The sequence below is a fragment of the Staurois parvus genome, unplaced genomic scaffold, assembly GCF_062004578.1.
Source record: "Staurois parvus isolate SC_StPar_1 unplaced genomic scaffold, SC_StPar_1.0 ptg003977l, whole genome shotgun sequence".
In the NCBI taxonomy this organism is placed as follows: Eukaryota; Metazoa; Chordata; class Amphibia; order Anura; family Ranidae; genus Staurois; species Staurois parvus.
In genome coordinates, this window is record NW_028321772.1 from 5,728 (window position 1) to 67,504 (window position 61,777).

The following is a 61,777-nucleotide window of genomic DNA, read 5'->3' on the forward strand; positions in this document are numbered from 1 at the left end:
TGGGAGGTATTGACAAGCATATAGAGTAGGAATATTTGTTGAAGAACTACGGTGTGTGGATCTATTCAGAAGCCCCCACTATTTCTTTGTTTATAGCTAAACTACACTCACCGGTCACTTTATTAGATACAAATTGTTGGTGCCAAGAAAATATCCCCCACACCCTTACACCACCAGCCTGAACTGTTGATACAAGGCAGGATGGATCCACCACACCATGACACCACCAGCCTGAACTGTTGATACAAGGCAGGATGGATCCACCACACCATGACACCACCACCACCAGCCTGAACCATGGATACAAGGCAGGATAGATCCACCACACCATGACACCACCACCACCAGCCTGAACCATGGATACAAGGCAGGATGGATCCACCACACCATGACACCACCAGCCTGAACCGTTGATACAAGGCAGGATGGATCCACCAGACCATGACACCACCAGCCTGAACCGTTGATACAAGGCAGGATGGATCCACCACACCATGACACCACCAGCCTGAACCGTTGATACAAGGCAGGATGGATCCACCACACCATGACACCACCAGCCTGAACCATTGATACAAGGCAGGATGGATCCACCACACCATGACACCACCAGCCTGAACCGTTGATACAAGGCAGGATGGATCCACCACACCATGACACCACCACCACCAGCCTGAACTGTTGATACAAGGCAGGATGGATCCACCACACCATGACATCACCAGCCTGAACCGTTGATACAAGGCAGGATGGATCCACCACACCATGACACCACCAGCCTGAACCATTGATACAGGGCAGGATGGATCCACCACACCATGACACCACCAGCATGAACCGTTGAAACAAGGCAGGATGGATCCATGCTTCCATGTTGTTTATGCCAAATTCTGATCCTACCATCTAAATGCCGCAACAACCAGTCTGCCCATTCTCCTTTGACAACTACAAGGCATTTTCGCCTCACACGAACTGCCGCTCACTGGATATTTTCTCTTTTTCGGACCATTCTCTGTAAACCCTAGAGTAGGTTGTGAGTAAAAATCCCAGTAGATCAGCAGTTTTTGAAATACTCTGATCAACCATGCCATGTTCAAAGTCACTTAAATCCCCTTCTGAGGCTCGGTTTGAACTTCAGCAAGTCGTCTTCACCACATCTACATGCCTAAATGCACTGAGGTGGTGCATGTGATTAGCTGATTAGCAATTTGTGTTACCAAGCAATTGAAGAGGTGGACCTAATAAAGTGGCCGGTGTGTGCTTCTTATGTTTTTCGCATGGACTAGGTGGAGGCCTCCTTAAGCAAAAAAAAAAAAATCACAGGTCAAAAAATGTTTTGTCGTTTGGGAATCCTTTGCCCCAACCCTACAAGTTGGTACCCAGTCTAGAATGAAGTGTTTCCAATATATCAAGTGGTATCAAACTAGATTGCTAATTAATGACCCTCCAATTGATCCTGTATCCTCCACTTAATTGGAAATATCCATCAAAACCCTTTTATGTTTATGGTACATCAGGTATGGCAGGGTCGTGTTTTAATTAAGTATTAGGCACAGTCTTCCAGATCATCGAAAGAAGAAAATAGCCCAGAAAATTCTGGACAATATACCCCAGTTAATAGAGCAGTTACTTTTTTTTTTTTTTTTTTTTAGCAAAGACAAATACTAGCACCTGTGTGACTACTACTATACACCACATTTTTTTTTTTTTTTACTCAGGATTTATACATCTTTCCCAATATATCCTGAAAAAAGCCAACAAAGAAATCGTTCTCATTATTCTGGAAACAAAGAATGGAATCAGATCCATGGTTTATTTCCTCTAGTGATGGAAATGATTCAAGCATCAATGGTGACAAAAGACCACATACTGGACGCAGTGTGACCAAAAGTAGATACGAGAAAGGAAATGCCCTTTACTAAAAATCTTCTTTCCTGGTGCCAACATGGCAGCATGGATGTGGTATGTTGCTATGGATTGGCGCCAAGAAAGGAAAATGATGGTATTTGATACAATTTGACACAGTGGCCAAATGGTCAGCACTTCCACCTGGCAGCATTAGGGTCGCTGGTTCCAATCCCAAGCACGACACCACCTACCTGGAGTTTGCAGAGTTCTCCCGATGACCGTGTGGGTTTTCTTTGGGTACTCCAGTTTCCTCCCACACTCAAAAGATATGCTGGTAGGTAATTGGCTCCTGTCTACATTGGCCCTAGTATGTGTATGTATGAATGTGAGTTAGGAACCTTGGATTGTACACCCATGAGTGTTAGGGACTGATGTGAATGTACTATATATATATAAAGTGGCACCACCTGCCTGGAGTTTTCATGTTCTCCTTGTGCTTGCGTGGGTTTCCTCCAGGTACTCCATTTTCCTCCCAAACTCCAAAGACATGCTGGTAGGTAATTGGCTCCTGTCTACATTGTCCCTAGTATGTGTATGTATGAATGTGAGTTAGGGACCTTAGATTGTACGCTCCTTGAGGGTTAGGGACTGATGTGAATGTACAATATATATGTAAAGTGGCACCACCTGCCTGGAGTTTGCATGTTCTCCTTGTGCTTGCGTGGGTTTCTTCCAGGTACTCCGGTTTGCTCCCAAACTCCAAAGACATGCTGGAAGGTTAATTGGCTCCTGTCTACATTGACCCTAGTATGTGTATGTATGAATGTGAGTTAGGGACCTTAGATTGTACGCCCCTTGAGGGTTAGGGACTGATGGGAATGTACAATATATATGTAAAGTGGCACCATCTGCCTGGAGTTTGCATGTTCTCCTTGTGCTTGCGTGGGTTTCCTCCAGGTACTCCGGTTTCCTCCCTCACTCCAAAGACATGCTGGTAGGTGAACTGGCTCCTGTCTAAATTGGCCCTAGTATGTGTATGTATGAATGTGAGTTAGGGACCTTAGATTGTACGCCCCTTGAGGGTTAGGGACCTTAGATTGTACACCCCTTGAGGGTTAGGGACCTTAGATTGTACGCCCCTTGAGGGTTAGGGACCTTAGATTGTATGCCCCTTGAGGGTTAGGGACCTTAGATTGTACGCCCCTTGAGGGTTAGGGACCTTAGATTTTACACCCCTTGAGGGTTAGGGACCTTAGATTGTACACCCCTTGAGGGTGAGGGACCTTAGATTGTACGCCCCTTGAGGGTGAGGGACCTTAGATTGTACGCCCCTTGAGGGTTAGGGACCTTAGATTGTACACCCCTTGAGGGTTAGGGACCTTAGATTGTACACCCCTTGAGGGTTAGGGACCTTAGATTGTACACCCCTTGAGGGTGAGGGACCTTAGATTGTACGCCCCTTGACGGTTAGGGACCTTAGATTGTACGCCCCTTGACGGTTAGGGACTGATGTGAATGTACAATATATATGTAAAGTGCGGCGGAAATTGATGGCGCTATATAAGTACCTGAAATAAATAAATTTGCCAATTTTCCATGATCTTTTCCTTCTCACATGCAGATCAGAAGGCTGTAGGAGTGCAATATATAGCGCCATGCGTTGCTGCTTCTCAGGTAGTAATAAAGACTCTACCTAACTTTGAATTGGGAATCAACCAAGGAACTTATTGTGAAAAATCAAGCAATCAGATCTCTCTGTGTATGGCCAGATTTAAACAACTGCAATAGAAAAAAAAAACATCTGGAACTCACATGAAAGTAGACAAACCAATTTTTTTTTTCACATAAAGCAGGTGCAGGTTGAATGGCAGCCAAGGAATAAACAATTACTTCTAGTGAAGCTGTGCCTCGGGGGTCTCACTTAAACAGTCTCAGACGGGAACGGGATGCTTCCAACATCTACATAACTACACGACTGCTGGCAAGACGCGGCCCCTCTGTGCTTGGCAATTACCTTTTATCAACTTTCCAAAGATTTAAACTGCAAACTCACCAAGCTACCAATCTGGAAAGTGGTCATTCTTCTCTGAGTAGAAGGCTCCTGGTCAGTCACGGCACCGGAGAACTTCCCATGATGCCTTGCTTTTAGTGACTTTAGAGAAGACACGGAGCAATACACACAGCTGATGACCAGTCTGTTCTATAGCTCTGACCACTTGCAGCATATGAGATGAATGTCTGAACATACACGGAGCGGGGGAGGTGCTTAGTCTATTCGGTCTATAATTTTGGTTTTACTCTTGGCGGCACTGCCTGTGCAAAATTTTTCAAGAAAAATACCTAAAGACACAATTCTATTCAACTTTAAAAAAACAGGAGCCTACAACCAGCAACCTATACAATGCAAACCGAAAAAAGTTGTTCCTTGGAGCTATGCGAATACCACCAGAACTACGCATTCACCTGGTATTATGTACGCCCGCCACTGCGCCAATGAGCCTTCAGACACTCAGGACTAAACCAGAAACTCGAATAAACTGCATACACAAAAAAAAAAAAAGCCAGTTGCTTTTCTGATCCTACACACACGTAACAATAAGCCACCCCGGGATCATCATAGAGTCAAAGCCAAGCCGATTGTCCCTCCTACCAACATATTGGCACATATGTCAGCACCTACTCTCCTCAACTGAAGTGCAGCAGACATTGGCCAAATAACCTGCTCAGATGGGCCCTCACACATTCAGCATTGCGCCAACTCAACCCACGCACACAATTATACTACTGGAGCAGCATACATGAACACTGAGCTACTTACTACGACGAACAAAGCACACCCAAAATCAATCAAATTCGTCTTCTAGATGCACACACACTCAGAATTAAGGTAAAAGAGTATCTATAGTACCTACGTCAGACCTGTACAAAGCCTCTTATCCTTCTGGAGCTCCATGCACTTCTTCTATCTCAAGACCAGCCTCCCACTGACGCCAGGACATTTTCTACTCTACTGGCCACAGGCCAGTTCCCCAAAAGTCTGAAGGACAGTCAAGTGGCCCTTTTATTGGCAAGTTTGGAGACCCCTGCTTTAGACCTACAAACACAGAATGACCAGTATACACAAAACTCAACCCACACAGACAATTATACTACTGGAGCAGCATACATGAACACTGAGCTACTTACTACAACGAACAAAGCACACCCAAAATCAATCAAATTCATCTTCTAGATGCACACACACTCAGAATTAAGGTAAAAGTATCTATAGTACCTACGTCAGACCTGTACAAAGCCTCTTATCCTTCTGGAGCTCCATGCACTTCTTCTATCACAAGACCCGCCTCCCACTGACGCCAGGACATTTTCTACTCTACTGGCCACAGGCCAGTTCCCCAAAAGTCTGAAGGACAGTCAAGTGGCCCTTTTATTGGCAAGTTTGGAGACCCCTGCTCTAGACCTACAAACACAGAATGACCAGTATACACAAAACTCAACCCACGCAATTATACTACTGGAGCAGCATACATGAACACTGAGCTACTTACTACAACGAACAAAGCACACCCAAAATCAATCAAATTCGTCTTCTAGATGCACATACACTCAGAATTAAGGTAAAAGAGTATCTATAGTACCTACGTCAGACCTGTACAAAGCCTCTTATCCTTCTGGAGCTCCATGCACTTCTTCTATCTCAAGACCAGCCTCCCGCTGATGCCAGGACATTTTCTACTCTACTGGCCACAGGCCAGTTCCCCAAAAGTCTGAAGGACAGTCAAGTGGCCCTTTTATTGGCAAGTTTGGAGACCCCTGCTCTAGACCTACAAACACAGAATGACCAGTATACACCCCAAAACTCAACCCACGAAGACAATTATACTACTGGAGCAGCATACATGAACACTGAGCTACTTACAACGACGAACAAAGCACACCCAAAATCAATCAAATTCGTCTTCTAGATGTACAGACATTCAGAATTAAGGTAAAAGAGTATCTATAGTACCTACGTCAGACCTGTACAAAGCCTCTTATCCTTCTGGAGCTCCATGCACTTCTTCTATCAAGACCAGCCTTTCTCAACTTTTTTCAATGCAGAGGAACCCTCAAAATAACTTTCCGGTCTCTGGAAACGCCTGCTAATAATTACTATATCTACAACTCATGATACATTGGTGTGATGGTCAGTGGGAAGAATGCTCCTTACACTTGTGGTCATTGGGAAGAATTACCCCCTTACAGATATCTGAAAGGATCAATGGTGTCAGCGGGAACTTATCTGAGAAGCAGAAATTGCTCATTGCTCAAGGAACCGGAGGAACCCTAGTTAAGAAACCCTGGTCTAGACCAGTGGTCTCCAAACTGTGGCTTTTTGCTTGCCTTTATCTGGCCCTTGGCCACCTGGGGCACTGTTCTTTCCACTAACACCTACAATGGAGCACTATTCCTCCCATTCCCACTATTTCTTCCACTGACACCAATAATTAATGACATTAAAATTGGGACATTATTCCTCCCACTGATACCAACAATGTGGCGCTATTCTTCCCAATGATACCAACAATGAGGCATTATTCCTCCCATTTCCACTATTTCTTCCACTGATTACCAATGATGGGGCACTATTCATCCCACTGACACCAACGATGAGGCACTATTCCTCCCACTGACACCAATGATGGGACACTATTCTTCCCACTGATACCAACGATGAGGCACTATTCTTCCCACCACCAATGATAGGATACTATTCCTACTGATGACACCAATGATGGTGCACTATTCCTTCCATTGAAACCAACAAAAGGGGAGCTATTCCTCTCACTGACACCAACAACGGGGCACTATCCCTTCCCCGAATACCAAATATGGGACACTATGCCTCTCACTGACGCTAGGACGTTTTCTACTCTACTGGCCACAGTCCGGCTCCCCAAAAGTCTGAAGGACAGTCAAGTGGCCCTTTGATTGGAAAGTTTGCAGACCCCTGCTCTAGACCTACAAACACAGAATGACCAGTATACACCCCACAACAAGTCGCTTACAGCTCTAGGGAATGAGCAGTACGTACCCCACAAGTCACTTACAACTCTATGGAATGAGCAGTACACAACGCACAAGTCGCTTACGACTCTAGGGAATGAGCAGTATACAACCCACAACAAGTCACTTACAACTCTAGGGAATGAGCAATACACACCCCACAACAAGTCACTTACAACTCTAGGGAATGAGCAGTACACAACACACAACAAGTCGCTTACGACTCTAGGGAATGAGCAGTATACAACACACAACAAGTCGCTTACAACTCTAGGGAATGAGCAGTACACACCCTACAACAAGTCGCTTACGACTCTAGGGAATGAGCAGTATACAACACACAACAAGTCGCTTACGACTCTAGGGAATCAGCAATACACAACCCACAACAAGTCGCTTACGACTCTAGGGAATGAGCAGTATACAACACACAACAAGTCGCTTACAACTCTAGGGAATGAGCAATACACAACCCACAACAAGTCACTTACAACTCTAGGGAATGAGCAGTACATACTCTACAACAAGTTGCTTGCAGCTCTAGGGAATGAGCAGTACACACCCTACAACAAGTCAATTACAACTCTAGGGAATGAGCAGTACACACCCTACAACAAGTCAATTACAACTCTAGGGAATGAGCAGTACACACCCTACAACAAGTTGCTTGCAGCTCTAGGGAATGAGCAGTACATACCCCACAAGTCGCTTACAACTCTAGGGAATGAGCAGTACACACCCTACAACAAGTCGCTTACAACTCTAGGGAATGAGCAGTACACACCCCACAACAAGTCAATTACAACTCTAGGGAATGAGCAGTACACAACACACAACAAGTCGCTTACAACTCTAGGGAATGAGCAGTACATACTCTACAACAAGTCACTTACAGCTCTAGGGAATGAGCAGTACATACCCCACAACAAGTCACTTACAGCTCTAGGGAATGAGCAGTACATACCCCACAAGTCACTTACAACTCCAGGGAATGAGCAGTACATACCCTCAACAAATCGCTTACTACTCTAGCAATTAAATAATTGTAATTCAAACTAGAAGTAAATATACCCAGCACTGAGCTATTTACTGCTCTAAAACTTGCTTGTGTCGTCATCCACCACATCTAACTTTTCTGGACCTACAAAGACCCCAACTTGGTCCGCTTTCTCCCCTGCAGCTACTGCCAAACCACTTAAAGCCAATGCCCCAACAGAACTAAATATACTAAAAACTGGGCCAACTACCATCCCGGACCAGTATATTTCAAACATAAAGCTGCTTACATTCCTTCCCATACAAAGTACACCCTATTGTTGGTTTAGAGATACAAAAGAGCACCAAGTCTAAAAAAGGGGAATCAATATGATACTAATTATTGGCTAACTCAAAGAGACATAACAGTCCTAAAGGTCTTATATCAAAATTTAAGAGCAGGTCAGTCTTTAGGAGGATCCAACAGGATCATTTTTAGAACCAGGATATATGTACTTCTATGGGCAATAAAAAAAGTTTCAGCATTGTAGGCACACCACCTGTAATGTTCTTAGGGACACTGGCTACCTGGCTGTGGAGATTGGTCCACCCTTACCCTTACAAACAGCATCCAAATGGCACAAAAAATGATACAATCATAGAGAACAAAAAAAAATTAAAAAAAAGAAACTCCCATTTGCTTTAACAAACTCGATATATGCAATACATCAGTCACTTCAGACATGGTAAACCAATTTTTTAAAATTTTCAATCAATGGGCTTGAGGTATGAAAACTCGCGCAATTGTCAATGCTAACCAGATCGGTCACTGCAGACACGGTAAACCAATTTTTTAAATTTTCAATCAATGGGATTGAGGTATAAAAACTGGCGCAATTGTCAATGTTAACCAGATCGGTCACTGCAGACACGGTAAACCAATTTTTAAAATTTTCAATCAATGGGATTGACGTATAAAAACTGGCGCAATTGTCAATGCTAACCAGATCGGTCACTGCAGACACGGTAAACCAATTTTTTAAATTTTCAATCAATGGGATTGAGGTATAAAAACTGGCGCAATTGTCAATGTTAACCAGATCGGTCACTGCAGACACGGTAAACCAATTTTTTAATTTTTCAATCAATGGGATTGAGGTATAAAAACTGGCGCAATTGTCAATGTTAACCAGATCGGTCACTGCAGACCCGGTAAACCAATTTTTTAAATTTTCAATCAACGGGATTGAGGTATAAAAACTGGCGCAATTGTCAATGCTAACCAGATCAGTCACTGCAGACTCGGTAAACCAATTTTTTACAATTTTCAATCAATGGGCTTAAGGTATGAAAACTGGCGCAGTTGTCAATGTTAACCAGATTCCTAGTCTCATTTAAAAGATGAAGACTGATTGGTTATTATATGCATCATCTCTGCTCCCCCCCCCCATTTAGAAATCAGCCTCATTGCACTTTTAACGTTTCCAAATACTAGACTAACATGTTCCTATAAAGTTCAATAAAACAGTCGGTTAAAAAAATGAAACCAAGGAGCTCCCACTTACCCCATCCATTGGGTAGCGGTCCAAGAGGATCATTGTCTGGTGCAGCGGCCGGGGACTGCGAACAGAGAGACAGCAAGGCAGAAAGTGAGGAAAGGGAAGCAGGTAACTAGGTAGGTCCCCTCTAGTGACAGGACAGTGCAGGACTGGAGGCTGCCCTGAGCAGGAGATGCCATGTGCTTTGCAGACGTCCCCAGCTGGACTCAGCTCTCACACGTCCGACTTGCTCCCAAACCAGAGGGGAAAATATTGCAGGCCTTTCAAATGAAATCATTCCCACAAGCCACCAGTAAACGCCCAGCTCTTCCCGGCTCTGGGCTCAGATCCTGGCCCCCCTTTCCAACACAGACCCCCTCTCTCACCTCCTCCCCTCCCAAACCCAAAACCCGTCCCTTGGCAGAGCGGTGAGCAAGAGTAGCCCAAACTGAAGGAATATTCAGCAACTTATAGGCACCGCTGCTACCCCCCTTCCCTTGGATCCTGGCTTACAATGCACCTTTCTTCTCCTGCAGTGAGGGGATGCTTAGAGAGAAGAAGGGAGGTGTGTAAGGGGGGTGTGAAATTGCTGGGAGGTGCGGAGGGGGCGTGCGGACTGCTAATGTTTATATAACTCTCCCTCACTTGACCAGCTATGAAGTCCCCGGGGGATACGGGACCAGTCTCCACTGTGGGCAGTTTGTGTCGACCTCCTGAAAGGATCCCCCACAAAATACCAGAAGCAGTTGTGAAAACACATGTAATGGGCATTTGTGCATTCTTATTCTGATGGAACAGAGCTGCGTTGCACCATTCACTCGTTTAAGAAAAGAAATCTTTTATGGGGGAATGTGTGGCATGTATTTCCATGGCCTGCCCAGTCCTCTCATTCATCTGTGTTACTAAAATAAAATGATAGGCACAGCTTGAAAGCGATATTAAGAAAATGGATCATACATACCATGTAGGCAATTCATAAAACTCAGCCATTCCAGAGCACACTATTGCTAACCCTTTATTCCATGCAAAAGTAATACTGCGCTTAACACCTATGTATTATTATTTATTTCAGGTACTTATATAGCGCCGTCAGTTTACGCAGCACTTTACATATATATTGTACATTCACATCAGTCCCCGCCCCTCAAGGGGCGTACAATCTAAGGTCCATAACTCACATTCATACATACACATACTAGGGACAATGTAGACAGGAGCCAATTCACCTACCAGCATGTCTTTGTAGTGTGGGAGGAAACCGGAGTATCCAGAGGAAACCCACACAGTCACAGGGAGATATATATATATATATATATATATCTCCCTGTGACTTAATATATATTCACATCAGTCCCTAACCCAGTCTGAAATACCTAACGCACATTCACACGTACTAGGGCCAATTTATATATACATATACACACATATATACATATACACACACACACACATATATATATATATATATATATATATATATATATATACACATATACACACACACACAGTTGCAAGAAAAAGTATGTGAACCCCTTGGGATTACGTGGAGTTTTGCATGAATTGGGCATAAAATGTGCTCTGAACGTCATCTAAGTCACAACAACAGAAGAACACAGTCTGCTGAACATAATACTACACAAACATTAGATGTTGCCATGGTTTAATTGCACATAACATGTAAACATTCACAGTGCAGGGAGGAAAAAGTATGTGAACCTTTGGACTTAATAACTGGTTGACCCTCCTTTGGCAGCAATAACCTCAACCAAACGTTTCCTGTAGTTGCAGATCAGACCTGCACAACGATCTGGAGTCATTTTGGACCACTCCTCTTCACAAAGCTGTTTCAGTGTAGCAATATTCTTGGGATGTCTGGTGTGAATCGCTCTCTTAAGGTCATGCCTCAGCATTTCAATTGGGTTGAGGTCAGGACTTTGACTGGGCCACTCCAGAAGGCGTATTCTGTGCTGTTGCAGCCATTGTTTTGTTGAATGACTTGTATGCTTTGGGTCATTGTCCTGTTGCATCACCCATCCTCTGCGAAGCTTCAGTTGGCGGACAGATGGTCGTACGTTTTCCTGCAAAATGTCTTGATAAACTCTGGAATTCATTTTCCCATCAATGACAACAATCCCTCCAGGCCCTGAGGCAGCAAAGCAGCCCCAAACCATGATGCTCCCTCCGCCATGTTTCACAGTGGGGATGAGGTTTTGATGTTGGTGTGCTGTGCCTTTTTTTCTCCACACATAGTGTTGTGTGTTCTTCCCAAACAACTCAATCTTGGTTTCATCTGTCCACAGTATATTTTGCCAGTAGTGCTGTGGAACATCCAGGTGCTCTTTTGCAAACTTCAAACGTGCTGCAATATTCTTTTTGGACAGCAATGGCTTCCTCCGTGGTGTCCTCCCATGTACTCCATTCTTGTTTAATGTTTTCCTTATTTTAGATGTGTCAACAAAAATGTTAGCATGTGCCAGAGATTTCTGTAGGTCTTTAGCTGACACTCTGGGATTCTTCTTTACCTCATGCAGCATTCTGCGCTGTGCTCTTGCAGTCATTTTTACAGGACGACCACGCCTAGGGAGAGTAGCAGCAGTGCTAAACTTTCTCCATTTGTAGACAGTCTGTCTTACCGTGGACACATGAACATCAAGGCTTTTGGAGATACTTTTGTAAACCTTTCCAGCTTCATGCAAGTCAACAATTCTTGATGGTAGGTCTTATGAGAGCTCTTTTCTGCGAGGCATGGTTCACATCAGACAGTGCTTCTTGAAACCAGTAAACCCAAAACAGGTGTGTGTTTTTTAAGGGCAGGACAGCTGTCAGCAACACATCCAATATCATCACACCGATTGGAGTCAAGGTTGGCTCACTCCTGGCTCCAATTAGCTCTGGGAGAAGTCATTAAGCTAGGGCCTCACATACTTTTTCCTCCCTGCACTGTGAATGTTTACATGTTATGTGCAATTAAACCATGGCAACACCTAATGTTTGTGTAGTATTATGTTCAGCAGACTGTGTTCTTCTATTGTTGTGACTTAGATGACGTTCAGAGCACATTTTATGCCCAATTCATGCAAAACTCCACGTAATCCCAAGGGGTTCACATACTTTTTCTTGCAACTGTATATATATATATATTGTACATTCACATCGGTCCCTAACCCTCAAGGGGCGTACAATCTAAGGTCCCTAACTCACATTGATACATACACATACTAGGGCCAATTTAGACTGAATCCAATTAACCTACCAGCATGTCTTTGGAGTGTGGGAGAAAACCGGAGTACCCACGCAGTCACAGGGAGAACATGCAAACTCCAGGCAGGTGGTGCCGTGGTTGGGATTCGAACCAGCGACCCTAGTACTGCCAGGTGGAAGTGCTAACCATTTAGCCACTGTGCTGCATTAGCGTGCGTTCATATGTTCTTGAAGTGTGCGGTTTTGTAGTCTTTAGAAACATTCAAGAACATTGATTTTGCATAGTACAGAAAGAGTTAATTTCCCTACGTATTAAAGCGGAGTTCCACCCAAAAGGGGAAGTTCCGCTTTAAAGATTGGTCCCCCCGCTCCCCATTAAGGATTGACACCTTTGGCACCCATTCCACTCCCGCTGCGATCGCCTAGGCGATCGAATGCAGAAGGGAAGTATAACATGTTTATTATTTACAATTACTTTAATAATTCTTTTAGAAAAAAATAACCCAATTTCTTCATCCACACGAAGCGGATGGGGGAAATCACTCCCACCGAGTGATTTCCCCCGCTGTATTCTGACAGCAGGGAGACTTTCCCGCTAGTCAGTGATGCCAGCTATAACCGGTAGCACTGTTCTTTCGAGAAAAACCCAACAGGCTGGTTGTGCAGACCTCGACTGGTAGATCAACTTCTGTACAACCACTGTCCTCATATATATGGATTGAAATTCAGCAAACCCCTACTGGACCGGTCAAATTTCAATCAAGGTATGGCCGCTTTGAGCCACTGCCTGACAAATGGCAGCAGTGCTGTCCCTGCTGAACGGGTGCCTTCAGTTGCCTGTTCAGGTCTATCAGATAAGCAATCCGAAGGCCAGCTGAATGACAGGTAGACATCGCTGCTTCTAATTGCAGCGCTTCAGCATTGTCAGTCTATAACAAGAAGTGCTATTACTGGTCTCCAAGTCCGACATTTTGCAACAGACTCACAAAAAAATAAGTTGCTTTGAAAACTGTACTGTACTGTGCCAAATCGTTGGATCAGGGGCTTGTTCACTCCAGTGGTTGAGTAGAAAAACCATTTAATCAGCCCCCAACCACAACCCTCTTTAGCTGGAAAAGCAGCGGCTGGGGAGTACACTTGCCATGGCAAAAATTATCTCCCCGACAACCGGCTTCTGCCAAATGGGCGTGCTGGAAAACCAGCATTCGATCAGCGCTTGCAGCCAAAGTGTGTCCAGCAGCAATCACCGCAGGTAATCGCTGGTTGTGCAGAGAGCTGCGAATAGTTGCTGCCAACAGTGACCTGTCATGACAGTGAATGGGGCCGCACTTAGCGGCTGACAGCCGCAACAGAAACCAGAAGATTTCTGCCGCTACTCTTCGCACCGGCCCCAGTCGTGGGTGTGAATGACGCCTACGAGCTCATTTTGAGCGTGTGAAGCGTTAGGCTGAGGATTAAGCTGTAGGGTCAAATCAAGGATTACGATGAAGGGTCAAATCAAGGATTACGTTGAAGGGTCAAATCAAGGATTACGTTGAAGGGTCAAATCAAGGATTGCGTTGAAGGGTCAAATCAAGGATTACGTTGAAGGGTCAAATCAAGGATTACGTTGAAGGGTCAAATCAAGGATTACGTTGAGTGGTCAAATCAAGGATTACGATGAAGGGTCAAATCAAGGATTACGTTGAGTGGTCAAATCAAGGATTACGTTGAGTGGTCAAATCAAGGATTACGTTGAAGGGTCAAATCAAGGATTACGATGAAGGGTCAAATCAAGGATTACGATGAAGGGTCAAATCAAGGATTACGTTGAAGGGTCAAATCAAGGATTACGATGAAGGGTCAAAGCAAGGATTACGTTGAGGGGTCAAATCAAGGATTACGTTGAAGGGTCAAATCAAGGATTACGTTGAAGGGTCAAATCAAGGATTACATTGAAGGGTCAAATCAAGGATTACGTTGAAGGGTCAAGGATGAAGGGTAATTATCCTTCTGTGAAGTGAAACAACAAGAAGCGCACCAACCTTGTGCATTACCTCAGTAACCAAAATTTATTTAATGAAGGAATGGTACTCACAAACAGCGGATAAAAACAGGCATGCAAGTCCACCAAGGGACTTCAAACGCAAGAGACCAGTGCGAATCCCATCATGGGTGTAGGTACTCAGTCCAGCTGACGCGTTTCGAAGGTCAAGCCTACACCCATGATGGGATTCGCACTGGTCTCTTGCGTTTGAAGTCCCTTGGTGGACTTACATGCCTGTTTTTATCCGCTGTTTGTGAGTACCATTCCTTCATTAAATAAATTTTGGTTACTGAGGTAATGCACAAGGTTGGTGCGCTTCTTGTTGTTTCACTTCACAGTTTGTTCGGGCTTCCCCAGCCTTGGTTTGGAGCTGCACGACTTTGGATACTCCGGTGGTTGCCTCTCTGGAGTGTTTTCCATCTACTCCCCACCGGCCTGGGTCCCGGAGTGCAGGAGAAATCATTTTTTGGTAATTATCCTTCACCAGTGTCATGCTTTGGCCCCAACAATCAAACTAAACCCTCTAATAAAATCCCTAAACTTGTGCCGGGAGCACCAGTCCTATACTACAAAAGGATATATTCTAAAACTTGTAAAACTGTTGGTCCAAAGTATAGGGAGAATGGAGAGCATGGAAGAGATAGTGGATGAGGAGGGATGGAGGAAAATAGAATGGAGGAGGAAAGGAAGAATAGAGAGAAAAAAAAAAGTAAAGAGACAGAAAGGATGGGGAGAATGTGAAAGGGAATGCTAAGAATTTACAGGTACTTGGGGAAGACTGGCTTTGCAGTCTGTGTGTACTCAGTAAACTGTTAAAGAATGTATTGCACCTTAAATAAAAACAAAGGACACCTTACCATTTTATTTGTATGGCACGTCTTACCTGATACAGGTAGCGCTGACTCAGCTGCTGCATCGCCCCCTGCAACTGGTTCCTCTGGGTCTGCCATTGCTCGTAGTTGCGGACGTACTCCGCCGTAGGTCTCTGCCAAGTGGTGGTGCGGGTGTTGTGGTCAACGTAGTAGTATCGCCCTCGACTGTCCACCCGCTTTTCCCATCTACATAGAGAAAACACAAATGTCTAGTTGCTGCAGGCTTTCTACAGCACCCCCCCCCCACCAACCACCACCCGCATTTCTGAGGGCACATGGCAGTGACATGGAAAGCAGTTAAGCCACAAAGTGTGAGGTCTCACCCAGGTGGCAGAGGTCGTTCCCACGTGGTGGTCTTTGTGTTATGGTCTACGTAATAAACACGTCCATTGCTCAGCATTCTCTGCTCCCACCTAAAACAGAAATGCGGGTTTTACAGAGAAACGATCATTCAAATGCAAACATAATAAAAAGAACCGGACAAACTAAAAGAACATTGGGGAACTGGAGAAAGTACAGAGAAGGGCAACTAAACTGATAAGAGGCATGGAGGAGATCAGCTATGAGGAAAGATTAGAGGAACTGAATTTATTCTCTCTTAAGAAGAGGAGACTAAAGGGGGGGGGGGGATATGATCTCCATGTATAATACATAGGGGGGGATATGATCTCCATGTATAATACATAAGAGGGGATATGATCTCCATGTATAATACATAAGGGGGGGGGATATGATCTCCATGTATAATACATAAGGGGGATATGATCTCCATGTATAATACATAAGGGGGGATATGATCTCCATGTATAATACATAAGGGGGGGGATATGATCTCCATGTATAATACATAAGGGGGGATATGATCTCCATGTATAATACATAAGGGGGGATATGATCTCCATGTATAATACATAAGGGGGGATATGATCTCCATGTATAATACATAAGGGGGATATGATCTCCATGTATAATACATAAGGGGGACATGATCTCCATGTATAATACATAAGGGGGGATATGACCTCCATGTATAATACATAAGGGGGGGGTATGATCTCCATGTATAATACATAAGGGGGGGGATATGATCTCCATGTATAATACATAAGGGGGGGGGATATGATCTCCATGTATAATACATAAGGGGGATATGATCTCCATGTATAATACATAAGGGGGGATATGATCTCCATGTATAATACATAAGGGGGATATGATCTCCATGTATAATACATAAGGGGGGGATATGATCTCCATGTATAATACATAAGGGGGGATATGATCTCCATGTATAATACATAAGGGGGGGATATGATCTCCATGTATAATACATAAGGGGGGGATATGATCTCCATGTATAATACATAAGGGGGGATATGATCTCCATGTATAATACATAAGGGGGGGATATGATCTCCATGTATAATACATAAGGGGGGGGATATGATCTCCATGTATAATACATAAGGGGGGGGATATGACCTCCATGTATAATACATAAGGGGGGGGATATGATCTCCATGTATAATACATAAGGGGGGATATGACCTCCATGTATAATACATAAGGGGATATGACCTCCATGTATAATACATAAGGGGGGAATGCGGGGTCCGTGGAGAGCGGATATAGTGAATTCGGGGTCCGGGGAGAGCGGATATAGTGAATTCGGGGTCCGGGGAGAGCGGATATAGGGAATGCGGCGTTCGGGGAGAGCGGATATTGTGAATGCGGGGTCCAGGGAGAGCAGATATAGTGAATGCGGGGTCCGTGGAAAGCGGATATAGTGAATGCGGGGTCTGGGGAGAGCGGATATAGTGAATGCAGGGTCCGGGGAGAGCCAACCCTTACTGGGGAGCGGAGGACAAAGCCTTAAAGCGAAATTTCCCCTTTTGGGTAAAGCTCCGCTTTAAATACTTAGATTGAAAAAGGCATTCTCCATCTAGTTTAACTAATAGAAATAATAATAAAAAAAAAAAAATAAACACAATAAATAAATAGAAAGCCTCCATATACATAATCCTGTACCCACAGTTGAGAAATGCGTTCACATTGGCCCCTGTACCAACTGATACTTCGCTTCCCTTAGCTCCCCCTGTGCTCTGCTACCCACCGGCGGTGAGATGAAAAATAAAGAAGTTGATCCAATCTACTTTAGATTGTACGCCCCTTGAGGGTTCGGGACCTTAGATTGTACACCCCTTGAGGGTTCGGGACCTTAGATTGTACACCCCTTGAGGGTTCGGGACCTTAGATTGTACACCCTTTGAGGGTCAGGGACTGACGTGAAAGTACAATATATATGTAAAGTGCTTCATAAATTGACGGCGCTATATAAGTACCTGAAATAAAAAATAATAATCTGGAGCTTACACAGGGCTGAAGATCCCATGTAATGATGCTGGTGCCTCAGGGAGCGAATTGCCAAGCACAAGGAGCTTCCAGTGGGAGGAAGAGTGCGGAGTCACATGATACATTATATCCGGAAGTACTACATATTTTATCTTTGCTTGGTGCAGCATAAACATGGGTGGGGGAGTGATGAGAAAAGAGCATTGTACAAGATTCAGGGCATTCCATAAAAGAACCTGTTGTTTTTGTCTTGCAGAGGTAAATCCCAAGTTCATTTTAGACCTTCAAACTCCAAACCACGAGCAGACAGCTTAGAATCGAAGCAACGCAGTGCCTAGCCTGCGACCATGAATGCCGTATAACGAGGTGGATTGTTGTGATGCACGCATGTATATGGTGAAAATAAAACCGGCTTTGCTGCCTTCCTCTCCACCGCATGGAATGTTCTAATAAATTACAAAATTGAATTAATGTACAGAATCTTCTCTCTCGAGCTCAGGGCTGCTGAAAAAATAAAACAACCTTGTGCAAACAAATGCCACGAGAGCTGCCAAGTCGCAGTGTAACCTGGTGAGTGTCTGCCACTGTGGCTTTGACTGGAAATTCCGTCATCCTCATGCCTGTGTCCTGTCCAGCCCCACAGCAAACCTGGCACCGACATGTGAGCCGCGCCATGCCCCTGACCTGCACGCTGCGTGCATTTCGTCTGCCGCGCGACTGCTTCAAAGCCTGACACGGTTTACCTCACATGGTGTACTTGTCTCCTATGGACGCTTGGCTGAGCCCATATTCAATTTACGGTTCTACAAAGAAATAGTGACATTGCTGAACAGTCCTCACTCTTCATAATGGAGACGAATTCATGGAGAGCACTGAATACCGGTTCGGCTGGCAGTTCCCTGAAAAGTGTACAGGTGACGGGTAGAACCTGATGCATATCATAACATAGGACTGCAATGAAGATAGAACCGTGTCTGGGGAGAAATTAGAATTTTTTGGAATCTGCCTTTAATTGTATTAATTGCTATAGAGAAAAGGACCACCAGTGTCCGGTTGTTTACTAGGACCTTTTCACTTCCCTTTCGGACACTGAAGTGACCTTGGCAGGATCTAAAAATTCCTGCTGGCACTTTTCCTGAAAAAGAGGTATCTATACTCATCTTTCCAGAAGCCCATGTCTCCAAGTTGTACTCTGTTCTACTGCTGCAGCATCCAACCTTTGCTCTGATCCAGTGCTGCAGCATCCAACCCTTGTTCTGTTCCAGTGCTGGAGCATAAAACGTATGCTCTTTTCCAGTGCTGCACCATTCAACCTTTGCTCTGTTCCAGTGCTGCAGCCGCCAACCTTTGCCCTGTTCCAGTGCTGCAGCCTCCAACCTTTGCCCTGTTCCAGTGCTGCAGCATCCAACCTTTGCTCTGTTCTGGTGCTGCAGCCTCCAACCTTTGCTGTTCCATTTCTGCAGCATCCAACTTTTACTGTTCCAGTGCCACAGCCTCCAACCTTTGCTCTGTTCCAGTGCTGCAGCCTCCAACCTTTGCTCTGTTCCAGTGCTGCAGCCTCCAACCTTTGCTCTGTTCCAGTGCTGCAGCCTCCAACTTTTACTCTGTTCCAGTGCTGCAGCCTCCAACCCTTGCTCTGTTCCAGTGCTGCAGCCTCCAACCCTTGCTCTGTTCCAATGCTGCAGCCTCCAACCCTTGCTCTGTTCCAATGCTGCAGCCTCCAACCTTTGCTCTGTTCCAGTGCTGCAGCCTCCAACCTTTGCTCTGTTCCATTTCTGCAGCATCCAACTTTTACTGTTCCAGTGCCGCAGCCTTCAACCTTTGCTCTGTTCCAGTGCTGCAGCCTCCAACCTTTGCTCTGTTCCAGTACTGCAGCATCCAACCTTTGCTCTGTTCCAGTGCTGCAGCCTCCAACCTTTGCTCTGTTCCAGTGCTGCAGCCTCCAACCTTTGCCCTGTTCCAGTGCTGCAGCCTCCGACCCTTGTTCTGTTCCAGTGCTGCAGCCTCCAACCTCTGCTCTGTTCCAGTGCTGCAGCCTCCAACCCTTGTTCTGTTCCAGTGCTGCAGCCTCCAACCTCTGCTCTGTTCCAGAAGTGTCAGATGCCTGTATTTCCCACCATACAATGTGTTTCCATCCTCCAGTCCCAACATTACTAATAGACACAGCAATGGTGTAAAAGGAATTTCCCTAATCCATACATTAGTCTTCTGCCAGGCCATGTGATGTTCCTGGGTCCTCTTCTCTCGGTGGTGCTGGGTGGATTTCAATACTGCAGAGAATGGTGCCCACATTAAAACATCAGTGACACTCTCTGCAGCACTGTACTGCAAGCCCAGGCCCACGTGACTACATTTGTGTGCAAACTGCCTGGTAAAGGGATGGAACTGGGGGGTTGCTAGCACCTATGGCTGATGGGAAAGAGGCAGAGGAACTCTGATCTGTGTCAGAGAAATGTGAGGATATGGCAACAGAATGGCACTGCTATCAATTAAAGAATAATTCCAGGCATGTGTATATTATACAGAATTACATTGAAGCGGCTTGGATCGATGTAACTATGCATATACCATGCCTGGTGGCTGATGCCCCTGGAAGCTGGAAATCACCGACGTAGACACCCCTCCAGCTTCAGCGATCTCCACTTACTTCTGGGTCCCGTGCTGAGCGGCTGCTTTCCTGCATTGTGAACACAGGAGGTCAGCTGCTTGGCACAGACACCATTCAGAGAATGCTTTGCATTGTCACCACCCCGCCTCTCCACCCCATCTAATCAAAGAACACTTTGCATTCATTCAAGAAATGCAAAGCATTCTCCTAATTGCACCTGTGCCAGAGCGGCCGACCTCTGTTCAGGAAGCAGCAGCCACTCCATGTAGGGAGCAAGTGGAGATCACTGGAGTAACGGCGTCTACTTCAGTGTTTTCCAGCTTCCAGGGCATTGGCCAAGTAGGGTATATACTATGCAACTACGAATAAAATATCCATTCCCGGAATAGTTCTGTAACCTGGAAGCTGACCAGCACTAGACTTTGGAGTAGAGAGTATGCAGTCTGTTCAGGAAGCAGCAGCCACTCCATGTAGGGAGCAAGTGGAGATCACTGGTGTAACGGGGTCTACTTCAGTGTTTTCCAGCTTCCAGGGGCATTGGCCAAGTAGGGTATATACTATGCAACTATGAATAAAATATCAAATACAGTCTATAGCGCGAGTACAAAAAGATCCCAGATGATCTTCAAAAATCCAATGGCTGGATCCGTGGGTGAGGTGATAGATGTGTAAAGATTGCGCACTCACCAGATACACAATCACAATGCGCATTTAGAGTAGATAACCTCACTACCAAGCAGTGAGGGGTATTTGACCAGATCTGACCAGACCCATATAAGGATCCTTGATGTCCTGAGGTTATCTACTCCAAATGTGCATTGTGATTGCGTATCTGGTGAGTGCGCAATCTTTACACATCTATCACCTCACCCACGGATCCAGCCATTGGATTTTTGAAGATCTGGGATCTGTTTGTACTTGCGCTATAGACTGTATTTGGTTTAGTGCCCAAACACCTACTAGTCACCAATTGGTGACGTTTCTATTTGCACCTTGTTATTGATTTTTCACTTTATTTTATTTTTATTGTATTTTATATGAGGATGTTTGAATACAATATGTTCATACGATTTAACGGATCATTGTAGCGCTGCACCTTGCTTTATTCTGACTATTTTGGAGGTTCATATGGTGCCTTTTTGGTGTTCAGCTGCTGTTTTCTTCCTTTAACTCATTTATAATTTACTCTAGCGCTCACTTATCCTGTGATTTAATGAATAAAATATCCATTCCTGGAATAATTCTGTAACCTGGAAGCTGACCAGCACTAGACTTTGGAGTAGAGAGTCTGCAGTCTGTTCAGTAAGCAGCAGCCACTCCATGTAGGATCTGGGAGCAAGTGGAGATCACTGGAGTAATGGTGTCTACTTCAGTGTTTTCCAGCTTCCAGTGCATTGGCCAAGTAGGGTATATAATATGCAACTATGAATAAGATATCCATTCCCGGAATAATTCTGTAACCTGGAAGTTGACCAGCAGTAGACTTTGGAGTCTGCAACCCCAGAGAGAATGTGGTGATAGCAGAGTATATTTCTTGAATTAAAATATTTTGAGTTTTTATGGATGCTGGGGGGACGGACTGTCGGAACGCAAGACTTCCATAAGCTATTGTGTGGAGCTCTTTGTAGGTTAAGCACTGGTCTTCCAGGAGAGTCTGGATGACCATCCTGCATGGACATGTCTGTAGAGAAGGCAGAAATCTCGATCTTTCCCTCAGAAACCCTACTATGCCCCCCTCCTTATCCCCTCTATTATATATTTTTGTTCCTCCACCCCCCCCCCCCTTTTGTTTTCTTCTTCTAAATCATCTCACTGGGAGATATTAGGACTAGAAAGGAGAGTTGGACGGGTATGACAAGGCTTGAAGAGATACGCTGAGCTATGGCAGGAATAGCTTGGTAGATCTTGATATTCCACCATAGGCTGTCCGTGGTTCCTGGCCCAAGTCTGCCTATGGTTTCTGGTGGGATTGGGGGGAATATTATAACTTTTTAATTTTTTTTTTCTTATGGTTTCCTTCCTTTATGTGTTTCACCCCTCAGGGTAGTTCAAGATGCACTATCCTACCAGGATTCTGGAAACTTGTGCTTGCCCTACCTTGTGTGTCATGAGATATAGCAAACTCAACCATCCATTAATGATTCCCAACTGGAGGCTGGTGCTCAGGCTAAAACCGTCCACTGGCACCAGATATCTACAAAATATTAGCCGGCAACTCGATTGATTCTAAATCCACTTATTTATTGGTTACAAGGTAGAAGTACGGGATCCATAAAATGCTAACGCGTTTCGGCGAGAGCCTTATTCATAGCATAGCTCTGGATTTAGAAGCAAACGAGTTGCCGGCTAATATTTTTGTAGATATCTTGAGTGTCATATGCCGATGTTCTCCCTGGGATGGGGTTACAGATTAGTAATCTCCTTTGTTGTAACTGATATTTTAACTGAAAACTAGAAAAGCTACAATTTCTGGGGAAATTCTGTGAAGTGTTCTTGCCTCCACCAGTAGTCTAAGGCTTGAAAATGAGGGAGTTTAGAAATCATGTCCTGATTTTTCAGCTCACACTCTATCTTTTGTCACTCTGCTGCCTGCTCACACACCTGGGTTCCTATGGCAACTCACTCTACAGCAAGGGCAGAGAAGAGCGCTTAAAAACAAACTGCTCCAACTTGCTCACTTCACTGGCGGTTGCCATCTTCAAACGGTTGTAGTTTAAAAATTATAAATCCTACACCGAAGAGCTTTATATTGTGAGAATCACAAGACCCAGACCTACATTTTGATGCATAGTATGTCTCTGAAATATTAAAAATGAAGGCACAGTCGCAGTTTAGAAATTGCCCTTCAAATTTGAGGTGGCTAGAGTGGAGTTTCAATGAATGTCAATGGGCGGCGTGAGTTGCAAACAAATGGTCATATTGTGAGAACTATCAGGACTATGGCTTAGCCGTGGACATTTTTAGTGGCAGCAGGGATAGCTGAACGTTTTGATATACGATTTGTGTAGGTGGGCTTGAAAATGAGGGAGTGGTGGCAGTTTAGAAATCATGTCCTGATTTTTCAGCTCACACTCTAGCTTTTGTCACTCTGCTGCCTGCTCACACACCTGGGTTCCTATGGCAACTCACTCTACAGCAAGGGCAGAGAAGAGCGCTTAAAAACAAACTGCTCCAACTTGCTCACTTCACTGGCGGTTGCCATCTTCAAACGGTTGTAGTTTAAAAATTATAAATCCTACACCAAAGAGCTTTATATTGTGAGAATCACAAGACCCAGACCTACATTTTGTTGCATTGTATGTCTCTGAAATATTAAAAATGAAGGCACAGTCGCAGTTTAGAAATCGTGTAGGTGGGCTTGAAAATGAGGGAGTGATGGCAGTTTAGAAATCATGTCCTGATTTTTCAGCTCACACTCTAGCTTTTGTCAGCTCCCACTCTAGTTTTGAACATTCCGCCATTCGTTCCTATGGGACCAATTTCACCACAAAAACACCGATATTTCGTGAACCATTCGGCAAAACGTTCCACAGAGTAATAGCACACCAATCGGGAACAATCCGCACGTTTCGGTATATTACTGTCTATGTAGTGTAAAAACTGTGGGAGGAGTTAGGGTGGTAAATTTGGCTATAATAATAAGAATATATATATGTGAGATAACAGGAAGTGGTCGCCATGCAACAACACTTAATGATCAATAATTCTCCTATGGAATACAAAAAAATATTCTGTAACATGGCAGGCTGTTTATTTTTTTTCTTAAATGTCTACTTCTTGTAACAAAAACAACTATTCCACTGCTGTGCGACTGTTTTCTTTTCGTAAAATGACCACTCTGATGGGAAAGTTAGATAAAACACGCTACATATTGAAGTAAACCACGCATCGTGATGAAATTATTTTTTTTAAAAACTTTGTAAATGATTACACCATAGCCAGACAGACAGCATTGCAGAAGTAAAACAAACACGGAGGTCAGCAGGGAGGATGGATCTGAGCTCATAGTCAGAGGCTGCTGGGTATGAGGTGCCCTGTGGGTAGTGTGATCCTGCCCAGTTCTTCTATGCTCAGGGCTCAGGGCTCAAATAGATCTGCCAAGGAGCCTCTCTTAACTGCAGGAGAAAACCGCTGCCCAAGTGCCAGAGTGACGGACACACTGAGTTGCTTTGTGTTTGACAGAATGGCAGCCAACTCAAAAAAAAAAAAACTTTTGCACATCGTACCCACAATCTGCACCTTGCTAACGTCGCGGTGAATGTACAACGGGGGACGTAAACGCGCAACACCCGACTGTAGACACTTTCTAGAGGAGAAGACAGGAGAGGCAATAAAAATGGCTGCTGTGGAGCCAATGTTTGCCTTTCCATTCCACCTCGTCTTTCCGTCTGTGTGTTCCACATTCTCCATCTACCTTCTGCCTGGCTCATCTCACACATCCTTGTCCTTCAGGGTTTTGGCCAAGAACATTTATGTGACTAACACATTATTATTTACCTACTCAGCACTGCTGTCCAGCTCAAATGTAGGGATTAAAGGTGCAGAGGTCTCCAAAACATACCAAAGCTGAACTCCAGGCAAACAGCCAGAGACATAGATAGAACACATGTATAGGAGCTGCCAAAGGATTTGTATTTCTGTCCATCCGGTTCTGCGATTTACACAGTTCCATCACAGCATACAACCTTGTATGTCGGGGCAGAAGACATGATTTTGCTCTACTGCAGTTAGTGACACTTACAGGCAGGGCCGGGACAAGGGGTGGGCAGAAGGAGCGGCTGCCCTGGGCGCAATGGTTTACTGTAGGGATGGGGGAGGGGGCGCAAGGCTGACAGTGGCAGCGATTGAGAAGCGAGTGACTACTGGGCATAGGATTGCTTAACCTCTTCGCACCGGGCCTCCCGGCCCTTTAAGAGTTTCAGAAGCCGAGAGGCGGGCGGGGTTTTAGGGTCATGTGATTCGCCGTCACATGATTGAAAAAGGTCACGATTGCAAGGGGAGATAGGGACCTTTCCGTGAGTCACGGACATATGTGCTGGGAGCACGCAGGGCGTGTGTGAACTGGCCCTTACCCCCTTCCAGTCCGGACACTTTTACCCCCTTCCTGTCCGGACGCTTTCCCCCCCTTCCAGTCCGGACACTTTTACCCCCTTCCTGTCCGGACGCTTTCCCCCCCTTCCAGCTCGGACGCTTTCACCCCCTTCCAGTCCGGACGCTTTCCCCCCCTTCCAGTCCGGACGCTTTCACCCCCTTCCAGTCCGGACGCTTTCCCCCCCTTCCAGTCCGGACGCTTTCCCCCCCTTCCAGTCCGGACGCTTTCCCCCCCTTCCAGCTCGGACGCTTTCACCCCCTTCCTGTCCGGACGCTTTCACCCCCTTCCTGTCCGGACGCTTTCACCCCCTTCCAGTCCGGACGCTTTCCCCCCCTTCCAGTCCGGACGCTTTCACCCCCTTCCTGTCCGGACGCTTTCCACCCCCTTCCAGTCCGGACGCTTTCCACCCCCTTCCAATCCGGACGCTTCCCCCCCCCCTTCCAGTCCGGACGCTTCCCCCCCTCTTCCAGTCCGGACGCTTTCCACCCCCTTCCAGTCCAGACGCTTTTACCCCCTTCCAGTCCGGACGCTTTCCCCCCCCTTCCAGTCCGGACGCTTCCCCCCCCCCTTCCAGTGCGGACGCTTCCCCCCCCTTCCAGTCCGGACGCTTTCCCCCCTCTTCCAGTCCGGACGCTTTCCACCCCCTTCCAGTCCGGACGCTTTCACCCCCTTCCAGTCCGAACGCTTTCACCCCCTTCCAGTCCGGACACTTTCACCCCCCTTCCAGTCCGGACACTTTCCCCCCCTTCCAGTCCAGACACTTTCACCCCCTTCTAGTCCGGACACTTTCCCCCCCCTTCTAGTCCGGACACTTTCCCCCCCTTCTAGTCCGGACACTTTCCCCCCCTTCTAGTCCGGACACTTTCCCCCCCTTCCAGTCCGGACACTTTCCCCCCCTTCCAGTCCGGACACTTTTACCCCCTTCCTGTCCAGGCCAATTTTCAGCTCTATCACATTTTGAATGACAATTGCGCGGTCATGCAACACTGTACCCATATGAATTTTTTAGCATTTTTTTGAGACAGATAAAGCTTTATTTTGGTGGTATTTATTCACGGCTGGGATTTTTATTTTTTTTGCTATGTAAATTAAAATGTCCAAAAATTTTGAAAAAAAGTGTTTTTCTTATAAAATTTTGCGAATAAATAGTATTTCATCATAAATCTTGGCCAAAATTTATTCCGTTATATTTGTAGTAAAAAAAAAAATAACCCAAATTAGTTTATAACCAAAAATTATAATTTTTTAACTTTTTTTTGACATTTTTGTTATATTAATATTTTTTTTTTTTTTACACACCGTCACCCCAGCAGTACAGTGTTACCATGGTGACACTGTACTACTTGTGGGGGGTGATGAAGATTTTTTTTTACACTTTTTTTTAACACGGATTGTTTTTATACCCATAAAGGATGTAAAAGCAATCATTTTCTCCTTGCATTTCTCCTTGAGCGAGCTGTGATTGGTCACAGCTTGTCACATGGTACAAGGCTGTTCTGAATAGCCCTGTACCATGTGACCTCTGTGATCATTCACAGATTTCACACGTAGTAAGCAATGATGTCACAAGTGACATCTTGCTTATTACTCTGCATGTGATCACTGATTGGCTAAACAGTGATCACATGATCGGGACCTCGTACAGAGGTCCCGTCCGATGATCGGTGTTCCACTTTGTTCAGAGGACACAGCGGGCACCGGATCGTGGTGATGCACGCTCCCAGGGAGCATGCACAAGCAGGGGGCGGGAAGGCCGTATATAAACGGCCACCTGCCTCTGCACTGCCACAGTCCGGCCGTTTATATACAACGGCCGGCCGGGAGGTGGTTAAATCCTGCACTTAGAGGGGCTCTTTTCTCTTTCTTGCCTGTGTCCCACATGTAGAGCTTGCTTCTGCTCGTTGGAAGAGCTGCCCTGGTGCCTGACTTTATGTATATTATCATGGATTTCATTAAGGACTCTTTACGATTATCCACACATGAACTATTTATAGTGGGCATAGGGCATTTTAACCTGTGGTGCCTACATTTACTTTTTTATTCAGCTAATAAACCCCCACCACCCACCCCCCTTATACTTACCTGACCCTAATCTTGATCTAGTGCTGTACCCAAGAGCAGAGGCTCTCTTGGCTCCCTCTTCTCACTGGGCATGGAGGCCCAATTCCACAATCCTCACCTAGGCGAGGATGGCAATGTTTGCCCCGCCCTCTCCCGCAGCCTTCGGGAACACGTGACATGTCCAAGGATGCTGCAGGATCATTCTGAAAGCACATGCGCAGTGGTAAGCCAGATGTGGTTCCTTAAGAAGCCACAGCCGGCTCCAGCATCCCACATGGCGGTGCCGGTGACACGCAGCGGTACTTAGGACCGGCTATGGGGAGACAGCACCGGACACCAGGCACTGGTAAGTACCTCATTTGTACTACAGTATTTGTAGCTGCTGACTTCAAAAATATTAAAATGAAGCTGAAGTTCCATTGTAAGCCCGCGATCACCGAGAAGACGCAAAGGGCGATGCTTGTGGTGTTCTGGAAACTACAGTAAGCTGAGCAATGGTTGTGTCACAGTAAATACAATAAATACAAATCTACAAACCAGTAAATTCTCTTTGAGACCCTATTTTTAAATCCATCATCTAAATATGGCATTAAAAGAAAAAAAAAAAAGATAAAAAAAGAAAAATTAAAATAACAGTAAAAAAAGTAAAATAAATGTTTCTTTTTAGCCAGCTTTTACAAAGTGGTTTATTTGCTCACCCTCAGCCTTTGAAACTGAGCATGAACCAAATCTCCTTGCAACATCCCATGTAGGATACACGGGACCCGGAGCTCAGTGCGCTCACATAAAGGGGGTTTTCACAGTTCAGGCAGAAGTTTTCCAGGAGTTCTGAGCAGGAAATGTCCAGCGTAGAGAACAGAGCCCCTCACAGAGCCGTACATAAAGAGGCAGTGAAAGCGCAACCCTAATTACCTGTGACTGACATTGCTCCCAGCCTCTGACCTCACCCGCCAAACAAACAAGCACTCCTGGGCCTCCTGTTAACCCTTCTTTGTACAAAAAGACAACGCGGGGCCGGGGTAACGCCCCCTGCGCACAAACAAACACACAAAAGCGCCACACACCAGGGCAAGGCTCCCGGGGCATCATCATAATGCAACTATTTAGCTGCACAGCACTCCAGATGTTGAAGTTAAAGGATAAAACCAGTGAAAGAGCTGAATGCTCAGATGAAATGATATATATATATATATACATACACACACACACATATTATATATACACACACATATATATGTATATAAGTATTGGGCCTCCTGCCTTTCCACGCACATGACCTTTATTGGCCCCTCAGTCTTAGTCCGTAGGGTTCAATATTGAGTTGGCCCCGCCCTTTCCACACACATGACCTTTAATGGCCCCCCCAGTCTTAGTCCGTAGGGTTCAATATTGAGTTGGCCCCGCCCTTTCTACGCACATGACCTTTAATGGCCCCCCCAGTCTTAGTCCGTAGGGTTCAATATTGAGTTGGCCCCGCCCTTTCCACGCACATGACCTTTAATGGCCCCCCCAGTCTTAGTCCGTAGAGTTCAATATTGAGTTGGCCCCACCCTTTCCACACACATGACCTTTATTGGCCCCCCAGTCTTAGTCCGTAGGGTTCAATATTGAGTTGGCCCCGCCCTTTGCAGCTATAACAGCTTCAACTCTTCTGGGAAGGCCGTCCACAAGGTTTAGGAGGGTGTCTATGGGAAGGTTGGACCATTCTTCCACAAGCACATTTGTCAAGTCAGGCAGTGATGTCGGGGGAGGAGGCCTGGCTCGCAGTCTCCGCTCTAATTCATCCCAAAGGTGTTCTATGGGGTTGAGGTCAGGACTCTGTGCAGGACAGTCAAGTTCCTCCACCCCAAACTGGATCCTCCATGTCTTTATGGACCTTGCTTTGTGCACTGGTGGGCAGTCATGTTGGAACAGGAAGGGGCCATCCCCAAACTCCTCCCACAAAGTTGGGAGCATGAAATTGTCCAAAATGTCGCCTTAAGAGTTCCCTTCACTGGAACTAGGGGGCCAAGCCCAACCCCATAATCCCCCCTCCACCAAACTTTACACTTGGCACAATGCAGTCAGGCAAGTACCGTTCTCCTGGCAACCGCCAAACCCAGACATGTCCATCGGATTGCCAGACAAAGAAGCGTGATTGGTCACTCTAGAGAACACGTCTCCACTGCTCTAGAGTCCAGTGGCGGCATGCTTTACACCACGGCATCCGACGCTTTGCATTACACTTGGTGATGGAAGGCTTGGATGCAGCTGCTCGGCCATGGAAACCCATTCCATGGAGCTCTCTACGCACTGTTGTTGGGCTCATCTGAAGGCCACACCAAGTTTGGAGATCTTTAGCTATTGACTCTGCAGACAGTTGGCGACTTCTGCGCACTGTGCGCTTCAGCATGCGCTGACCCCGCCCTGTCATGTGACGTGGCCTACCACTTGGTGGCTGAGTTGCTGTTGTTCCCAGTTGCTTCCACTTTGTTATAATCCCACTAACAGTTGAGCGTGGAATATTTAGTAGCCAGGAAATGTCACGGATGGACTTATTGCCCAGGTGGCCACCTATCACGGGACCACGCTTGGAGTCACTGAGCTCCTGAGAGCGACCCATTCTTTCACCAATGTTTGTAGAAGCAGTCTGCATGCCTAGGGGCTTGATTGTATACACCTGTGTCCATGGAGGGGATTGTATCCAATGATTTGAAGGGTGGGCCCAATACTTTTGGCAATATAGTGTATATATGTGCAGTATATTTAGAAAAACGTTGTTTAATGGTGTGCCGACTCTTCCATCCACATTTGTTGTACAGCAAAAGAAGGTGGCTACAGTGTTTAAGCCCTGGTCCACACTGATGTGGTGCGGCACATCGCACACCGCATTCCTGTGCAAATCACATGCAATTTCTATGCGGTGCAATTTGAGCCATACATTTTCTATGGCTCAAATCGCACCGCATCCACACAAAAATAGTGCAGGACCCTTCTTTTTGGTCCGCACCAGAATCGTATCGCATGGGTGTTCAGAATGGGGTGCGATTATGATGCAGTGAGGAAATCGCACTGAGACCGCTGTGAATTCCGCACCACATCAGTGTGAACCAGGGCTAAAGCGATATTAAACTATATTTTTTGCCACCACGGAGTTCAGAACCTTTAAAGCGGGGGGGGGGTCTCCAAGCTAACTCCGTAAAGGCCCAGTTTACTGTCCTTCAGACTTTAGGGGGGCCAGGCTGGAAAATGTCCCGGCATCAGTGGGAATAAACAATGCTCCATCTTTGGTGTTAGTGAGAGGAATTGTGTTCCATCAATGGTGTCATTGGGAGAAATTGTGATACATCATTGGTGTCATTGGGCCCCATTCTTGGTATCATTGGGATGAACTGTGCCCTATCGTTGGTTTCATTGGTGGGAATTGTGCCCCCTCGTTGGTTTCATTGGTAGGAATTGTGCCCCCTCGTTGCTTTCATTGGTGGGAATTGGGCCCCATCGTTGGCAACGCTGGAAGGAATTCGTTGGTTTCAACAGATTAAATAGCGCCCAATGGCCAGATAAAAGCAAGCAAAGGGCCGCATCCAGCCCCCGGGCCGCAGTTTGGAGACCACTGCTTTAAAGGAAAGCCAGAGTGGGTGGGAAGGGGTTAATGAGCATCCTGCAAGTCTTACCCTGTTGGCAGGCCCTCTGAAGATGGAGTGGCTTCAGTTGTTCGCAATGAGTCAGCTCCAGAGGACTCCTCATTTGCCGCAGGAGGCAATCCTGACCCTGGAGACGGCGTAGAATTGGTTACACTAGTGGGTAAGGTGCCGCCTGAAGAGATCACATCGATGGTCGCGGGTGTGTGGGAATGATCACCGTTCACTGCAATTATAAAAAATAGACAACAATAAACACAATAAGTCAATTTTTTTGTAAGAAGTAATTCTTGACCTCTGAAGATAATATCTTCACACATCTCTAGAATGTTCTTGGAACAGTTGCTTCAAAAAATAAACTTAAAAGAGGAACAAAGAGCAAAAACACGGCTGAGCTACAAAAAATGTCAAAGAATGAATAATGCCGGCCATAGACGGGTCAAAAATCGGCCGATTTTTCGGCCGAAAGAATAATCGGCCGATTTTCACACCATTAGTGGGTTAATATCGTTGGCCGTTTTTAACGATTTCTCCTCTTTTGGATTATCGGTCATGTTGGAAAATTTGTGAAAACCGTCCAATTTTCCCGGCAATGATGGTCAAATCGTGCGATCGTTTTTACGAAAAGAATATGCGCATGAGCTGAGACCTGGAAGGAAGTTAGAAGCTAGGTAATGGAGGGTTGCTATGAGCCTTTCCTCAGCGCTGATGGATTTGCGCATGCAAGAGTGTCTTCTTGATGTGTGGTCCAACCGTGTTTAGGAGGAGCTCCGACTGTTGTGACATTCTTAACCCCTCACCTACAGGGCACTTCTACTCCCTTCCTGCCTACCGGACACTTCTACCCCCTTCCTGCCCACCGGGCACTTCTACCCCCTTCCTGCCTACAGGGCACTTCTACCCCCTTCCTGCCTACCGGACACTTCTACCCCCTTCCTGCCCACCGGGCACTTCTACCCCCTTCCTGCCTACAGGACACTTCTACCCCCTTCCTGCCTACAGGGCACTTCTACCCCCTTCCTGCCTACAGGACCCTTCTACCCCCTTCCTGCCTACAGGGCACTTATACCCCCTTCCTGCCTACCGGGCACTTCTACCCCCTTCCTGCCTACCGGGCACTTCTACCCCCTTCCTGCCTACCGGGCACTTCTACCCCCTTCCTGCCTACAGGGCACTTCTACCCCCTTCCTGCCTACAGGGCACTTCTACCCCCTTCCTGCCTACAGGGCACTTCTACCCCCTTCCTGCCTACCGGGCACTTCTACCCCCTTCCTGCCTACCGGACACTTCTACCCCCTTCCTGTCTACAGGACACTTCTACCCCCCTCCTGCCTACAGGACACTTCTACCCCCTTCCTGCCTACAGGGCACTTCTACCCCCTTCCTGCCTACCGGGCACTTCTACCCCCTTCCTGCCTACCGGGCACTTCTACCCCCTTCCTGCCTACCGGACACTTCTACCCCCTTCCTGCCTACAGGGCACTTCTACCCCCTTCCTGTCTACAGGACACTTCTACCCCCTTCCTGCCCAGGCCAATTTTCAGCTTTCAGCACTATCACACTTTGAATGACAATTGCGCGGTCATGCAACACTGTACCCATATGACATTTTTATCGTTTTTTTGAGACAGATAGAGCTTTATTTTGGTGGCATTTAATCACCTCGGGGTTTTTTATTTTTTCCTAAACAAACCAAAAACCACTGAAAATTTTGAAAAAAAAACATTTTTTTTTAGTTTTTGTTATACAGTTTTGTAAATAAGTGATTTTTCTCCTTCACTGATGTGCGCTAATGAGGCTGCAGTGATGGGCACGGATAGGCTGCACTGATGGACACTGATAGGTGGCACTGATAGGTTGCTCTGATGGGCATTGACAGGCATCACTGATGGGCACTGAAAGGCAGCACTGATACATGACACTGATAGGCAGCACTGATAGGCAGCACAGAATGGCGCTAATAGGCGGCACTGACTGGCACTGATAGGCGGGCACTGATGCGCACTGATAGGTGGCACTGACTGGCACTGATGGGTGACATTGAAAGGCAGCTCAGATGGGCACTGATATGTGGCATTGATTTGGCACTGATGGGCACTGGCACGTGGCACTGACGAGCACTGACACAAGGCACTGATGGACACTGACAGGTGGCACTTCTGGGGCCACACTGATCATCAGTGCCCTCATGATCAGTGACAGCTTGAGACGAGAGAAATGCAAATAACCGGCATTTCCGTGTTTACATGTGATCAGCTGTGATTGGACACAGCTGATCACGTGACCGAGCCGACATCTTCAGCTCTTTTCGTGATCCGCTGTGTCCGAGGGACACAGCGCACCGGCGATCGCCGCGCTGCGCGCTGAGAATGGAAGGACGTCATATGACGTCCTATCAGAACGAGAGAACCACCTTGCGCCTGTCATTGTACTATATGGCGGGCGGAAGGCGGTTAAATAGTTCTTGTAATCGTCAGGATTGTTTTCTTTTAAATTTAACAGCAGGATTATGTGGGAAAACATGGCGCGTTGAAGCGGCTAGTCTTTGGACCATACTCTGCTCTTCCCTTTTTTTTTTCTTTTTTTGCTCCTCCAGTGCTACCAAGCCAAGCGCCGTTATGGCAATTTTTCTTTTTGAGATGTTGAGATGTTGCCGGGCATTTTCGTACAAGATGTACAGATTTTTCGTGTGCACGAAACGATTGTGATGTTCGTTCCGTCAGGCTCTCTGTAGAGTGGGGGTGGGTCTGAAAGGTCAAAAAATGACATCATTTCCTGTTATGTCATGATTTTTACGACTCGGTCGGCCGATTTTCGTAATCATTGGTGGTTACGTTGGTTTAACGAACGATGTTTCGTTTATCGGACGAAAAAACGTCCGATAAATGCCCCGTCTATGGCCTGCATAATTCAGTTCAGCCAGTCTCGTAGTTCACACAAACCTTTGCCCAACTGCAGGGCTAAACGGGTGACACCTCTATTTCTTCTTTCTGCTTTGCCCTTCTTGTGTCACCCGCCAGGTCTCTAAACAGCGAGCACCACTTGTATAGCTCAATGGTATGTCTAAAGCCATACTAATCCCTGGTTCACATATATGTGGCCGTGCGGGTTGTGTTTTGCGTGGACACGAGAACTCAATCATTTGAATGGACTCTTGTGCCCCGTGACATGCAGGGAAGCAGTCCCTGCACTTCTTCTGAAAATGCAGCCTGCACAGGAACCTCGGTTCCCAGTACGATTGCGTTTCCCAGCGCAGGCTGTGTGCCATTAGAACTAATGACACCCGCCAGCAGGTCCACATTCCTCTGTGCGGATTTTCGTACGGATCTGCAGCTGCACCACCCGCATAGATGTGAACCAAGCCTTAAGGTTCTGTCACGTGTCCCAGAAGACAACTTCTGCTTCCAATCGCAGCGGTCCCCAGCGGAAGTGGAAATTATAATTTTTCTAAATTTTTTTTTACATTGTTATTTTATATTATAATTTATGTTTTTTTTTTACATACTGTCACCCTAGCAGTACACTGTCACCATAGTGACACTGTACTACTTGTGGGGGGTGATGAAGATTTTTTTTTTCTTTTTTTACACTGATTGCTTTTACACCCATAAAGGCTGTAAAAGCAATTATTTCTCCTTCTCTCTGGCTGCATTCTTGCAGCCATTGAGAAATACTGTGTGAGCTGTGATTGGTCACAGCTTGTCACATGGTACAAGGCTGTTGTGAATGGCCCTGTACCATGTGACCTCTGTGATCATTCACAGAATTCACACGTAGTAAGCAATGATGTCAGAAGTGACATCTTGCTTACTACTCATGTGATCACTGATTGGCCAATCAGTGATCACATGATCGGGACCTCACAGAGGTCTCGTACAAGGATCGGTGTTCCCGCTGTGTCCTCCGGTCACAGCGGGCACCGGATCGCAGTGCTGCGTGCTCAAGCAGGGAGTGGGGAGGACATTTATAAACGCCCACCCGCCCCTGCACTGCTCCCGCCCATCCGTTTATATACATGGCCGGACGGGAAGTGGTTAATGTATTTTCTCGGTGTCCCATGATACACAAGTTCAGTAGTTTGTACAGGTACATTGCAAAGTGTGCGGCCCACACTAGTCTGTAGTTTTTACCAACCTCACTTACCCAGTACAGTGATGTCGCTGGAGCCATTCTGGCCTTTGACTGACGAAGAGTTGTTTTCTGCATTTTGAGGATGAGAGTTGCAATCCCTGTGCAGATAAATGTGGAATAAAGTATGAATATTAAAAAGGAAAGACTAAAGTCACCATTGCTAGAATTTCACACATCCAACAACATTTTCTTCAAATACTCAAGGAACACAATATCTCCCTAAATACTTGGCAATGAGGTTTCCCAGATACATGGCTTCTCCATGTTAACGGGAGTTCTAATATCTAAACTTTTTTTTACCTGAAGGCACTCTCTACATTCAGGTAAAAAATGCCCAACTATTTTTTCTAGCAACCCCCCTGCCCCCTCCATAAACATTTACCTGGATCCTGTCCCTGTTCCAGCACTGTTTCGGCACTCATCACTTCCTGGTATCACTCCTGCTGCTGTTAGTCAAACTTTTTTGAGAATGGAGCAGGGGCGTGGCTTACTGGAGCTGTGTCTGTCAATGCATGCACACAGCCCGGCTCGGGAGTGTGGGAGCAGGTACCTATCAAAACTAAGTACCTGCTACCCCCCCCCCCCAAAAAAAAGAAAATGCACAAAAATTAAAGGAGGGGAGGAGGTGGAAAAGCAAAAAACTTCCCCTTTTTTGGGTGATATCCTGCTTTAATGTGATATTAAAGAATACTTTTTTCTTTAAATAAAAGATTAGATTTACTTGCTTCCTGGACAACTCCATATTCAGGGTGTAACATGTTACAATCAGACCACCCACCCCCCATCCCCGCTATGAAGATCTTTTCCCCCTATGCTAGCTGTCAAGTTTTTAAAAACGCGGCCATGCGGGGCTCCGCCCACACGGTCGCGTCACTCATTCACAGTCATCTGCGAATGAGAGACTACAAGTCCCCACAGCCTTAGCAGCTGTCAGCTTGTGGTCCTGAATGAACTACCACAACGCTGTGAAGCGCCATGATAGTGTCAAGGTCCTACCTTTTCCCAGAGGTTATGTTACTCCATGTGCTGGCATCCATCTTGGATTTCTGCTGAGCATGGTGGGAATCTTTTATGCCTTCAGGTCTCTGAGGTCCATCCCCCAGAGGGGTGTGGCTGAGTACATATAAGCCTGTGATCCGCACATGCTCTTTGCACTTGTGTCTTTGTCTTGCTACAGCTCTGTGTATACTCTCGTGACTCTTCTGGTATCTGACTCGGCTTGTGACTAAGACCATTCTCTGTGTTTTCCTTCGATCTGACCTTCCGTTGCTGAACCCGGCCCGTGACCTGTGATTCTCTGTCTACTGTTCTGTATCGTTTTGTCCCGTTGTTGTCGACCCGGCCTGCCTGACTACGCTATTGTCGTTCTTACCAGCTACACGCCATTGGCGGCAGCCATTACCGCAGCCGGGGTGTCTCGGGGGCCGCGACCTGGTTCCTGGCTGCGTCAAGTCCATCCCCACCATCAGGGGCCCTGGTGAAGGGCAGCCTGGGACTTAGACTCCGCGCCCTGAGGGACTTCGATCTGTTGGTGGTGGTTGTCGTCAGCCAGTGCGTTACCCTGCCACTAGGCCTACCTGTCCGTTCCGCAGCCCTGCCCTGACAGATAGTTCATCCATTCTTCCTGTCAGTATATTTACTTGCTCATACATCCCGTACGGACAAGCGGATATAATGACCGATCTGCAGCAGACCTGCATGGCATCAGTGATCTGCTAATCGCTGGTGCAATGCTTTCCAGGCTCCTGCGGACAAAAATAATAAATGCACATTGTTTTACCTGCAAAAAAATGTGCATTTATTTATTTATTTTTCTAAAAAGGTGAATTTATCCTTTAACTGAACACAGAATTTTCAGAGCTCATTCACAGTCACTGTAGCTCCCCACCGTATCTGAATGCAGCTCCCAAGATTTTTACGTTTGGGCACCCACCCCCACCCCCCCAATATACATTAAAAAACAGATAAGCCCTGAACACAAAGGCCAGTGTATCTTCCATAGCGGAATTCTTCCTGAGAATTGAGGTGTGGCGCTTTGTGTGCGCTCAGCATGTGTCCGGGGAGAATTCTGGAAGCGGGGTGAAGGGAACAATGACCCGAGGCACTAGCACCTCGGAGACAGAATTCACCAAGACATTCTACAGAGCGGTGTGAAATGAGAGAAGACAACATGTGAGCTGAGAACGAGGGACACGGCGTGCAGAAAGAAGGAGAGAAACATCTCATATTTAAAGCCTAACTCCACATTTATTGCCCCATAAATGTCTCTTTAACCACTTGCCTTCCGGGCACTTTCACCCCCTTCCTGTCCAGGCCAATTTTAGGCTTTCAGCGCTGTCGCACTTTGAACGACAATTGCACGGTCATGCAACGCTGTACCCAAATGAAATTTTTATCATTTTTTTTTTTTTACAGACAGAGCTTTCTTTTGGTGGTCTTTAATCAGCACTCACTTTTTTGCTAAACAAAAAAAAACTGAAAATGTTGAAAAAAAAAAAAAAAAACCTTTTTCTTTGTTTCTATTATAAAATTTTGCAAATAAGTGATTTTTCTACTTCACTGATGGGCACTGATGAGGCTGCACTGCTGGCCGCTGATGAGGCTGCACTGATGGCCGCTGATGAGGCTGCACTGATGGCCGCTGATGAGGCTGCACTGATGGGTGCTGATGAGGCTGCAAAGATGGGCGCTGATGAGGCTGCAATGATGGGCGCTCATGAGGCTGCACTGATGGGCGCTCATGAGGCTGCACTGATGGCCGCTCATGAGGCTGCACTGATGGCCGCTCATGAGGCTGCACTGATGGGCGCTCATGAGGCTGCACTGATGGGTGCTCATGAGGCTGCACTGATGGGCGCTCATGAGGTTGCACTGATGGGCGCTCATGAGGCTGCGCTGATGAGGCTGCACTGATGGGCGCTGATGAGGCTGCACTGATGGGCGCTGATGAGGCTGCACTGATGGCCGCTGATGAGGCTGCAAAGATGGGCACTGATGAGGCTGCAATGATGGGCGCTGATGAGGCTGCAATGATGGGCGCTCATGAGGCTGCACTGATGGGCGCTCATGAGGATGCACTGATGGGCGCTCATGAGGATGCACTGATGGGCGCTCATGAGGATGCACTGATGGGCGCTCATGAGGATGCACTGATGGGCGCTCATGAGGATGCACTGATGGGCGCTCATGAGGATGCACTGATGGGCGCTCATGAGGATGCACTGATGGGCGCTGATGAGGATGCACTGATGGGCGCTGATGAGGATGCACTGATGGGCGCTGATGAGGCTGCACTGATGGCCACTAATAAGGCTGCACTGATGGCCACTGATGAGGCTCCACTGATGGCCGCTGATGAGGCTGCACTGATGGCCGCTAATAAGGCTGCACTGATGGCCGCTAATAAGGCTGCACTGATGGCCGCTAATAAGGCTGCACTGATGGCCGCTAATAAGGCTGCACTGATGGCCGCTAATAAGGCTGCACTGATGACCACTGATGAGGCTGCACTGATGGCCCCTGATGAGGCTGCACTGATGGCCCCTGATGAGGCTGCACTGATTGCCCCTGATGAGGCTGCACTGATGGCCGCTGATGAGGCTGCACTGATGGCCGCTGATGAGGCTGCACTGATGGCCGCTGATGAGGCTGCACTGATGGCCACTGATGAGGCTGCACTGATGGCCACTGATGAGGCTGCACTGATGGCCGCTGATGAGGCTGCACTGATGGCCGCTGATGAGGCTGCATTGATGAGCACTGATGGCCTCTGTTGAGCTGCACTGATGGGACACTGATTGGCACTGATAAGGCTGTACTGATAATCAGTGCAAATGTACTCTGTCACAGGACAGCCAGTTATCGGCTTTCCTTTCCTCATGCTGTGTCAGCGTTGAGGAAAGGAAACGGCGATAAATGGCATTTGTTTACGCATGATCAGCTGTGATTGGTAAAGAGCCAGGGCTTTGAGCCGGGGCATGACCGCGCAATTGTCATTCAAAGTGTGACAGCGCTGGAAGCTGAAAATTGTCCTGGGCTGGAAGGGGGTGAAAGTGTCCGGACTTGAAATGGTTAAGTTGGGGGGGGGGGGGGGGGACCGAATTATCCACAGATTCGCTCTCGTTTCATATACATGTGTATGAATGCACAGATTTGTATGTGATGCACACGCCTTACATACAGCTATGCGTAAGTCTTGTACCTATAATGAAAGCCGCCTTTATGATTCAGGAGGAGAACACAAGTCCATTGAATGTATACAATGAATTACATGGAACTGAGAATACAAACCTGACTTTGTCTAGAGCGAAGTGACCATTCTCGAATATCATCTCCCCGTCCGATGTTTCTGTATGGAAAGAGCAGACAGTCAGAGAGGTGCGGACACCAGCACAAGCTCTTGTTCTTGAGGAGCCGCACGTGTTGTGTTCTCACCATCCTCAGGCGCTGATCCCGGCTCAGCACAGGCCTGGTCCCGCTCTATGCTCTGCTTTCCTCTGGACTCTGCGCTGCCTCTGTGCTCCGCCTGAATACTCAGCCGCATTGGGGTGTTCTTCACTGCAAAAAACAAGGAAAGCGGCAATGTTCACAAAAACATGCGATACCATCTAACGAATACATTTCGCAAGTAACTGATGGGCGCTCATGAGGCTGCACTGATGGGCGCTGATGAGTTTGCACTGATGGCCGCTAAAAAGGCTGCACTGATGGCCGCTGATGAGTTTGCACTGATGGCCGCTGATGAGGCTGCACTGATGGCCGCTGATGAGGCTGCACTGATGGGCACTGATGAGGCTGCAATGATGGCCGCTGATGAGGCTGCACTGATGGCCGCTGATAAGGCTGCACTGATGGCCGCTAATAAGGCTGCACTGATGGGCACTGATGAGGCTGCACTGATGGCCGCTGATGAGGCTGCACTGATGGCCGCTGATGAGGCTGCACTGATGGCCGCTGATGAGGCTGCACTGATGGCCGCTAAAAAGGCTGCACTGATGGCCGCTGATGAGTTTGCACTGATGGCCGCTGATGAGGCTGCACTGATGGCCGCTGATGAGGCTGCACTGATGGCCGCTGATGAGGCTGCACTGATGGCCGCTGATGAGGCTGCACGTGTCCTGGCCTTCTAAATCTAGTGATCAGCAACACAGGGAGATGGCTGGCTATCCTATGAATGGCGCCGAATAATCAATAATAAATACAATAATAAAAAAGTATAATAAAAAAAATATATATATCGTGAATACCCATAATACGTAGCCTCCCTAGCGGTCTGATGATGTCAGTATTTCTGTGCTCAAAGCGGTACATTATTTTGCTTGGAAATATGTATTTTTTTGTATTGTAGGCCTGTAATTCTTAGGAATAACTCACTGAAATCTGTCCGAACAAGAGTCTAGTAAACATCCCGGGGAGGATAAAATTTGAGACACCAAATCATAAAATTATAATTGAATAAAAAAAAATCATAAAAAAATATAATAAATTTAATTCAATAATATAATCAAACCGAAAACACTGAAATGTGAAATAGAGCGCCAAGTTCGCACATCGCTGAGCTCAGTCGCAGAATCGTTTTCAGTGTCTGATGAGGAATTTCCCCCACCAATCATTATCACTCAATTCTGCAAGTGGTTCTGATTTACTATCGCTGTTCTCTAGCCGGTCTAAAACCGCGTCTGACCTAAAGGGACGCTTTTTGGACGCCATGGACGTTTATCAGATTCCAGGCGGAAAGGGCGGTAAAAATGCAGGCAGGGCGTCGGACAAAGCACTCGGGACACAATGTATGTGAAATGGTTTGATACAGGGGCGGACTGACAACTCTTGGGGCCCCCGGGCAGTAGGGGGATCATGGGGCCCCTCTGTCTTCACTTACACTCAAACCATACCCAAAAAAGCTCATGAAAGGTACCAGGGGCATCTCATGGGGCCCCCTACTGACCCCGGGCCCTCAGGCAATGCCTGAGTGCTCGAATGGTCAGTCCGCCCCTGGGTTTGATACAGGAATGTTATACTATGTGATTTTAAATGAATTTAATGAATGTCACTTTTACAACTTTTAAATTTCCCGCCAGTTCCGCCCCCCGTACATCCCGGCGTCACAGGGGACGGAACCCAGAAGGACATTACAGGGGACACTGCAGGAGGGACATCGCGGGAGTGCAGGACAAGGTAAGTGAAGAAGAGATCCCAGAGCAACGCCGCATGGTAAGCCTGAGTGTAGCTGGGGGGAGTTACCACTTCTGTAACTGAAACTTTACCCCGAGCTACACTCGGGAATACCGCCGGGGGGGTAATAGTGATAACACAAAAACTTATAAATAGTCTGTGATAACTGTAACAAAAAAAAATAAACATTGATGGACAGTCCGTGAAAAAAGTGTAGAAAAGTAATCCAAAGTCCATAAAATGAAATCTTCTATCACCATGTGAAGCAGACTGAAAACAAAGTGCTCCATAGGATTCCCCCACGTGGATGGAAACTCACCACAAATATTTGCCTTCCACTCTCGTGGTTGGCCAACAAGCTTCCTGGGACATATTTCCCATTTAGAGATGGATTATAGATCACTCGAGATAAAGATTCCACTACATCCAAATTGACCATGTAAAACAAACAAAACACGCTCCAATGGGGTAGTATGATCAAACAGATCCTTTAATAAAGTGCTTGGACCTTACGCACAAGAAAAATCAATAAAACAAACCTGAACAATATATCCTTTGAGAGCCTGAAGTGAACATAGACCAGGTGCTCTCACCACCTCCGCTTTGTTGGTAATAGACGCTGTTGCGTCACTTTCGGTCACGATCCACTTCACTTCCTGTCGCTGCACCGTCACGCCCTGACGCGTTTCGTCACTTCTGACTTACTCCTAGGGGTTAATTTTATGGACTTTGGATTACTTCTCTGGAACTCCCTACCCCAATCTATCAGACTATCACCTACTCTACTTACCTTTAGGCGATCATTAAAAACCTATCAGGGAAGCCTATCCCGCCCTCTGCTAATACTGGAATCCTCTACGCTTCCAACCACTCCATCACCCACAGTTTTAACTATTGTATCACTCACCCCTCCCTCCTAGATTGTAAGCTCCCAGGATCAGGGCCCTCCTATCCCTCTTGTATTGAACTGTATTGTTACTGTATTGTCTCCCATTATAATGTAAAGCGCTGAGCAAACCGTTGGTGCCATAAATCCTGTATAATAATAATAATAATACTTTGCTACACTTTGTCATGGACTGTCCATCACTTTTTATTTTTTCTATTGTTTTTTATGACAGTGATCATGCACTATTTATAGGTTTGTGTTATCACTATTATGTTTTATGGGTAGTCACGATATATATTTTTCATTATTATATTTTTTCATTATTGTATTTATTATTGTTTATTCAGCGCCATTTTAAACACTTTACTAATTTGGAATTTTACTTTTACAAAAAAAGTTTTTTTTGGTTTGTATATAGTGGCAGCTCCTTCACATACAAGTTGCATTTGGCGCGATAAAATAGGTGTTGATTACATCAGGGCTTGAAAAAGCCGATCGCCCGCTCGCAAATGCGAGGAGAAATTCTTTAGCGGCGAGCACAGATGAAGGAGCGGCTGCGCTCCAAGCCTCATTGTGAAGTCGAGTTCCGGTTTCCAACTTCCGGTTTCTGGCTTCTTCGGCAACGCTGCTGAGGGGACAGGTGCAGGGGAGGTCCGCTCTCCTCCGCTGAGAGGAGACACCCTCTCCACCGCCGCGGGGGACTCGAGGAGTAAGTACTGTATACAACATATCACATCACTATAATGGAGTACGGGGGGAGATGGGATATACATTACTGTATACAGTTTTATATTTTGGACTCTCTATTCTAAAGAAAAATGTAATTTCATAAGCTTTAAGGGGGTGTGGTTGGGGGTAGGGTGGGGGTGGGGTTGGAGGCGGACCTAGGCAAGGTTGGGTGGGGCAACTGGTGGAGAGTAAGGTTTGTGCCTGGCTAGTAGGTCTAGACTCGAAATTTTAAGCCCTGGATTACATTATCACATTTATTTAACTACCTGCCGACCGCAGATAGCCGAATGACGGCTTCACTGCGGCCGGCCAGTTCTGAGTGGACGTCATATGACGTCCTCCCAGAACGCACTCTCCTGCGCGCCCCAGGGGGCGCGCACCCGGCGATCTCCTACGGACACAGCTGATCACGTGATGTGGTAAAAGGCCAATCACAGCGGCCTTTTACCACTTGATGAGCGGTGTCCAATGACACGCTGATCAGAGGGAAATGCAAGTGCCGGTTCTGGGCTGCACTTTCCTCACGCTGTCAGATCGTGAGGAAAGTACTGCCGAGAACCGGCAGTTGTCAGAGCGGGGATCGGCACTGATCATCAGGGCACTGATGATCAGTGCCCTGATGATCGGTGCCCAGCAGTGCCACCCGCAAGTTCCGCACACCTGTGCCCAGCAGTGCGCCCACTAGCTCCGCCCACCTGTGCCCAGCAGTGCACCCACCTGTGCCCAGCAGTGCACCCACCTGTGCCACTCTGCAGTGTCACACACCTGTGCCCAGAAGTGCCACCTACCTGTGCCCAGCAGTGCCACCCACCTGTGCCCACCAGTGCCACCCACCTGTGCCCACCCACCAGTGCTGCCCACCAGTGCCACCCACCAGTGCAGCCCAGCAGTGCTGCCAGTCAGTGCCACCAGTCAGTGCCCAGGGGTTGTGCCAGTCAGTGCCGCCAGTCAGTGCCCAGCAGTGATGCCAGTCAGTGCCGTCTATCAGTACCCATCATCAGTGTCACCTATCAGTGCCGCCTATCAGTGCTGCATATTAGTGCCGCCTATCCGTGACACCTCATTAGTGCTGTCTATCAGTGCCGCCTATCCGTGCCACCTCATTAGTACTGCCTATCAGTGCCCTTTAGTGCTGCCTATCAGTGCCCATCAGTGCCGCCTATCAGTGCCCATCAGTGCTGCCTCATCAACGCACATCAGTGAAGGAGAAAAAATACCTGTTTGAAAAATTTTATAATAGAAACAAAGAAACTTTTTTTTTTTTTTCAAATTTTTTGCATTTTTTTTTTATAGCGCAAAAAGTAAAGCGCCCAGCGGGGAGTAAATACCACCAAAAGAAAGCTCTATTTGTGAGAAAAAAATTATCAAAATTTCATATGGGTACAATGTTGCATGGCCGCGCAATTGTCAATCAAAATGCGGCAGCGCTGAAAGCTGAAAATTGGCCTGGTAAGGAAGGGGGTATAAGTGCCTGGTAGGCAAGGGGTTAATACATCCTATGAATGGCGTTCAATATAAACTAAAGCAGCAATACCCGTACGGTTGCATTCACCGGTTGTGCAGGCACTCCTCCTGTACCGAAAGTGCTTACTCTGATTTCGCTGCACACTGTGAGCTTCTCGTTAGAAGCTGCAGCAAGTCAGATAGGTGAGCACAGACAAACCACACATGTGAAAGGAATCAGGAACAGCACTGCAGCAAGGAGGAGGAGCAGGCCTATATTTTAGCTCTGAAGAAGGGAGTACGTCTCCCGAAACACGTCAGACTACCTCGTCAAGGGTCTCCCGTCACTTTGGACCGTCACCACTGACTCTTTATCTCTGTTTTAAACCCCTTTGGTTTGTGAGTATGCACTTTTATGCTTTTTAATAAACTTGTGTTTCACCACGGTAATGCACGAAGAGACTGCGCTCTGTTTATGCTTTTCTTCAGCAAGTCAGATACCTAATTTCCTGGCTGGAGGACTTCCAGCAATATAGAACTCCTTCCTCCCCCAGTCGCCGCACTCCAGAGAAACCCGATGATCATAAAGGAAAAAGCAGTCTCCACCTAGTTCCATCAAGTTTATGTCCCCGACGCGTTTCGTCCTGTCCTTGGAGTGAGGCCTGGATGGTGCTAAGCTGAGGCTGCTTTTACCTGTATGACCATCAGGTTTCTCCGGAGTGCAGCGATCGGGACTTCCTTCTGCCAGTATTATTATTATTATACAGGATTTATATTATTATTATTATACAGGATTTATATTATTATTATTATTATACAGGATTTATATTATTATTATACAGGATTTATATTATTATTATTATTATACAGGATTTATATTATTATTATACAGGATTTATATTATTATTATACAGGATTTATATTATTATTATTATTATACAGGATTTATATTATTATTATTATTATTATACAGGATTTATATTATTATTATTATACAGGATTTATATTATTATTATTATTATTATTATACAGGATTTATAATATTATTATTATACAGGATTTATATTATTATTATTATTATTATTATTATTATACAGGATTTATAATATTATTATTATACAGGATTTATATTATTATTATTATTATTATTATACAGGATTTATATTATTATTATTATACAGGATTTATATTATTATTATTATACAGGATTTATATTATTATTATTATACAGGATTTATGGCGCCAACAGTTTGCTCAGCGCTTTACAATATAACGGGAGACAATACAGCAACAATACAGTTCAATACAAGAGGAATAGGAGGGCCCTGATCCTGGGAGCTTACAATCTAGGATATGCAGAGCCGTGACAAGCTCCTTTCCCTGAGCTGGCACACCCACAGTGTTTACCAGGTTTGCTCCTGTTTCTTCTTTATGTAGGCTGCCATTTTGCTGAGGCCCAGAGCCCCTGAGCAGCAGTACATTTTTAGGCTGCCAGCATTTCGGCCTCTAGATTTTCAGCAATGGCAAAATATAGTCATCAATAGAGCATGTGCAAAGCAGGGTGAGACAATGTATTAAACAGTATAGGCATTTATTTTTAATGTCAGGTACTTCTATAGCGCCGTCAATGTACGCCGCGCTTTACATATATATTGTACATTCACATCAGTCCCCGCCCCCGAGGAGCGTACAATCTAAGGTCCCTAACCCACATTCATACATACACATACTAGGGACGATGTAGACAGGAGCCAATTCACCTACCAGCATGTCTTTGGAGTGTGAGAGGAATCCAGAGTACCCGGAGGAAATCCACGCAGGCACAGGGAGAACATGCAAACTCCAGGCAGGTGGTGCCACTTTACATATATATTGTACATTCACATCAGTCCCCGCCCCCGAGGAGCGTACAATCTAAGGTCCCTAACCCACATTCATACATACACATACTAGGACAATTTAGACAGGAGCCAATTCACCTACCAGCATGCCTTTGGAGTGTGAGAGGAAACCAGAGTACCCGGAGGAAACCCACGCAGGCGCAGGGAGAACATGCAAACTCCAGGCAGGTGGTGCCGTGGTTGGGATTCGAACCAACGACCTGAGTACTGCCAGGCGGAAGTGCTAACCATTTAGCCACTGTGCTGCCCCTTCTCCTTTTGGGTGGAGCTCCACTTTAAACCCCCAGAAAATATGTTTACTGAAAGCAGAGGCCCCGTAGAATAAAGTGATAGGTAATCATTTTTATGTCACGGGATATTTGCGCAACTGTTTATTGAACACAAATTTTCAGGAAAAACATGGGAGGAAACTGGAGTACCCGTAGGAAACCCACACAGGCACAGGGAGAACATGCAAACTCCAGGCAGGTGTGGCTGGGATACGAACCAACAACCCTGTTACTGCCAGGCGGAAGTGCTGACCATTTAGCCACCGTGACAGCCATGCCCCTCTGAAAAGCCGCAGAATGAAGCCGCCATCGTTTTTGTGGACATCCTCATGTTTTAAATATTATTACAATATACGCCGCGCTTTACATATATATTGTACATTCACATCAGTCCCTAACCCTCAAGGGGCGTACAATCTAAGGTCCCTAACCCTCAAGGGGCGTACAATCTAAGGTCCCTAACCCTCAAGGGGCGTACAATCTAAGGTCCCTAACCCTCAAGGGGCGTACAATCTAAGGTCCCTAACCCTCAAGGGGCGTACAATCTAAGGTCCCTAACTCACATTCATACATACACATACTAGGGACAATTTAGACAGGATCCAATTAACCTACCAGCATGTCTTTGGAGTGTCGGAGGAAACCGGAGTACCCGGAGGAAACCCACATAGGCACAGGGAGAACATGCAAACTCCAGGCAGGTGGTGCCACTTTACATATATATTGTACATTCACATCAGTCCCCGCCCCCGAGGAGCGTACAATCTAAGCTCCCTAACTCACATTCATACATACACATACTAGGGACAATGTAGACAGGAGCCAATTCACCTACCAGCATGTCTTTGGATTGTGGGAGGAAACTGGAGTACCCGGAGGAAACCCACGCAGGCACAGGGAGAACATGGAAACTTCAGGCAGGTGGTGCCACTTTACATATATATTGTACATTCACATCAGTCCCTAACCCTCAAGGGGCGTACAATCTAAGGTCCCTAACTCACATTCATACATACACACACTAGGGACAATTTAGACAGGAGCCAATTCACCTACCAGCATGTCTTTGGAGTGTCGGAGGAAACCGGAGTACCCGGAGGAAACCCACGCAGGCACAAGGAAAACATGCAAACTCCAGGCAGGTGGTGCCGTGGTTGGGATTCGAACCAACGACCCGAGTACTGCCAGGTGGAAGAGCTAATCACTCAGCCACTGTGCTGCCCCTTCCCCTTTCGGGTGGAGCTCCACTTTAAACCCCCAGAAAATGATATGTTTACTGAAAGCAGAGGCCCCGTAGAATAAAAAGGTGATAGGTAATCATTTTTATGTCACGGGATATTTGCGCAACTGTTTATTGAACACAAATTTTCAGGAAAAATGTGGGAGGAACCATAGGAAACCCACACAGGCACAGGGAGAACATGCAAACTCCAGGCAGGTGTGGCTGGGATACGAACCAACGACCCTGTTACTGCCAGGCAGAAGAGCTGACCATTTAGCCACCGTGACAGCCATGCCCCTCTGAAAAGCCGCCATCAATTTTGTGGACATCCTGGTGTTCTAATGAGCGTGTTGGACGCACGAGGAGCCGGGAGTAGGACGGTTCGCTCGTATGTAGGAAGGTCGGTGCAAGGCGCTATGTTTTCAGATAATGGTGGAGGTGTATAGTGTGCGGATTGTGAGGTTTGATGAGGTGTGTTGCTGTGAATGGTTCTTTCTGCCCCCGCCGTGCAGACACAGGGCTCATTGTGCGCCCCGCGGCTCCCCTCTTCTAATGACACTAATGACTTGGAGGAAGTCAGGCTGCCCAGAGCAGACTCCGCTGCATTTACAAGGTGTATCAAATTGGGGGAATTAGCCCCCTCCTCCTCGCTCAGCTTTACACACACCTCTCTGTTCCTGAAGTTAAATAAACACAGCCTGGAGAGAAGAAGAAGAAGAGGGGGGGGCCGGGGGAGGGGAGGGGGGGGGCGTCCCAAGACACAGAGGGGCATTCTATACCCCCCTCGGCAGCGTACAGCAATGCTCTGTATCCACTACATGGCTGCTGTTTGTGGAGCCTTCGCTGCACCGAGAACCAAAGCCAATTATACTTTTCATTTGGGAGGGGTCGCCCCAAAGCCAATGGGGGGGGGGGGACAAAGCTCCCCTTCACTTAGCCCAGTTTAACCTCTCAGGTCTCTGAAAAACGGGGGGACCTCAGCTTTGGCCCCGAACCAGAGGAGTGGCCGGTCACCCCGTTCACGTGAACTGCTGGTGAAAATGGAAGTGACCGGCGACAATAAAATGTCGCAGGAAAATGCGTCTCAAGGTGCCCAGAGGTGTTCTGGTCTTTTAAAAAAAAGGGTCAAAATCTGACACCGTCCTCCCGGCCCCTCCACCGGGGAAGCTCATAAACCACCTTTATATCCTACAGGATTAAGTGCGCCACCCAAACCGGCAGATGGTAGAACGCAAAAAAAAAATAAAAGGCGCAATCTAAAAATCCTCCGTTCTAGGGAGCCCCGCGGAACTGAAAGCACGCAGACATGCAATACTTCCCGGTTTCCATAAAGGAAGAGCGCAAAGAGCTTTGCTTTCTACATCCTTGTAAACAATCCATCCAAAATAACGACATCAATACCGGCATCTTTATTCATTTCCAAAGTATACAGAAAAAATGGAAAGGTGAACCAACCAGGACTTCTCCAGAGCCTCCCCCATCCTCTGGAACTCTCTACCCCAATCTATCAGACTATCGCCTACTCTGCTCACTTTTAGGCGATCTCTGAAAACCGATCTCTTCAGGGAAGCCTATCCTGCCCTCAGCTGATTCTTCTATTCCTCCTATCAGTCCATTCCCCACAGTTACTACCTTTTGTACCACTAGCCCCTCCCTCTTAGACTGTAAGCTCCCAGGATCAGGGCCCTCCTATCCCTCTTGTATTGAACTGTATTGTTGCTGTATTGTCTCCCGTTATATTGTAAAGCGCTGAGCAAACTGTTGGCGCCATAAATCCTGTATAATAATAATAATAATAATATAAATCCTGTATAATAATAATAATAATAATATAAATCCTGTATAATAATAATAATAATAATATATAAATCCTGTATAATAATAATAATAATATAAATCCTGTATAATAATAATAATAATAATATAAATCCTGTATAATAATAATATAAATCCTGTATAATAATAATAATAATATAAATCCTGTATAATAATACCCAACACCGTATACCCTCCCCCACCAGTCCCCAATGTACTTATCTCCGTGGTTGATGAGCTGTTAATGCCCACACAGCCCGTCCAGCGGTCCGGGGATTTGAAATCCCCTCTCTTCTTCCTCTTTTCTGTGTCACGCTTCTAGGACAGACCAGAGCCGTTCACCGTACAGGCACTGACCAATCAGAATCACTCTGGTCTGTCCCGGAAGCTGCACACTGGCTGAATTGCGCACCTCTCTGTACTGTGCAGAGAAATAGAAAGCAGCAATTCCATGCTGACAGGAGAGAGATGTGTTGTCTACACTCAGATCTCGCCCTCTCAGCTTCGCCACCAATCACTGAGTCCCGTCCAGGCCGGAACCCGGTGACTGACATCCTCAGGAGTCAATAGCAGTGCGGGTAGGGCAAGTCGCGCGCCCCCTACCCAGAAATGCAAAACCACGTATATTTTTGTGATTTTTGCCCAGGGAAGCCGTCATGTAGCAGGACATCTGCAATGGAGCGGTGTGCAGGCGGTTAATATGCCTCGTTTGCTGCCTAGTGGATTGGGGAATTTTGTACCAAATGTGTGCTGGTTTACTACACAGACCTGCTGCTTTCTCTGTACTGTGCAGAGAAATAGAAAGCAGCACATCCATGCTGACAGGAGAGAGATCTGTGTTGTCTACACTCAGATCTCGCCCCCTCAGCCAATCACCGAGTCCCGTCCGAAAATCTCTGGTCGGGACCCGGTGACTGACATCCTCAGGAGTGAATAGCAGTGCGGGTAGGGCGAGACGCACGCCCCCTACCCGGAAATGCAAAACCACGTATATTTATGTCATTTTTGCCCGGGGAAGCCGTCCTGTAGCAGTACATCTGCTATGGGGCGGCGCGCAGGGGGTTAATATGCCTCCTTTGCTGCCTAGTGGGTCGGGGAATTTTGTACCAAGTGTGTTGTCTACACTCAGATCTCGCCCCCTCAGCCAATCACCGAGTCCCTGGTCGGGACCCGGTGACTGATATCCTCAGGAGTGAATAGCAGTGTGGGTAGGTCGAGGCGCATGCGCGCCCCCTACCCGGGAATGCAAAACCACGTATATTTACGTGATTTTTGCCCAAATTTATCCGTCCTGTAGCAGGACATCTGCAATGGGACGGCGTGCAGGCGGTTAATATGCCTCGTTTGCTGCCTAGTGGGTCGGGGAATTTTGTACCAAATGTGTGCTGGTTTACTACGCAGACCTGCTGCTTTCTCTGTACTGTGCAGAGAAATAGAAAGCAGCATTTCCATGCTGACAGGAGAGAGATATGTGTTGTCTACACTCAGATCTCGCCCTCTCAGCTTCGCCACCAATCACCGAGTTCCATCTGAAAATCGCTGGCCGGGACCCGGCGACTGATATCCTCAGGAGCCAATAGCAGTGCGCGTAGGGCAAGTTGCGTGCCCCCTACCCGGAAATGCAAAACCACATATATTTACGTGATTTTTGCCCGGGGAAGCCATCCTGTAGCAGTACATCTGCAATGGGACGGCATGTAGGCGGCTAATATGCCTCGTTTGCTGCCTAGTGGGTCGGGGAATTTTGTACCAAATGTGTGCTGGTTTACTACGCAGACCTGCTGCTTTCTCTGTACTGTGCAGAGAAATAGAAAGCAGCATTTCCATGCTGACAGGAGAGAGATATGTGTTGTCTACACTCAGATCTCGCCCTCTCAGCCAATCACCGAGTCCCATCCGAAAATCTCTGGTCGGGACCCGGTGACTGACATCCTCAGGAGTGAATAGCAGCGTGGGGAGGTCGAGGCGCATGCGCGCCCCCTACCCGGAAATGCGAAACCACGTATATTTACGTGATTTTTGCCCAAATTTAGCCGTCCTGTAGCAGTACATCTGCTATGGGGCGGCATGCAGGCGGTTAATATGCCTCGTTCGCTGCCTAGTGGGTCGGGGAATTTTGCACCAAATACCTGTCTGTTACGCGGGAGGACGCCATTATCACCCCTGCCATGAACACAGCGGCAGCCCAAAAGAATGTAGCGTCCGTCCCTGTACCGGGAATGTTACACGAGCCTGTGAACGCGACGTGTCCCTGAATGACTCACTGCACTAACCTCAGGCTACCTGGAGAGGGCCAAGACAGACCTGTATTGTATCAGCGCGCAGAGAAGAGGCAGCCCCACCATACAATGTGCGGCTTCATAATGAACAAAACGTGCAGTGTGAGCATGAACGCTGCCCATTGATCCCTCTTCAGGTTCCTACGTGTCCACGCATTGCCCCCCGATACGCCTCGGCCCCCTCTACACTTACAGACGTGCTCCTCCAATCCCAGCGCACAATCCTCCCCCCTCCAGACAAGTGGATGTAAGAGCTCTCTATTCTATACATGCGTCTGTGTGATCATTGTGTGCGTTCGAATTAGCAGAGCAAGGCCGCGCGCTTCCAGACTGTGTGGAGTCGCTTCAATTAGGAGTCTGTGAGGAGCGGAAGGATGGTGCAGCGGCCACGTTGTGCGCTTGTGGATGATGATTATCGACAAACGGCTCTTTCATATCCACAACATCCAATTGGACGAGGAAAACCGGAATATTAATATTTATTATTTATTTCAGGTGCTTCTATAGCGCCATCAATCTACGCAGCACTTTACATATATATTGTACATTCACATCAGTCCCCGCCCCCGAGGGGCGTACAATCTAAGGTCCCTAACTCACATTCATACATACACATACTAGGGCCAATGTAGACAGGAGCCAATTCACCTACCAGCATGTCTTTGGAGTGTAGGAGGAAACCAACACAGGCACAGGGAAAACATGTAAACTCCAGGCAGGTGGTGCTTCTATAGCGCCATCAATCTACGCCACGCTTTACATATATATTGTACATTCACATCAGTCCCTAACCCTCAAGGGGCGTACAATCTAAGGTCCCTAACCCTCAAGGGGCGTACAATCTAAGGTCCCTAACCCTCAAGGGGCGTACAATCTAAGGTCCCTAACCCTCAAGGGGCGTACAATCTAAGGTCCCTAACCCTCAAGGGGCGTACAATCTAAGGTCCCTAACCCTCAAGGGGCGTACAATCTAAGGTCCCTAACTCACATTCATACATACACATACTAGGGCCAATGTAGACAGGAGCCAATTCAACTACCAGCATGTCTTTGGAGTGTGGAAGGAAACCGGAGTACCTGGAGGAAACCAACAGAGGCACAGGGAAAACATGTAAACTCTAGGCAGGTGGTGCCACTTTACATATATATTGTACATTCACATCAGTCCCCGCCCCCGAGGGGCGTACAATCTAAGGTCCCTAACTCACATTCATACATAAACATACTAGGGACAATGTAGACAGGAGCCAATTAACCTACCAGCACGTCTTTGGAGCGTAGGAGGAAACCGGAGTACCCGGAGGAAACCAACGCAGGCACAGGGAGAACATGGAAACATCAGGCAGTTGGTGCCACTTTACATATATATTGTACATTCACATCAGTCCCTAACCCTCAAGGGGCGTACAATCTAAGGTCCCTAACTCACATTCATACATATACATACTAGGTTCAAATTAGACAGGATCCAATTATGCTACCAGCAAGTCTTTGGAGTGTGGGAGGAAACCGGATTACCCGGAGGAAACCAACGCAGGCACAGGGAGAACATGCAAACTCCAGGCAGGTGGTGCCGTGGTTGGGATTTGAACCAAGGACCCGAGTACTGCCAGGCAGAAGTGCGAACCACCTAGCCACGGTGCTGCCCACGGAATACGATAGCTGCGCTTAGGAATGTTAAGGGAGACCTCTTCAACTAATAAGCAGAGGTGCCGTTACACTTTAAAATGCATCCGAATATTATATTCAAAAATAAAAGCCTGCGGGAGCGAGGAATAAAATAAAAGAAGGGACAAAAGAAGTAGAAGTACTCTTTAACCCCTTGGCGCCGGCGCCTCCCAGCCCTTTAAGGATTTCAGAAGCCGGGGCGGGGTTTAGGATCAAGTGACCGTCGTGACACGCCGTCACATGATCGGGAAAGATCCTGATTAAAAGAGGAGATCGGGACCTTTCCGTAGGTACCGGACATGTGTGCTGGGAGCGTGCAGGGCGCGCACTCTCAGCATATATGTTCTTTTTTAATAGAACGCAAATGTGCGGCCACTCGGCGTCTAGGCCCAGACCCCGGGAGGCCGCACATTTGCGTTCGGCCGGCGTGAAGAGGTTAATGGTACCCTAGGCAAATACGAGGAATTCACAGGTAGTTTTTGAATTTTCCCCCCAAAGTTCAGCATTAACCAGTTTGGCTCCAGAGCAATTTTTTTAAATTTTTCAGAAACACTTATTATTTATTTCAGGTACTTATATAGCGCCATCAATTTACGCCGCGCTTTACATATATATTGTACATTCACATCAGTCCCTAGCCCTCAAGGGGCGTACAATCTACAATATAGACAGGAGACAATTCACCTACCAGCATGTCTTTGATGTGTGGGAGGAAACCGGAGTACCCGGAGGAAACCCACGCAGGCACAAGGAGAACATGCAAACTCCAGGCAGGTGGTGCCGTGGTTGGGATTCGAACCAACGACCCGAGTACCGCCAGGTGGAAGTGCTAACCATTTAGCCGCTGTGCTGCCCTATATATTATTGGATGCTTTATAGCAAAAATGTTTTGTTTTTTGTTTTATTTATGGTCTTTTTTTGTTTATATCACCAAGAGGCGATCAAATACCACCAAAAGAAAGCTCTACTTGTGTGCAAAAAAATTATATAAATTTAATTTGCGTACAGCATTGCATGACCGTACAATTTCCAGTTTAAGTAGCGCAGTGCTAAATGGCAAACAAGGGCCTGGTTGTGAAGGGGGTAAAACCTTCCGGAGCTGAAGTGGTTAATAGGATAGCGAAGAGTCATTTTTGCTCCAGCTCTTCCCATGGACTCCATACTTTCATCAGGATATGGAACAGGCAGATTTTTCAGTGACTCCCTCTAGTGGATGTTTGTATGAATGTCATTCACTGCATGGAAAGTGGACCATCTAGAGCAGTGATGGCGAACCTTTTACCCGAACGCCCAAACAGCAACCCGAAACCCCACTTATCTATCGCAGAGTGCCAACACTGCAACTAAACCGGACTATTCATTCCAGTGGGCTGCCCTACCATTAGAAATGCAGTGAAAGAAGTCCCTGACTATTAAAGCATCCGGACGCTTTCCCCCCCCCTTCCAGTCCGGACGCTTTCCCCCCCCCTTCCAGTCCGGACGCTTTCCCCCCCTTCCAGTCCGGACGCTTTCCCCCCCCCTTCCAGTCCGGACGCTTTCCCCCTTCCAGTCCGGACGCTTTCTCCCCCCCTTCCAGTCCGGACACTTTCCCCCCCTTCCAGTCCGGACGCTTTCCCTTCCCCCTTCCAGTCCGGACGCTTTCCCCTCCAGTCCGGACGCTTTCCCCTCCAGTCCGGACGCTTTCCCTTCCAGTCCGGACGCTTTCCCTTCCAGTCCGGACGCTTTCCCTTCCAGTCCGGACGCTTTCCCTTCCAGTCCGGACGCTTTCCCTTCCAGTCCGGACGCTTTCCCTTCCCCCTTCCAGTCCGGACGCTTTCCCTTCCCCCTTCCAGTCCGGACGCTTTCCCTTTCCCCTTCCAGTCCGGACGCTTTCCCTTCCCCCTTCCAGCCTGGACGCTTTCCTTTCCAGTCCGGACGCTTTCCCTTCCCCCTTCCAGTCCGGACGCTTTCCCTTCCCCCTTCCAGTCCGGACGCTTTCCCTTCCCCCTTCCAGTCCGGACGCTTTCCCTTCCCCCTTCCAGTCCGGACGCTTTCCCTTCCAGTCCGGACGCTTTCCCTTCCAGTCCGGACGCTTTCCCTTCCAGTCCGGACGCTTTCCCTTCCCCCTTCCAGTCCGGACGCTTTCCCTTCCCCCTTCCAGTCCGGACGCTTTCCCTTCCCCCTTCCAGTCCGGACGCTTTCCCTTCCCCCTTCCAGTCCGGACGCTTTCCCTTCCCCCTTCCAGTCCGGACGCTTTCCCTTCCCCCTTCCAGTCCGGACGCTTTCCCTTCCCCCTTCCTGTCCGGACACTTCCCCCCCCTTCCAGTCCGGACACTTTCCCCCCCTTCCAGTCCGGACACTTTCCCCCCTTCCAGTCCGGACACTTTCCCCCCTTCCAGTCCGGACACTTTCCCCCCTTCCAGTCCGGACACTTTCCCCCCCAGGCCAATTTTCAGCTTTCAGCGCCATCACACTTTGAATGACAATTGCGCGGTCATGCAACACTTTACCCATATGAATTTATTAGCATTTTTTGAGACAGATAAAGCTTTATTTGGGTGGTATTTATTCACCACCGGGATTTTTTTTTTGCTATGTAAATGAAAATGTCCAAAAATTTTGAAAAAAGTGTTTTTCTTATAAAATTTTGCAAATAAATAATATTTCATCATAAATCTTGGCCAAAATTTATTTTATCTTTTTTGTAAAAAAAAAAAATAACCCAAATTAGTTTATAACAAAAATTATAATTTTTAAATATTTTGTTTTACATTTTTATTTTATTTTTTTTATATTATGTTGTTTTGTTTTTTTACATACTGTCACCCTAGCAGTACAGTGTCACCATGGTGACACTGTACTACTTGTGGGGGGTGATGAGGATTTTTTTTTTTTTACCCATAAAGTCTGTAAAAGCAATCATTTCTCCTTCTCTCTGGCTGCATTCTTGCAGCAAATGAGAAATACTGAGTGAGCTGTGATTGGTCACAGCTTGTCACATGGTACAAGGCTGTTGTGAATAGCCCTGTACCATGTGACCTCTGTGATCATTCACAGATTTCACACGTAGTAAGCAATGATGTCAGAAGTGCCCATGTCTGACCACAGTGATCCCATAAACTTTATGGCTCCACCGATCCCAGGATGTGTCTATCACCGATCAGATGGAAGGCTGAATATTCAACCATGTACGGGGACACTGCAGTCCCGGCACTTTGTCAGGACTGGTGATGGAAGGCGGCCTGGGGCCCTGGCGGGGCGATCGGACAGACGGAGGAGGCTGTGGGTGAGGAGGACTTACTAGACTGTCACCGATCACCGGACCCTCCTCCCCAGATCAGACGGATGATGGTCCCTCTGGTCCGAGCTCCATCCTCTCCGCAGCTCTCTAGTTGGGTAAACGATCGCCTTTCCCCGCAGTCATGCGCCGTCTTATAAAGGCCCTACTCCTTTCTGAGCATGCGCATTGGCCCCTATGTGCGCCATTATCAGATGGTTGGCTTCTGGGGGCGACTTGGTGCTAGCGTGCCAACAGAGAGGGCTCTGCATGCCCATTGTGGGACATTCACAGAGTTGGCCCGTAGCCACTCCTTTGTGATGTGGGCTGTGTGCTGAGGGTTGTTGTCCTTTGAAAGATGAACCGTCGCCCCAGTCTAAGGTCCAGAGCGCTCTGGAACAGGTTTTCTTCAAGGATGTCTCTGTACATTGCTGCATTCATCTTTCCTTCCATCCTGACTAGTCTGCCAGTTCCTGCCGCTAAAGAACATCCCCACAACATGATGCTGCCACCGCCATGCTTCACTGTAGGGATGGTATTGGCCAGGTGGTGAGCAGGGCCTGGTTTCCTCCAGACATGACGTTTGGCATTCAGGCCAAAGAGTTCAATCTTTGTTTCATCAGACCACAGAGTTTTGTTTCTCATGGTCTGAGAGTCCCTCAGGTGCATATTGGCAAACACCAGACGAGCTGCCATTTGCCTTTTACTGAGGAGTGGCTTCTGTCTGGCTGCTCTACCATACAGGCCTGATTGGTGGAGTGCTACAGAGAATGTTGTTCTTCTGGAAGGTTCTCCTCTCTCCACAGAGGAATGCTGGAGCTCTTTCAGAGTGACCATCTGGTGCTTGGTTACCTCCTTGGCTAAGGCCCTTCTCCCTCGATCGCTCATTTTGGCCGGGTGGCCCGCTCTAGGAAGATTCCTGGTGGTTCCAAACGTCTTCCATTTACAAATGATGGAGGCCACTGTGCTCATTGGGACCTTCAATGCTGCAGAAATGTTTCTGTACCCTCCCCCAGATCTGTACCTTCATACAATCCTGTCTCGGAGGTCTATGGACAATTCCTTGGACTTCATGGCTTGGTTTGTGCTCTGACATGCACTGTTACCTGTGGGACCTTCTATAGACAGGTTTATGCCTTTCCTAATCATGTCCAATCAACTGAATGTCCCCACAGGTGGACTCCAATCCACTGAATGTCCCCACAGGTGGACTCCAATCCACTGAATGTCCCACAGGTGGACTCCAATCCACTGAATGTCCCCACAGGTGGACTCCAATCCACTGAATGTCCCCACAGGTGGACTCCAATCCACTGAATGTCCCCACAGGTGGACTCCAATCCCACTGAATGTCCCCAAAGGTGGACTCCAATCCACTGAATGTCCCCAAAGGTGGACTCCAATCCACTGAATGTCCCCACAGGTGGACTCCAATCCACTGAATGTCCCACAGGTGGGCTCCAACCAACTGAATGTCCCACAGGTGGGCTCCAACCAACTGAATGTCCCCACAGGTGGACTCCAACCAACTGAATGTCCCCACAGGTGGGCTCCAACCAACTGAATGTCCCCACAGGTGGGCTCCAACCAACTGAATGTCCCACAGGTGGGCTCCAACCAACTGAATGTCCTCACAGGTGAGCTCCAACCAACTGAATGTCCCACAGGTGGGCTCCAACCAACTGAATGTCCCCACAGGTGAGCTCCAACCAACTGAATGTCCCACAGGTGGGCTCCAATCAAGTTGTGGGAACATCTCAAGGATGAACAGTGGGAACAGGATGCACCAGAGCTCAATTTTGAGTGTCATGGCAAAGGCTGGGAATACATGAGTATGTACATGTTTTTTTTTTTTTTCTTTTTTTATATTTAATAAATTGCAAAGATTTCAAAACGAACTTCTTTCACGTCATCTTTATGGGGAATTGTTTGTAGAATGTTGAAGGAAAAAAAATTAATTGAATCCATTTCGGAATAAGACTGTAACATAACAAAATGTGGCAAAAGTTAAGCGCTGTGAATACTTTCTGGATGCACTGTAAGGGGTTAATCCTCCACAGTGTGTAAAAGGGATATTTGAGCCTGTCTTCTCTGATCCTCTCCCTCTTCTACTGTCCCCAATCCATCTGTCAATAAGACTGAGCTCTAGAAGTCACTCTGCACATGCTCAGTTTAGTGTGTATGGCTAAAGAGTTTTTTTTTTCTTTGGGAGGGTGTATGTGATCAGCACAGGGCCAATTAGCATCTTCCGGACAGCGGGTAAGGGGTTATGTAGCCCCATAGGACAATCAGGGGAGAATGAAAACTCCCCCTAACATCTTTACCAGTGCTTGGTTGGACACTGATAGAAGTTACAAGACTGCTCTATACTGCTGATGAGAAAAGGTATCTAGTAGTTTAGATTTACTAAAATAATTGCATTTCCATGTTCTGTGTACTGTTGGAGACCAGATATAGGGAAGGTAGGGTCCTGGATTTAGTAACATTTTAAGCTGCCCTCAAAATTTCCACTTGCCCGCTCGCATTGGGCGAGTGGAAATAAGGTTGGGGCGAGCAGCACCAGGACTAGGAGTGTGTGGGAGGGGCGTCAGTGGGGGTAGTTACAAGGACCGATCTCCTGTATGGCTTTCAATGAAGCAGCTGAAAGCCGCGGGAGGGAGAAGAAGAGAAGTGGCTTTCAGCTGCTTCATTGAAAGACATACAGGAGATCGCTGCTTGTCACTGCCCCCACCACTGCACCAATCACACCCGATTGTTCCATATCTTTCCTGGCCTCCCGCTGTGTGCTCCTAAGTGCCCAGCCCCTCCCCCCATCCTCCACACCAATAGGAGAAGAGGGTAGAGAGGCTGGATCTGTTCTGCCTCCCACTGTGCCCACCCACACTCCAGTCCACACATCTTCTGAGAAGGAGATGTGTGGGCGGAAAATTGTACACCGAGCAGCCGACAGCTCTGATGCTGCTGACTGAGCATGCGAGTCTGACCTCCCTTCCTTCCACTCACCCCTCCCTTCCACCCACCTCTCCTTCCGTCCCTCGCTTCCTTCCAGCCACCCCTCCCTTCCACCCCTCCCTCGCTTCCACCCCTCCCTCGTTTCCACCCCTGCCTTCCTTCCTCCCACCCCTCCTTCTACCCCTCGATTCCTTCCAGTCTCCCCTCCTCTGTCCCTCCCTTCCTTCCACCCCTCCCTTCCACCAACCCTTCCCTTCCTTCCACCCACCCTTCCACCCAAGCCACCCAGTGGCTGCCCTGCTGCTTATCGAACACAGGAAGTCGCTTGCCCAATGTATGTACTGAATAACCAAACTTTTTGTTTTCAGTTTTGGATAGAGTAGGAAAAGATTAAAACCTTTCACTTTTCAGGTTGTTTTCTTGCTGCGTACGACACACACAGGAGACAAAGAAGGAAGTAAAAGGGAGATCAGCCAAGGCGGGGAAATGAGTTGTTACTGGAACAGGTGTCCCCCATGGAAGATTTGCCCTCACCCTATAATCTGGTGACCCCATAATTTGGCTGATCAGTGTCAGAGACGAAGTGAGAAATTAGACGCCCATTTCGGTTTTCTCCAAACCCGACTGGCGAGCTGAAGAAAACTCCCATCATTCCTTGTATATCTGCAGGCTTACCTTTGAGATTCAGGTGTAATTTCTGACCATCGTTGGTCTGTCCGGAGCCTGCAGTTGCCATGATTCGATCCCCTGGAAGAAAACAAAACGATTAAAGTGATATTGAACACACACACTATTCCATTTACATTATTCCTTCTCTTCCTGTATGTTGATGACACTATAATTGAAGTGAATAAAGAATACGACCAAAACAAGGGGATATTACTGGCCACCAGAGAAAGCAATATAAACAGAGATAAATATATAAAAATTAAGAAGTTTATTACAAAATATGTAACAACGACGTACATAAGAGCACAAACAGAATAGTTGGTCCATACTATATTCAGTACAACCACCATGAGGAATATGCCTGTCATGCTACATGAACTCCGACGCGTTTCAACCTGACGAATTCTCTATCATAGGGTCCTCACAGTTACACACGGGGTGCAAAATGAGTCAAGGTGCTGATGTCTGTATATCTGTGCATGATTTCCTTACAATACACCTCAAGCTAAGCAAAAGGTAAAAAGTATTTTCTCATTTGGAGTTACATGGAAGGGTTCGGCACAATGTTTCCATAAACACACTCCAGTTACAGTACTGTAAGAATCCCGGCCAGGTCTTCCAGAACTCTGACTCCCTGACAAGACTTCCAATGGTACTCGCAGAGTCTCTGCCAGGACTTCCAATGGTACTCGCAGAATCTCTGCCAGGACTTCCAATGGTACTCGCAGAATCTCTGCCAGGACTTCCAATGGTACTCGCAGAATCTCTGCCAGGACTTCCAATGGTACTCGCAGAATCTCTGCCAGGACTTCCAATGGTACTCGCAGAATCTCTGCCAGGACGTCCAATGGTACTCGCAGAATCTCTGCCAGGACGTCCAATGGTACTCGCAGAATCTCTGCCAGGACGTCCAATGGTACTCGCAGAATCTCTGCCAGGACGTCCAATGGTACTCGCAGAATCTCTGCCAGGACGTCCAATGGTACTCGCAGAATCTCTGCCAGGACGTCCAATGGTACTCGCAGAATCTCTGCCAGGACGTCCAATGGTACTCGCAGAATCTCTGCCAGGACGTCCAATGGTACTCGCAGAATCTCTGCCAGGACGTCCAATGGTACTCGCAGAATCTCTGCCAGGACGTCCG

General features: G+C 47.1%; 1 protein-coding gene across 1 annotated transcript; it reads right to left on the bottom strand.

Annotated features, from left to right (window-relative positions):
* Positions 1 to 9,434: 9,434 nt before the first annotated feature.
* On the bottom strand, positions 9,435 to 60,707 carry LOC149427138 (E3 ubiquitin-protein ligase Itchy-like; the record flags this gene model as incomplete). The annotated part of the gene is made up of 8 exons (XM_089668222.1): positions 60,640 to 60,707; positions 39,805 to 39,927; positions 39,661 to 39,718; positions 35,383 to 35,468; positions 31,273 to 31,465; positions 15,830 to 15,919; positions 15,518 to 15,692; positions 9,435 to 9,489 (listed from the first exon to the last, which is right to left on the bottom strand). Coding segments are annotated over exons 1-8 (841 nt in total), but the record flags the coding sequence as incomplete, so codon positions are not given.
* Between the last annotated feature and the right edge of the window lie 1,070 nt (positions 60,708 to 61,777).